The sequence below is a fragment of the Cupressus sempervirens genome, chromosome 10, assembly GCF_028749045.1.
Source record: "Cupressus sempervirens isolate cs-2001-9-10 chromosome 10, ASM2874904v1, whole genome shotgun sequence".
NCBI lineage: Eukaryota > Viridiplantae > Streptophyta > Pinopsida > Cupressales > Cupressaceae > Cupressus > Cupressus sempervirens.
The window spans coordinates 86,282,965-86,355,053 of NC_143127.1; positions in this window are offsets into that span (position 1 = coordinate 86,282,965).

Below are 72,089 nucleotides of genomic sequence, written 5' to 3' on the forward strand. Positions count from 1 at the left end.
ATTTTTGACTTATTGTTGAAATGACCACAATGTTAGGTTTTCTTCTTAGTTCTTTCTCGGCAGAGCCTTTGAATCAGGTGGTTCAATAAAATAAATGAGAAGTGGTTGGTCCACATATTGAGAAAAAAATTTGAGTAGTATTCTTGCATATGATATTTCTAGTATTTTAGTTTTTGCATATGTTTACTTGAAATTAGATGTGATGATGTTTTACCTTACTATGGCATTTATATACTTAGAAATTGCATTCACTTGATTAGTGTTAATTGGGCAAAATGATGAAATATATTAAGTTACGCAATTCTATACCAAACTATGTCAAAGAAAATTCAATATTATGATTGATACACCTTTTTGTAATTTTTGTGAGTATTAGGAAGTAAAATAATTCTATTCGAATGTTTAAGTATTACATTTAATCCTATTATCACTTAAAAAAAATATAACCCCATTTAAGTAAATTTGACAATCCATTACTTAGAATTTTTTATATATAATTTCTATTGTCTTTAAAAATATAAGTTTATTTCAAAATCTATACTTAGAAAAAAAAAAAAAACTTGAAAAAAAAATTGTCATCTTAGAGCTAAAGCTCTTTGGATTTTGCATGAGAAGAAGATTAAATCCCCTTGAGGTAATAATGAATATTCTGTTTATATTCTCTTAAAAAAAAGCCTTTTCTTAAATAAATAAATATCATGAAAATTAAATTTTTTAAAAATAAATATATAATAAATATCTAAAACTAATATCTTTCCTATCCAACTACTAAACTTTTTAACTTAATTTCCCCTTATCATGACGTCATTTCCCTCGTCTTCCAAGTTGGTTGTTCCCTGCTTGGGAAGGGTGAAAAGAGTTCAAGTCAAATCATGTTTTAATGTTCCTTGGTTGCCTTTAAAAAAAAATCCCCCTCTCCCTCCATGTTGGCATGCCACCTCTAATGACCTTGGTTCATGTAAGGTTGGAAGATTTTTTGGCAATCACCTCTCTTCCAAACTTTACTTTCCTCCCTTTTCAAATCAAATTTCCTCTAGCATGCCCATCACCAATCTTGGGCAATGTGACCTCCACATGAAGGAAAGCTCATGTGAGCCTAGGAGGGGATTAGGTGATAAAGTAGAGTTTTTGGAGTTTTCAATAAAATAGTAAGGGTTGTTAGTTTTAGGATTTTAGTATTTAATGTAGTTAGTATTTGTTAAATTAGATTTTAGTATTTAATGTAGTTAGTTAGTTATCCTAGTTTGGTTTTTTAAATATTGTAGTTAAGTTTTAATGTTAGGTGTTAGTTTTAGTTGTGTTAAATAAATTAGTTAGTATGCTAGTAAATTTAGATGTAAAAAAAATTAGACAAGTTAGTTTTATTATTTGTTTAATATGTTCATTAAGTTATGTTAGTTATTTGATTTAATTTTTTAAATAAAAATATTAGAATTATTATGTAGCAATTAGTATTTAGGATTTTAATTAAATCTTAAATATTATTAATATAGTAAGAATATTAACATATCTATTAAGTGATGTTTTGTTTGTTACTTTCAAATAAAGTTTAAATTATTTGTATGTTAGAAGTTATAGAAGTTAGTTAGTTCTTTGATTTCAATATTTCAAAATAGTTAGATTTATATTTATTTAAATTGTTGTTCGAATAATTTAAATATACTATTCATTAATATTTGCTTAATTAATGTTATAATGGTTAATGTTAATATGATTTTTAAATTAGTTGCAAATTATGTTTTCTAGTAGATTTAACGAGTTGTTGGTTTACATATGGGTTATTGAAAGGTAATTGAAATATTAAAATAATATTTTAAAATTAATGTAATATGAAAAAAATGTTGAAATCAATTTAATAATGAATGTTTAAATTTAATGAGTGGACCTCACATGTTGGTTATAAACTTAAATGGAATGCCAAGGTATTGTTAGGAGAACTTGTATTTCCTTTTCAACCTACCATAGTTTAACTTGTGAATCAAACTTGTCAAATTATATCAAAACCTATTGTGCTTTATGCATGTCTTTTAGTCAGCCAATTTAACATAGTAGTTTAAATTAATAAAAAATAACTTAAAATTTTTACATGTGTTTTTGTCCCATATTTTTGGGCATGACATTTTGGTATTAGAGCCCATGTTTCAACACTAGGAACCTAAAACTATTACGCTTCTGAAACTTAATCTAAACATTAAATTGTGGTGGATGCCTTTCATCACACAAAGCAACCAAGAAGGTAGAGGTCATAGGGTGAGAGGTGGTAGAGCAGAATATGAGGATGGACCATGACCTCTACCACCACGACCACGTCCACTGCCACCACCACCATTGAACTCGAATCAGGACATCTTGGATGCCCTCTAGAAACTAATTGGAGTAGTTTAGTAGAGGCTACCATCCATAGTTCAACCAAACCAGTAGATTCTCGAAGAAGAAGCACAAGGACCTGAAGGAGGATGGCCTAATGGTAGAGAGAGGAGTAGGAGCCCCTATTGAGCGAGGTTGAGGGATAGGGCAAGCACAAGGGTGAGTTGATACATCAGAGATGACCACCATTTGATAGACCTCCTAAACATGTAGGAGATGAGAGTAAGGAGTTTATTTGGCTCCAACCACCATTCTTTACCGGTTCCACTAACAGAATAGTAGTAGAGGCCTAGTTACAAAGTCTACTATGGTGCTTTGTATTACATCCTTATGGGAGTAATCTGAGGGCACACCTAGCAATCTATCAGCTAAGGGGAGATGCCTCCAATTGGTGGCATCAGGAGGAAACTATCGGAGTGATGATGGATACCCTCACATGAGAGATATTCTTTGTTAAATTTTGAGAGAGGTACTTGTCCGAGCACTTCAAATAGAAGCAGATAGAGGAATTGCATTCTCTACATCAGAGGGGCCTCATAGTAGCTTAGTATGAGAGCATTTTATCAAGCTCCTTCCATATGTTGAATACATGAAGGATGGGAAACTGTGAGTACATCACTTTGTCATGGGCCTAAATTTATCACTCTAGGGTTCAGTCTATTTGGCCTTACCTACCACCTATAGACAGGTAGTTGAGATAGCACTAGCTATTGAGGATACTCGTGGTAGACAGGAGTCATAGGATTGATTTCAAAACCAAAAGTCTACCCAGCAGAAACTAGCTTGGAAAGGGAATCAGAACTATAGAATAGGGTCCTCTAAGGGCCAATAGTCTTAGTAGCAGAAACCACAATAGCAATAGTAGAAACCCTCATAGGGTTATTAGGGCTCCAAGCCCAAGCAATGGTAGTCACAAGGTCCTAAATAGGATTAGAAGGTATAGACCCCACAGTCATAGTCAATGAAGACTCAACAATTTTCTAGGGGTGGTTATAGTGGATCTAGCAAGTCAAGAGGCCCACAATAGTCTAGATCACAGGGTGTACAATCTTATACTTGAGGACCATGCTACACTTGTGGTGGCATGGGTCATATAGCTAGAAAGTGTTTGCAAGGAAAATCATCCAATGATTAGAGAGGGGCTATTTTAGAGCTAACAGTTGGTGATATGGCCAGATCCTAAAGTTTTTGCAGTGGTTGACAATTGCCAAGTTGAGGCCACAATTATCAAGGCTATAGGTATAATATATGTTCATATGGTTGCTATTTTATTTGATTCTAGAGCTACTAACTCTTTTATATTTCCATATGTAGTGGAACATTTTGGACTAGTGGTAGTTAGAGAAGATTTTAGTTGGAAAGTAGAGTTAGCCTCAGGAGCTAGAGTGTTAGTTAGTTCCATGGTGCACAATTGCCAGATTCAAATTAGAGACATGACCATGATGTTTGATCTATGCATTACCCCTCTAGGTTCCTATGATTTTGTCCTTGGCATGGATTAGCTTTATTCCCACTTTGCCAAGATGGATTGTCAACAAAAGAGGGTAGACTGTGTGGATGAAGTTGGGATCTCTAGAGTGATCTTCGGAGCAAAGAGACCAATATCCCTTCATATGAATTTTGCTATGCAGATTAGACATTACATGCAAAAGGGATGTCAATTGTTCACTATCACCATTAGTGATAGAGAGGAAAATTTAGAGGGAGAGCCATCCGTCAATGATTTTCCAATATTTGAGGAGTTTGCAGATGTTTTTCCTTCAGTGCTCCCTGGTATGCCTCCACCTAGTGCAGTGGAATTTCACATAGATCTTGTGCTAGGAGCTGAGCCAGTATCGAGACCACCATATAGGATGACTACTCATGAGCTTAGTGAACTAAAGACTTAGTTGGAGGAAATCTTAGAGAAAGGAAATATTTGACCTAGTGTGTCACCTTGGGGTGCACCAGTGATCTTCATAAAGAAGAAGGATAGATCACTTAGGTTGTGTATTGATTATCGACAGTTGAATAAAGTAACCATCAAGAATCGATATCCTTTTCCTAGAATTGATGATCTCTTTGATCAGTTACAAGGTGCTTGGGTATTTTCAAAGATTTATTAGAAGTCAGGTTATCACCAGTTGAGGATTGTGGATAGTGATATCCTCAAGACTGCATTTCGTATGAGGTATGGTCACTATGAGTTCACAGTGGTACCATTTGGCCTCACGAATGATCTAGTTATATTCATGAGCCTCATGAATGGAGTATTCCATACCTTTTTGGATAAGTTTGTGGTGGTATTCCTTGATGACATTCTAATTTATTCAGGTAACAAGAAAGAGCATGAAGAGCACCTAAGACAAGTGTTACAAAAGTTGATAGAGAATTAGTTGTATGGTAGCTTGTTGAAGTGTGTGTTCTATAGACCTGAGATATTTGGGTTATGCCATATTAGGTGATGGAGTCTCAGTGAATCCATCAAAGTTAGGGCCATCATGGGTTGGCCAGCACCCACCAGTGTCACTAAAGTGAAGAGCTTTATTTGACTAGCAAGATATTACTAACTCTTTATTGTGGGACTTTCTAGATTGGCACACCCAATCACATCTCTTTAGAAAAAGGGGAAGAAGTACAAGTGGACAAAGAAGTGTGATAGAGATTTTCAAGAGCTCAAGATAGCCCTCAAAAGTGCATTGATCCTAGTAGTGCCAGATGCTTATGTGGAGTGCATAGATGCATCTTTGGATGGTATAGGGGAAATTCTTATGTAGGAAGGGTGACCTATTTCCTTTGAGTCTAGGAAGTTGAAGACTTGTAAGTCAATTACCCTACTCACAACCTAGAGCTTGCAATAATGGTTCATGCTTTAGTGAGGTGGTGACACTTTCTTCTAGGTCATAGATTTGAACTTCATTCCAACCACCATAGTGTGTAGTACATATTTAGACAACCAAACCTTAATGTTAGAAAAAGGTGGATGGAGTTCCTTTGTGAGTATGATTTTGATGTTCATTACATTGAGCGAAAGGAGAATGTGGTTGCAGGTGCCTTAAGTAGAAGGCATCATGAGCTTTCATCTGTGACTACTTGTATCAATTTGAGAGAGCAGATCTTACATCATTTGCTAGCATATGAGCTTTATGTGGAAGTTAGTCAGATGGTGCATTCTTAGAGACCCTTGGAAGGGAAGTATTCATAGTATTCTTTGGAGTGTGATAGAATCTTGTGTCATAGAGGACATATGTATGTACCTTCCATTGGGGCTTGTGTGAGCTCATTATACTTAAGGCTTATAGAGCACCTTATGTAGCGCATGCTAGTGTTAAGAAGTTACATCCAGATCTGAGGCAATTATTTCACTGGCTAAGCATGAGAGTATAGATTGCTAACATAGTTGCCTTGAGTGTTAGAGGGTGAAGTCAGAGCACTGCCATCCTAGTGGGCTTCTTCAACCTCATGAGATTGCAGAGTGGAAGTGGGATGCTATATCTATGGATTTTCATGTTGGTCTCTCCACATCTACTCACCGCCATGATGCCATTTTGGTGATGGTTGACATATTCACCAAGGTTGCCCACTTTTCACTTGTGCATACTACATACACAACACAAAACATAGCCCAGGTGTTTTTGCAGGACATTGTCAGACTTGATGGCATTTCCATAAGATCATCTCAGATAGGGACTCTCTATTCACTTCATCCTTTTGCAGAGAGTTGCAAGCATCATTGGGCACTAGGCTCAATTTTAGTACAATGTATCATCATCAAATTGACAGTTAGATCGAGCAAGTGACTTAGGTTTTGGAGGACATGTTACATATGTACGTGATGGACCATTAGGTCAAATGGGAGGAATACTTACATCTTGTCCAATTTACCTATAACAATGGACACCATTCCTTCATAAGTATGCTACCTTATGAAGCCTTGTATGGAAGACCTTGTAAAAAGCCCTTGAGTTGAGATAGGATCAAGGATCGAGTATCTATTGGCCCTCAGTTAGTCAAAGAGATGGAACAACAAGTGACTTTGACTAGATAATTCTTGAGAGAGACACATGATAGGTAGAAGAAGTATGTTGATGCGAAGAGGATAGATTGAGAGTGTCAGGTTAGAGATAGAGTCTTCTTGAGGGTGCGACCGCAAAAGAGTCCAATTTAATTCAAAAAGGGCTCTAAGTTGGCACCTCCATTCATTAGACCTTTGAGATCCTAGAGAAGATAGGACCAGTTGCATACCATCTAGCTTTGCCACCTAGCTTGTCATGCATCCATGATGTGTTTCACATTTCAATACTTAGAGGATACATTTATGATGAGTGTCACATTATAGATTGGAATGCCTTGTGGGTGGATTCAGATGGGCAATTAGCAATGAAGCCTATCCATATTATTGCCCAATAGATCCTAGCTCTTTGAGGCTGAGAGCTAGGCTAGGTTAGGGTCTAGTGGGATTGTTATGATGAGGTCATGGCTTCATGGGAGGATGCAACATAGATGCGATCTCAATACCAATATCATTTTGATGAATTCCAGGAGGAAGTTCATGCCTAGTGGGGGAGGATGTCAGGCCTTGCTTTGACCCATCATAGCATAGTTGATATATTATTATTTTAGTACTCATGACTTGATATGTTGAGGCACTATCAAATACATTGAACATTCTTATGTTATTTTATATCATGTGATTTTTTATTTTTAGATGTTTAATTATGTTATTTAATATTTTATGAACGAGTATATTGATAATGTAGTACATAAAGTGAATGCAGAATTAGGACTATGATTAACACTTTGATTATGCAATATTATTGTTAAGTATACGAGTAGAAATGAGATAAATAGTTAATTTATTTGAAAGATTTATGTTTGAGTTATGTGATTATCTTGATGAGCTATATATATATATATGCATTTGATTTTCTTGAGCTACTGATGTGTGCAATGAGTGTGCATGATATTTTAGCTGGGAAATCTAACTAAGAATCAGAACTGAACCCTATGTACCATTTGTGGAAACTAAGGTTGAGTCTAATAAAATATGCAGACCTTGTTGTTCATATTTTATTTGTATCATGAATCGAATGAATATATCATTCTATAATCAATAAGTGTTAATATTTTGTAACAATGATTTTATAGTGTTGCTTGACACTCGTGACTCATATATGCATTTCAGCATGATAGTTAGGGTTAATCAAGTAACCTAAAGATCTAAGTTGGACTAGGTTGGTGACTTTTTACTAATCAGTTAGTAATCAAGATTTAATTATCCTAATTAGGATTAATAATTAATTTTTTTTTTAGGGTTGTTATGAAGTCCATATATTTTTAAGTATTTTGATAGGTCCCTAAATATTCCTAGAGGCTGAAAATCATGAAAACTAAGTATCTATGGGGTACAAGTATGGGTTGGGGGCATTTTCCACCTTTTTAGGTCCTTTTGTTAACTTTTGTGGTCACCCAAATATCCCATTTTCTCCTTATTGCGAAAACTAAATGTTCCACCATGAGTTGGATAAGTTAAACTCCACCTTGAGGTTAGCCTTATGAAAAGTTTGAATTAGAAGACTCTATAAGCCTTTAGGCAAGTGGGGGAGTTATGGTATTTTTGTAGGTGGTTGAGTTGGGATCCTATTTAGAGGTAGATTTGAGAGATGAAGAGTGTTCACCCGACCTCTAATTTTAGAGAGCAATTCAAGATTGAAGGAGAAGGAGAAGGAAGGGAAGCTCATCTCAAATTTCAATTGCCATAACCTTATTGTGAAGGTAGGAATCCTTCAAGTTCATTTTGTTCATGTTGAGTTTCATCCTCAAGTAATTTTTTTTGCATATGTATGTTCTTGTGTTTGATGAACATGTTTGGGAGGGATTGAAATGGGTTTTCCTTAAATGTTTTCCTTTGGTTTTCATTTCTAATTTTTGAAAGGATTGTATGGGTTTTATTGGCATTACTCATCTTCAGATAGGGTAGAAGTGGCTATGTATGGGAAAAGGTCTTTAGTTAGACTCTGATAGTGCAGAGTCTCTCCTCAGGATGAGGAGAGGGAGAGAGTAGGGTGTTATGGGCCTCTACTTGTCAGCACAAACCATGTTCAAGTTTTGGAATTTAAGAAATGGAAGAACAAATTTTTTTGTGATTATAGCCCCAAAAGGGCACCTATTATGGTGTTGTGAAGGACGTCTCCTATTGGAAAAATCCACCTTCTCCCTAGTCTGGTTCAATGATGAACCTATTGTAAATTTAGCATAGTAAATTGAAGATGTCAGCATCCTTCAAGGCTGTGATGTCAGAGATGATGTTAGGATGATGTCATATGTACAGACAAGTACAACTCAATTACGTGTCTTGCCATGTGTCACTGACTAGATGATGAGTTGGCGGATGATTGTATTTAGTAGTATAGACTGCATGGACAAATCTTTTGTTGCCACATGTCCACTTAGCTGATCTGACTGTCATTGGTAGAATATTCCCATGATCTGTTGGATTTTTGAATGCATGCCGAAAGTTGGAGCAACAGTGCCAGATGTTATTGCATTTTTTAAAAGTCTCCAATTATCCCACATGCGTGCATGGGTAACATAGTTTGCGAAGTATTTAAATAATAGTGTCCACACCTTTCAAACCAAAAGCCCACCGGTTATGTGTTGGTCTTCATCATCGGTGGTGGTACCTTTGAGTGATTCATTGAAGAAAAATCGTCCTTTGAAGAACCCATGTGATATGAGTCACCTGAATCAAATATCCATTCCTTTGAAGAGTTTGCATTTGCCATGAATGCTTGCCCTTTGCCCTTTGAATATGAAGATGACCCTTTATCCTTATAAGCATTAGGCAATGGAACATTATGTTTCTTCATGATGTTGGTCAATTCATCAATATTTTTAAGATAACACTCATGCTCTTCATGACCCATTTTCTTGCAATAAGCGCACTTCTTCTTCTCCTTGTTATTGTTGTCCCCTTTCTTGTTGGAATTTGAGGACTTGCCTTGTTGATAGGATTGAGGTGTTGTCTTTTTTGCATCCTCAGATTTGTCTTTCTTCCACTTCTTCTTACCCTTTCCTTTATTTGAAGATTGTCCAATTGAATTTTGAGAACCTTCATTATTGGCCACCAATGCTTTGGACTGAGGTGATTTGAGAATCCCCATTGATTTCAACTTCTTTTCTTCATCATCCAATAATTTTGCATATTCATCGAAAGTGACTTTCTTGTAGGCAAACCCTAAGGTAGTTTTAGAGGTGTTAAAAGAAGATACAAATGTGGAATACTCTGATGGAAGCTTGTTATGTATGAGATAGATCAGTTTTTCATCTTTGATTGAACTCCCACAATCAGTAATATTTGTCCTTAATTCATTCACCTTAATGATGAAGTCATGTATTGAGTCATACGACTTAGGATCTAAGGAAACAAGCTCATCTTTAATTTTGAACACATCCTCTTCAGACACTTTACCATAAAGGCTTTCGAGGGTAGCCCAAGCTTCCTTGGATGTAGTACATTTCTTGATTTGATACATGATCTTATCATCTACCCCCAAACATATATCACCTAGGGCTTTTCTATCCATTGCTACCCAATTTGAAATATCGCTTGCAAAAATATTATCACCTGCTGGTTTAGGAAGAGTACCATCTACATATTGTGAAACTCCATTATGCATTAAGTGATACAACATTTTGATTGACCATGAAGCGTAGTTATGAGGAGTTAATTTGGGAAACTTAAAGTTGCCCATAATGCAAAAAATGAAAGGAAAGTGCATAAAAGAGAACACAACTCCAAGAACACTCCACCTTTTCACTAAATCAAGAAACCCCCCCAAAATAGATGCTTTGGGCACTTTATCAATAGTGCGATTACAATGGGCCACTTGCCAATTTTGGTCATCATGGACTTCTAATTTTTCTTGTTACAACTTATTAATGAAGTACAAATCTCAAACTTTACAATATGCTACAATTTTGAAGCATTACAAAGCAAAGAAAGGCCCTATTGCTGAAAGTGACAATTTTGTCCACACAACCCTACAATCTAATGCTAGATCTAGAAAGTAGACAAAAAAACACGCACTTTCAAAAAAACTGGAACCTTTTTCAACTCTAGATGTGCCCATACGAAGCTTTTGAAGTTGCAAAATGTAGGATTATCTAGGTACAGTCACCAAAAAATACAATTTTTGAACAATCCATACACCAAAACTATAAAATAGCTACACCACTGAAAAATCTAGAAAATTTTACCCAATTTCAAAAAAAATTACACTTGATTTGGAGTCCGGATGTGTGAGTTATGGCCTCTTGAAGTCGGATTTCAAAATTGAAAATGAATTTGGAGAGGGGTTGCATCAATGAACCATGGGGTTAAATTTGGCGATCATACAGCTGTCACAATAGTTATAATTTTTTTGGGAATGATGTCCAAATGGGCGTTAAATTTAGCATAGTAAATTGATGATGTTAGCGTCCTTCAAGGCTGTGACGTCAGAGATGATGTTAGGATGATGTCAAATGTACGAACAAGTATGACCTGATCATGTGTCCTACCATGTGTCACTGACTAGATAATGAGTTGGTAGATGACTGTATTCAGCAGTATAGACTGCGTGGACAAATCTTCTGCTGCCAGATGTCTGCTTGGCTGATTTGACTATTGTTGGCAAAATATTCTCGTGATCTGCCAAATTTTTGAATGCGTGTTGAAAGTTGGAGCAGCGGTGCTGGATGTTACTGCATCGCTGGAAAGTCTTCAATTATCCCACATGCATGGGTAACACAGTTTGCGGACTATTTAAATAATAGTGTCTGCGTCTTTCAAACCAAAAGCCTTCCTGTTATGTGTTGGTCTTCCTCGCTGGTGGTGGTATTTGAAACGGCTGATTTTTGATGTTTGTTGCCACAAAATTAATTTTGTTCACCGGTGGGTTATGCCTACCATAAAGGGTTATGTAGGTTGCGCTCAAACTGATATGCACAGATGCACAGGGGGTACGGTAGCGAAATTTATTGAAGCTAAAAATTAAACAATTAAATAATTAAACAATTAAACCCCACGAATTAAATAATCCACCAAATTTGCAGTACGAGATCTAGTAGCCCGATACTACAAATTTTTTTTCTCTAATAGGAATAGATCCAAAAAATAATAATCAGATCAAATAAACGATCATACCCGAATTGCAAATCGGGGCCTCTAGGTTTCGATTTGCACAATTTTTTTGCCTCACGATCAACTTTCACTCAATATAGGCAAGTTTATAGTTGATCTTCATGAAATTGATACTTTGGACACAACGGTGAGGTTACATCTAGCTCTAGACACTCCCAATTTTTGCAGATCCTCTAGATTTGTGTCAAGGTGCTGAAGCATGAACGGTCTCGAACGACTATGTGATGAGAATCCTCCTCAGCTCTGATACCATGTAAGAATTTGGCTTAGACTAGAATTCACCCAAGAACTAAAGAACTCAACACAAGCACATAGTAGACCAAAATAGACAGAGTATGATCAGAATGATGATATTCATTCAATAACTAGATTTAGAGTACACTAGGAGTGCCTGAATATAAAGGCCTCAAGAGAGCTTCTAGAATGCATAGAAGTGAGCATCATGATATGTCATATAACCAAGCACATGTCCACTAGATATGGATTATCCTCCATTGAGCATGGGATTAAGTGCGATGATGTGAGGATAAGCCTAGAATGGTGTAGCATGTAAATTAGTGGTCTAGACAACATGTGCTCAATGAGGAGTGCAGATAACTATGTTGTCAATATTACAACTTAGTGAATGATGCATATTCTTGTGTTGTAGACACCATGTGCATAATTAGAGTTGCGTAACTCAATGAGAGTTCACAAACTCCTAAGTGTCTCACTTAAAATATAATCAAATAATAAAAAATAATTAAATAATGAATTAACCTAAGTAAAACTTAAGTAAGTGTAATAAGTAAATACTTATTTACACCAACAAAAGGTAATTAAAAAATAATATAATGTTTTAAAGTTAATTTAATATGAAACAAATGTCGAAATCAATTTAATAATGAATGTTTAAATTTAATGAGTGGGCCTCACACAGTGGTTATAAACTTAAATGGAATATGAAGGTATTGTTAGGAGAACCTATATCTACTTTTTAACCTACCATAGTTTAACTTGTGAATCAAACTTGTCGAATTATATCAATAGCTATTGTGCTTTATGTATGTCTTTTAGTGGCCGGTTTAACATACTAGTTTAAATTAATAAAAAATTACTTTTTTTTGCCCCATATTTTTGGGCATGACCCCTTGTCATTATCACACTATCCTTTACCTTATTTTATTAGATAATATTTAAGGCCCCCTTCCATTTGATTTGTCACCTTTGACTTGCATTATCCAAAAACCATTAGAGTTATAGGTTTTATCTTATCTCCCTTTGGTTGCAATTACCTTTTCTACCCCCTTATAATCATATTAGTTATTTCTCATATATGTCTTTACCCATGGTTGAAACAAGGTAACAAGTTTCTATGAGACAAGAAAATTCCTCGCAACCATATATGGATACTTAACACAAGACTAATTTAATTTAAACCCACACAATTACATACTAGGATGTTGATAGAGGACTACCTAAAAATTCACCTCCATCATTGCATAGAGATTTATTTGAAGCTCCAAAACAACCTAACTTTAGAAATGATTCTCAATTACATAGACCTAGCTCCTCATTTATATTTGTCTTTGATAAAGGAAAACAATGTCATGAATGCCAAGGATCCTCCTCACATATTGAATTGAGTTTCCATCTAGGTTATAATAATGTCTTATCTAAATCACCTTTGAATTATCAAAAGGATTCTAATATTTGATCTCAACTATCCTTAGACTTGGATTCCTTACATGTTGAATCAAATTTCGAACAAAATGGTAAAGTACAAACCTATATCATACTTTTATTAAGGAAAAGGTAAATATCACAAAAAATTGTTCAACCTTAATGACATACAAGTGCCATTTGTATTTATAATTTGAAAATTATGTAAATGAATGAAATGTGTAAAATTTGATGAAGTTTGTCTATAATTTTAAAAAAATGAGCAAGAATTTGTGTATTTTTTAATCTTTGAAGTCCATTTCTTAACTATTGAAGTCCATTTTTTAATTGGAGAAAAACAAATATTGGTTTTTTATTTATGAAGTCGAACTCATTAGAAATAAATAATTTATTTCTCCTATTAAAATTTATCTATCAAATCTATACCTTTTTGAAAAAATAATTACATATTCTTGAAGAGGATTCTCTCCTCTAATGCTAAATATAAATTTTAATTTTTTTTGATATAATTTATCTTCTTAAATGTAAAAATACTTACCTTCCATATTTTAAAATTATAACATATCATAACTACTCAAAACACTATGAAATTTAAATGATGGCAATCTTCACTTCAAGATCTATAAAAAGGTAGTTTTAGTTTTTGAACAAAGTTGAGTTTTAATGGAGGAATGAGATTTGTCTAAAATAGGTTTGCATATCCTCTATGGTGACACATATCTATACTTCAACTAAAAAATCACCTCACAATTATCAAGAAGAGTCTCATTTTCAATCTCAACCATCCTTGAATTTGAATTCCTCACAAGATGATCATTACCTTTCAACAAAATTATTTAAAGTGGAAATTGATATAGATATCAAAGAAGTGTTTCTTATTGAACCTATTGCATATGCACTTCATCTTAAAGATAAAATAGAATTGAGTTATGAGCTTACGTCGAGGTGGAATGAGGCTGAATTACAACTTTGCAAATAAACAAAACCATTCAAAAAGAGAAAATTACAAACCCAAACTTTAAATGTTTACCTCAAATTTGGGTCATATGTACAAGAAATCACAATCATTTACCCATGTCTAGCAATGGTTCATTTCATGCCAATTTTACTAATGATGCATCTATATCCCTTCAAGAAATTATCCTTGAATCAACCTATAAGAACTTTGTACACCATATCCTTCAAATGACATATCCATTAATGAGACCTCTCAAGGGTTGTCCATAAATAGGATTCAAAATTATCCACTCCTTATTACAACCCCTCTTTAGGATTCAACAATTCTATATTCAATGCCACCATATGCTTAATTCTCAAGCAAACTCATTTCAGAGAATCTCATCAAACCTTCTTTTTCCATCTGTCAAGACATTAATTATTTTGTTTAATATTCCATACATATTTCTATAAATACCCCATGTCAAGAGGATGATTTGAAGCATGAATAAATGAGTCCTAAAATATATCAAGATCAAGATCCCAAGCATGGCCAATGCGATACAATTGTTGACCATGATTCCATCTTCCTAGAATCTATTTATAATCCTATTATCTATGTCCACCCTATCAGTTAAGCTTCCCATATATCCCAAGAAACAACTCTCCTTTCAAATATTATTGACCTTCCACTTCCTCTTCCTAAGAAAGATCATAAAATTCCTTTTATTATTCCTAATGATTCCATCCAAGGCTAGGATAAGATTATTATTAATATGGGATCCCGTCCCAAGTCAAGATCAAACATTCCTTCATTGTCATGTTTTCCACAAGATCCTATCATCCTTTTAGATCCTCCTCAAGGTCACTCAATATTTTCATCATCATGTCCTATTACTTCATGTCCACTTTTAGACCCTATTTTTCTAAATAATCCCAATATTCCTACTATTCCACCTCATGAAGAACTTATCTAATCTCTTTATCACCCTCATGATTCTAAAAGATCTTCACAAGGTGTTCATGAACCTAAAACAAATTGAAAGGGTTCCTCCACATATATTTGGTCTAGTTTACTTGGAAATTCTATCTTGTTCTCTATGTCATATCAACCTCAAAATGGACTCATGTCATGTTTAAAAAGTAAAGAGTGTCCAGTTGGTAGTTTTCAAAGTATTCATTATCAAGATTAAGAGTTATACCTCCTCAAGGAAGGAGTATTAAAACCCACCCATATCAAAGAAAATCTTAATGGTCATGGATTGAATTATATACCACATTCTCATGATTTTGGTATCCCCCCAAAATGTAAATTCAAATGTATGAATCCCCCTTCAACCCTTCCATCTATTTTAGGTACATATATTCTTTCATCCATTAGTTCACTATCCCTTTATCCCCTTATGGGTCAAGATCAACAAAGGAACACATTTTGTGAGGGATTTCCATTTGCCCAAAAGACCTCTATATCATTCTCATCCATCTAATATTCCTTTATATCATTCATATCCATCAATTAATCCCATTCATTCTCCCCATAATTTGGATACCAAGAATGAAGTCTTGAAGTCCAATAGTCTAGAAGTAGTCCAGGAGCAACTTATCCAATTCAATCGACATGTAAAAATAAAGAAAAATATAACCCAAAAATAAAATAAAATATACATAAATCCACAAAGGCCCAATAAGTAGAAGAAATAAATATCAAAAGCTATATGGGTTCCAAAATCCCTTATATAAGCTGTGTATTCTAGGAAACTACAAAATTAAGTAAAATCAAAATCCATGTGGCCCAAACAACTCCTTAAACTACAATTTCACAAGGAAAAATCAAATTTGACATCCAAAATTGCTACCACTCTATCTAAATGTCTTCCATTTTCCAAATCCATTTTGTGTCCTTATGTCCCAAAACCCATATTTATTCATCCAAATTCCAAATCTACTTATCTTGCATCACTTCACCACCCCTCAAGCTGTGTGTTGATATAGTTTCCCCCCACATTTCTGTTTACTCAAAATTAAGCCTTCTTACACCCATTTCATTATCCAACATCTACTTCCATCCTTTCACCTATCCTATCCATCATTTTTTATAAATTTGTATCCTATTCTGTCCAATAATTCATTTACCCTGCCAACATCTTTGAGCTTACTTTCAAAGAATGAGATATTTGTGTCATTTGTCCATTTCATGTTATGCATTCATTAATTTTCAAAAAATTTCAAAAAGAGCAAAATACAAATAAAAAAGATGAGTCACAAAAAAAAAAAAAAAAGAAAGAAATAAACATGAAAGAAAAAACAAAACAAATATTTGTCTAATAGTGAAAAGCTAGAAAATAGGTGCTTTGGACAAGTACCATGATGAAACTTGGCAAATAGATCTCATGTATAATCTATGGGCATCTTTTGTTCTTTAGTTGGGGTAGGCCTGTTTATATTATCCTATCATATTTGATTTAGTATGAGATTCTATTACATCCTTCATTATCCTTTGTCCCCTGTATCCATCATCCTTATTTGCATACATGATTCATTTTCCACCTTTGATCTTGATAAGGCCAAGGATCTTTATAAGTATCTCTGCATATTTTATATGCTTGACATTGCCCTTATCCTTTTTGGTCCTTATTGTTAATCTTATTTCAATTATTTTAACTCATTGTTGCCTTATCTAACCCTTAGGTTTTATCACTTCCCATCCTTTTGGTCTTGCTTATCCCATCATGTTTTATTATTATCAAATCATATTGTATTCTAATCCCTTCCTTGATCTTGATATAAAATAAGGATACGAAATTCAATGAATTTTTTTGAAAACATCTTGACATGTATTTTTTCATGCATCACTTTCCATTCAATACATCATATTATTTCCTTACTTCATCATGTCTAATCCATTGGATTTCAATAAGAACACATTGTCCCCTTGTTGGTTAGTCATTTGTGAGTCTAATCCTCCCCAATGCTATTATAAACTTACCATTATCTATCTTCCATCCACTATCATTCCATCATTACAATCATCCATTCATAATGTCCCCACTTTGTTAGACATTGAGACAATCAAATAATATTTTCTCAAGCATTAATATTTCTAAAATCAGAAAAATTACAAAATATCCTAAAAAATACCTAAAACTTATAAAAAGTCCTAAAAAAAGAACAAAAAAATTGAAAATTTTGAAAAAACCCAAAAAAGATAAATAACTTTTGAAAATATCCTAAGCAATAAAATATCATTTTTTGACATAATGTTATTTCATTCATTTGTCATTTTGTATTTAGTAAGTTATCCTTTGTAATAAGATAGACATTTCAACATACACAATCAAAGACATAAAACCTTGCACTTTACAAATTATGCATAAGGAATTATGATAGTAAAGAGTCATTCTATCACACTCCGTGATACTATAATGTCTAGGAGACATGGGTGTATGAATTAGTAATACTATGTGGCTTTGGGATGGGATTTTTATAGATAATGCAAGTTTTTTGGTACACATGGTACCTACTGCTAGGTTTTCATGAAGTTATCTATCCAATGTGTTGAATTTCTAAGTTTTCACCATCAAACACTTGTTTATTTTTTACTTTTTACTTTTATTTTGTTGGTATCATCAAGGCATCTAAATTGCTAGGCTTTCACCTTGATGATTTTTTTCCATGACTTGTTATGATGCTTTTAGAGTTTCCTTAGGAATGGTGAGGTATACTAAGAGGCTCGGGCATAGAACTTCTTGAGATGAATGATATTTATGGGATTATTTAACGATTCACCTTTTAGAGTTGATAGCTAGTATGCTTCTAAGCTAAAACATGTTGAAAGTATTTAGTGGTAAAATGGAAATACTTTAATAAGATGTAGGCCTCTGCTTTTTGGACACCATGTTAGAAATGCTTTAGAATAATTAAGGGGGGGCGGGGGGGTGGGGGTGAATCAATTATTCAAGGTCCAAATGTCTAGTTAAAACTCTTTTCATCAAGTAAAGTGAGCCTTCAAACTATTCATTCATCCAAGCTTAGACTTTTCTACTTAGCAAGTTACTGTAAATCAACATGCAAGCATAACACATGAAAAATCAACACATAACACAATGATTTACGTGGAAACCCAATTTGGGAAAAACACTAGTAATATGCTACTCAATTCTTACTCTTTTGAAGTGATGCCCTGTTAAAGGCTACACCACACTATTAAATGTGACATGTTTAAAGGATTTATCCACCCTGTTAGAAGTGGGCCTGGCTAGAGGACTTTAGAACATTCACTTTGAATGCCACCCTATTAAAGGATTTACAAATGGCTATTAAACCAACCTAAGTCCATAGAATTTTTACCTTAACTGATACAATTTCTAGAGAGTAATAATAAGGGGTTTTGACTAGATTATAGTTCACAACTTATCTTGCAGATTTCAGATCTCTATTTAGCTCTTCACATTGCCTAGCTTTCAGTCTCTGCAACTCTTGACAGCTTGCCCTCCTTTCAAGCTTTGTCTCCTTGAGTCTTCATTCTTGATGTACCAATTCAATCTAACTTCTAACCACTAATTGAAGCAGAGTCTCTGTGCTCTATTTTTCTTTCTCCTTGATGTCTTCTCTTTGACACCCTTCAACCACTTTGCAATTTGGCACTCTAGAAACTCTAGCTTCTTAGTCTATGACTCCTTAAATAAAAGTTTGGAATTACTTTTCTCACTCGATTCTTCCCTCCTTTAATTTCTATTTGAATTGGTTAGGTAGGATTCATTGAATCTAACCCACATTTTGTTTCTTCTAGAAACATCATGAAGAATCCTCTTGAATTCACTCAAAAAATGGTTTACATAAAATTATGTGCCACTAGCTCATCATCCTTATCCTCCAACTAGTTCACAAAATTCAAGATAGAAAACTTGTTGGCTCAGATTTGGCAAATATTTGACTTTTCCAATAATGTGGCAGCTTGATACTATTGAAATTTTGGGTGCTCGGCACATACTGTGTTACTTGGCATCAACTACATTTTACTAATGCTCAACACCTATGGTGGATTCACACAACATCCACTAAGTTTTTTTGATGCTCGACACCTATTACTTTGCTTGGCACCTAAACACACTCGGCTCCTTCTATATCACTCGACATATAGTAGATTTTTCATTTGCTCAACACTAACTAGCTTGCTTGGCACTTACTAATGAACTTAGTTTAAGATTTGCAGTCAACCTTGTTGCAACTTATTCCTCCAATGTTTCTAAGTGTGGCCAACTTCTATATCTTCAAATATGTTATCAATACATCATTTTACCAGTGTCTTAACTAATCCTTGTACTTCATTACAAAACCATAACTCAACCTTTCCCTTAGGTGCTCTTGTTACATCTTGTTGATTAAATTCTCTTCATCAATCAAATAAGTGATAGTACTTGGATCTTATAAGAAATTTTCATTCTAGAAAATAGTAGGTTTGACATCAATGAAAAAACAATGATTGGAAGCATTCTTTATCAACCATCTTCTTTCTTTGCAACAATCTCCCTCTTTAATCAATCTTCTTCTTACAATGATCTTTTCAATCAAATTTCTAACAATCTCCCTCTTTGGCATTGATGGAAAACCAAACTGATCAATCAAGTTAACAAAATGCTAACTAGGTTAAAATAGTAAACCAAATGCCAAAAAGAAAACTTTATTCAAAACTATTCATTCTATCAGCAACATAAACTAGCTTATAACTCCCTCTAAGTTCTTTTGTTGTTAAATTGTCTTCCTCTGATTGATTCTTGTTTGTATTGATTTATTTTGCTTCTACTTCTCCCTCTTAGCTACTATATACTTTTGCATATTTGAGCACTTATTCACTGACACCCTCTTACATTCTTTCTCCCTTTGTATGCATTGATCTTGTTCTTGTATCAGCCACTTCAGCTACTTCTCCCTTTATCCAATTGAATGTTGTTGATCAGTTTCTTCATTCTTCTCTATCAACTGTTGATCAATTTTTTCATTCTCCCTCTTTGACAGCAATGCCAAAGACATACTATTTTAACATCTTATCATGCAAGTGTAACATTTGCAAGTATTCCAATTTCTTTCTCTATCACCTTGCTTGTGACTGATTTGGAACTTTAGCACTCTAATTACTTTAGGCATGATCCTAAAGTAAATATTCTTTGCATCAATGTGTAATATGCCCACAATCAACTCATATGATGCAAGGAAGTCTTGCTCTTTCTCAAGTAGCTTACCTCTAAGATAATCAAAAGAATCTTTAGGTAGTGCTCTTGTAAAGATGTCAGCAATCTATTCCTTTGAGCTGACATATTCCATCCTTACTTGCTGGTCTTCCACCAATTCTCTTACATAGTGATACTTGATTACAATATGCTTTATTTTGGCATGCATCATAGGGTTCTTTGATATGTTGATGACACTTTTATTATCAAAATAGAGTATCATAGGTTCAGTTACCTCTTCCTTCATGCCTTCCAATAGATGTTTGATCCATACAATATTGGTGTAGTTGATAACAGTTGCAACATATTCAGCTTCTACTATTGACTGTGAGGTACAACTTTGCTTTTTGTTGGTCCAAGTAATCAATCCTTTACCTAAGAAAAGTGCTCCTCCATTGGTGCTTTTTCTATCATCAATATTACTTCCCCAATCTGCATCATTGTAGGCTCTCAACTCAAAGATTTCACTTCTTTTATAGTACAAACCAAAATCATCAGTTCCTTTTAGGTACCTCAGTATTCTCTTTATTGCCATCAGATGATTTTCTCTTGGGTTAGCAAAAAATCTTGCCACTATTCCAATAGCTAATGCAATGTCTAGTTTACTATCTACAACATACTACAACTTTCCAATCATTGATCTATACATTATCTTATTCACTTCAGCTGAGTTATCATTCTTGAATAATTTATGTCCCATTACCATTGGTGTGCTGACTAGTTTTGAGTCTTCTTATCCAAATGTCTTGAGTATCTCCTTGATGTATTTTGATTGGGTCACAAATATGCCATGCTTCAACTAATGTACTTTCAATCCAACAAAGAATTTGATTTCTCCAAACATTGACATCTCAAACTCATGTTTCATTTAATTAACAAAATCTTTGCATAGGGTGTCTTTTCCTCCAAATGTTATATCATCAACAAAAATTTCAGATATCAAAATATTTTTACCTTTTTCTACCTTGATATACAAGTTGTTGTTGTCATTTGTTCTCTCAAATCCTATCTTCACAAGATATTTGTGTAGTCTTTCATACCATGATCTAGTGCTTGCTTTAAGAAATAGAGTGTTTTATGTAGTTTGCAAACCATTTCCTTGTTGCTATCATCAAAAAATCCCTCTGGTTGTTCTATATAGACTTCCTCTTCCAGTATACCATTCAGAAAAGTAGAATTTACATCCATTTGGTAAACTTTGAAACCTTTGTAAGCAGCATATGCCAGTAGTGTTCTTACTCCTTCCATTCTTGCAACAGGGGCAAATGTTTCCTCATAGTCTAGTCCTTCTTCTTGTGCATAGCCTTTGTAGATTAGTCTAGCCTTTTTTCTTGTTATCTCACCATTCTCATCAAGTTTGTTTCTAAAGACCAATTTGGTACCAATTACATTTTTATTAGCTAGTCTTGGAACTAAGGTCCAAGTATTGTTCCTCTCAATTTGTTCTATCTCCTCTTTCATAGCTTTATGCTAATTATTATCTTGTAGTGAATCTTTCACTATTTTGGGTTCAACCTTGCTCAGAAAACATGATTCATTCCTTAGTCTATTCCTTGTCATTGGTCTTGTATCCTTGTCACTAATGATTCATTCTATAGGGTGATGTCTTTTCACATATTTGGCTAGTCTTGGTTTTGTCCTTCTTTCCATATTTGATCCTTTAGCTTCAAAGTCACTTAGCACTTCTCCTTCTAGTATTTTGTCATCTCTTCCATGTGTACTAATTTTAGAGTCAGAATGTGCATTTTCTTCATTCTATAACTTGGCTTCTGAGTGCAACTCGACATTCACTAGTTGTGACTTGGCTGATACTGAATTTTTTTACTAATTTCCAACTTGATTGGTAGAATCATCTTCAATTGGTATTCCTTCATAGAAGTATACAAGGGATCTATAATCTTTTGGTTTTTTGGATTCATCAACTTGAACTTTTGTATGCTCATCAAAATTCACATTTGCACTTTTCACAATCTTGTTAGTGTTAGTGTTCAAACAATTGTATGCCTTACTTCTAGTGGAGTATCCAAGGAATATGCCTTCATCACTCTTTGCATCAAACTTGCCATTTCTAGTATCTTTAAGAATATGGAATTTACAAGCAAATACTTTGAAATGTTTTACATTAGGTGAATGGCCATACCATAATTCAAAAGGTGTTGCATTTGTTCCTTTCTTGACTTGTACTCAATTTAGGGTGTAAAAAATAGTACTTACAACTTCTCTCCAATACTTCAGAGCAACATTTTTTTCCATCATTAATATTTTGGCATAGTCTATCACTAATCTATTCCTTCTTTCTACAATCCCATTCTATGGGAGAGTTCTTGGTGCTGATGTTTTCCTTTTAATACCTTTGTCATTGCAAAATATCTCAAATTTCTTAGATGTAAACTCTCCTCCTCTGTCTAATCTTAGGCACTTCATACTCTTTCCTATTGCCTTCTCAACTCTGGCCAAATACTACTTAAACATTTGAAATGCATTAGATTTTTTCTTCAAGAACATGGCAATCATCATCCTAGAATAGTCATCCACAAATAACGTTATGTATCTATCATCAAATTCAGCATAGTTGAGTGCAGAGGTAATCTCCAACATTGCCTAATTGTGCTCCTTCCTTTTGTTCAAATCATCTGTAGAGAGGGGTCCAGTTGGATCTACATGTTCCACTCTAATTGAAGTTTTTCCATAATAACCTATTGATCCAAGGTGCAATTTCATTATACTTTTCCATGCAAAAAAGTTATCTTTGTTAAGCTTGGGAACTTCTCTCTTGGACATCTTGATCTTCCTATTTCTAATACCTTTAAACTAAATTAGAAGATGGCTCTAACACCAATTGTTAGAAATGCTTTAGAATAATTGAGAGGGGGGGGAGGGAGGTGAATCAATTATTCAAGGTCCAAATATCTAGTTAAAACTTTTTCATCAGGTAAAGCGAGCCTTCAAATTGTTCACTCATCCAAGCTTAGACTTTCCTACTTAGCAAGTTACTGTAAATCAACATGCAAGTATAACGCATGAAAAATCAACACATAACACAGTGATTTATGTGGAAACCCAATTTGGGAAAAACCACCAGTAACATGCTACTCAATTCTCATTCTTCTGAAGTGATGCTGTGTGAAAGATCTACCCTATTAAAGGCTACAACACACTATTAAATGTGACTTGCTTAAAAGATTTATCCACCCTATTAGAAGTGGGCCTAGTTAAAGGACTTTAGAACATTCACTTGGAATGCCACCCTATCAAAAGATTTACAAATAGTTGTTAAACCAACCTAAGTCCATAGAATTTTTACCCTAACTAATACAATTGCTAGAGAGTAACAATAAGGGGTTTTGACCTAATTACAATTCACAACTTATCTTATAGATTTTAGATCTTTGTTAAGCTCTTCACATTGCTTGGCTTTTAGTCTCTGCAACTCTTGATAGCTTGCCCTCCTTTCAAGCTTTGTCTCCTTGAGTCTTCATTCTCAATGTACCAACACAATCTAACTTCTAACCACTAATTGAAGTAGAGTCTTTGTGCTATGTTCTTCCTTCTCCTTGATGTCTTCTCTTTGACACCCTTCAACAACTTTAAAATTTGGCACTCCAACAACTCTAGCTTCTTGGTCTATGACTCCTTAAATAGAAGTATTTAATTTCTTTTCCCGCTCCATTCATCCCTCCTTTAATTTCTATTCGAATGGGTTAGGTAAGATTCATTGAATCTAACCCATATTTTTTTTCTTCTAGAAACATCATGAAGAATCTTCTTGAATTTGCTCAAAAAATAGTTTATATAAAATTCTATGCCACCAACTCATCATCCTTATCCTCCAACTAGTTCACACAATTCAAGATATAAAACTTTTCAACTCAAATTTGGAAAATCTTTGACTTTTCCAATAACGTAGTAGCTCGACACTATTGAAATTTTGGTACTTGACACATACTATGTTACTCGACATCAACTATGTTTTACTAATGCTCGAAACCTACTATGGATTCACTCAGCATCCACTAAATTTTTCTAATGCTTGGCACCTGTTACTTTTCTTGGCACTGAACACGCTCGACTCCTTCTGTATCACTCAACAAACACTAGATTTTTCATGTGCTCGACACTAACTAGCTTTCTCGACACTTACTAATGAACTTAGTTCAAGCTTTGCAGTCAACCTTGTTGCAACTTATTCCTCCAATGTTTCTAAGTTTGGTCAGCCTCTATATCTTCAAATATGTTATCAATACATCATTTTACTAGTGTCTTAACTAATCTTTGCACTTCATTACAAAATCATAACTCAACCTTTCCCTTAGGTGCTCTTGTTACATCTTGTTGATTAAATCCCCTTCATCAATCAACTAAGTGATAGTACTTGGATCTTATAAGCAATTTTCATTCCAACAGATAGCAAGTTTGACATCAATGACAAAACAATGATTGGAAACATTCTTTATCAACCATCTTCCTTCTTTGCAATAATCTCCCTCTTTGATCAATCTTCTTCTTACAATGATCTTTTCAATTAGATTTCCAACACACCAAGCCATTCAAATATTTATGTGTGTAGGGGAAGAGATGATCCCCAAATATAATTCCTATTTGAATTCAAATAATATTAGAAAGGCCCAAGAGGAAAGGGGTGATAATACTAAATTATAAATGTGAAAAAGAATGCAAAATAAGGAAATACACTCTTTGGCCTGTGTGTGATAACATGTATTGAAAATTGAAATAACTAATAAGTATTGTAGTTTTGAAAGTACAGTATATACAATCAACCCAATTAAGTTATAGATCTAAGCTAAAAATATGAATGGAAATTAAATATAGAGGAAACACCTTAAAATGTGTAAAGGAAGTTGTGTTATTGCTCTTAAAAGTGTAGATCTATATTTGTAAATTAAAATCTGATAGTGGATCCTTGAACATAATGAAAAACCTAAAAAACCCAGAAATTGATTTTCTAGTCAAGAAGTACAAAAAAGGTCAACCTAGTTGTAACTATTCTAGAACATTTCCCATGAGGTCACCATGTTCCTGGGGCACTCTAACAAAGTCGATCCAATTTCTTTCAAAAAATCTTGTAAATTTAATTTTAGATCTAAAATCATAATTTTGTTATCCTGCTCTTGCACACATAAAGTAATGATTTTTGTTGTTTGGTGGATGAGGGCTGCCTTGGTTAAGCCCTAGATTGAGGAATCAACCTTAAATTGAGAAATTTTATTTTAAATGACTAAAATGAGATAGATATAAATATTCACCTTGCTTGTAAAAACCCTTTTAAATAAGGATTTTTCTTTGTTACATGTTGTAGATGTTGAATTCACTGTGTAAATGTAAGACATCTCCACAAGTTGCAATGGATGCCTCAATGTAGATCTCCCTTGATGACCAACATATGCTAGATCTTAAAGAGGAAATGATCACAAATAATCCTTCAATTCTTGTTGCAATCTCCTTTGCTTGAATGCTTGAAATACTTGAATACCTTGAATGTGTAAACTCTTTAAATGAAAAGTTTGAGTATAGCTATCATAAAAGTTTAATGTGTAAAATTAAGCCTCTAATTACCCTTGCATACTAGTTTTTGGGTGGGAAAATAATACATGATGACTAGAGAGAAAGAGTTAACAAATTCAAATCTTGAGACCTTTTTAGACCCCAAGCCCCATAATTAATGGAGAAGAGGTCAACCTGGGTTGACATCTTCTAACCTCTTCTAGACTAGGTTGACATACGGTTGACCTATTCCAAAAAATGTAGAGCTGGGCTGACTTGTTCCTAGAGAAGGGAAGGGGTAGGCCACAGAAAGATCAGGAGGAATATAGAAAGATTAGGGGAAATGTGGAACAAAATAGGGGAAAGAGAGAACCAAGAATAGATTCATCCATGGTCTAGGAAGTCACTATGAAATGGGTGCTAAAAGGTCTTAAAAGGAAAGTGTGTCCATTTGAAGATGGCACATTTAGCCCCCACTTTAGTAGGAGTATGAGTTGCCTCAAACTCATGGTAAATCAGACCAAAATAAAATAACATCATGACTTAGTAGACAAAGGAATCATCAAGCCCCAAAGAGACTTGAGTCTTCATCATATCTAAAATCACAATAAGAGATCTAACACTACAAAGGGTGTAGTTACTTACTCGATATGGTTTGTGTTCCTTATTGTGAACTACACAAGAAAAAGACAAAGAAAAGAGAAACAAGGGGGAGGTCTCAAAAGGAGATGGCGTTGAATGGTCTAGCAAGTGTGTGTGGCATGCTAGTCACCCATCGAAGATGAATTTAATGGTCTAAAAAGTGTGTGTGGCATGCTAGTCAATCCATTGAAGGATCCAGCTTCAAGGGAACTCCATGTCCAAAAAAGAAGAATAAAAAAATGATCCAAGTATAATTATGTATGTGTCCTTCAAGGGAAAAAAAAAAAAAAAGGCTTTCCATACTATCAGTAGTGCAAAGAAGAATTCAAAGCATGGGTTAGGCCTTCCAAATCATCACTAGTTTAGAGAGAGATCCAAAGGTACCAAGCCCATAGGAGCTATCAATAGTTCTAGGAGGCTAACAATTTATAGAAGGAAAGAGAGAAAGAGATGAAGTGATAATGCATAGTTTTGAGGATAACCCAAAAAATAATAATAAACATACAAGATTAAAGTACTACAACCCATACTCAGAATTTGTATTTGCTACTCCATGATCAAAAGGGATCAACAAAGTATATGTTGCCACATTAAAGTGATTAAAAATAACAAGAGAAAAGAATTTAATATAAGCATACATGCATCAACTAAGAATGTTTCCACTATGAGATACCCCGAAGAAGAAGATATCAAGGGAAATGAGCACATAACAAAAATAAAGAATGTGAAGGGATCTACCAACTTTGGAGTAAGTATGATTATATGGTAATATGTAATATTATGTCAAGTATGAATTATGATCATTCCTTAAAGGAAGTAGAACTACTACACAGTTGAGGAAAAGACACATAATTGTTACAAATAAGAGTCTTTTTGGGCCAATAACATGGAGACAAAAAAATTGATGCAACCATACCATAAGAAACCAAGAAGACTATACAACATCACTAGTATGAAAAATAAACTTGTACAAAAAGACATATAACAACATATAAAAGATGAGAGATACAAATAGAAGAATGTATACCATAGGTTTGATTACTTTATCCTCTTGTGCTAACAAAGAAACATAGATCATCTAAAGCAATCTAAATAAAACATATAACGAAAGGAAAACCACAAGAGATAAAAAATATGAAAATGCAAAGACTACCCACATCAAGTGTTCCACGTACCCCCCCATCTCAATCTGAAATGCTAGGTGAAGTATGGTGACTAATGAGAGGAACAACATCCAATATAGTAAAAATCACAACCATATCCAAGCAAGGACTCTAGTGGAAGTCCTTGTGCTCATCATTAGAAGTGATTATAAGATGCATAGAAAGCATGTTAGGAAAATCATAATCCATATCAATTAATTCTTCATTATTACTAATAGGTTCATCATCAAGAGTATCTTCCACATCAAGATTAATAAAATCTAAATTACAAACAAAATCATCAAATTATCAATTTTAATATTTTTTCCTTGATTATCTTATTCCAAGGACCCACACATGCCTTGATCAAAGGAAGGTAAATATTGAGATTGAGAAATAGGTTGAGAAGCAAGAGAATGAGCTTTATCCTTAGTTTTATCTTGATAATTCTTGTGACACTAACAAATATATTGGTTACAAATGGTTTTATGAGATAAGATAGTAGGATTAGGATCAACTACTCAAGGTTCCAAAGAAGGAATAACTATAGGTTTAGGAATAGTAGTTGAAGAAATAAATGGTGAAGGTAAAACATGTTCGAAAGTGGTTGTTGTAGGGACATGTGTTAGGTAAGATAGGTACCAAATTTCACCCTTAGGAAGTCTAAGCTCAAGAATGTTGTCTACCTTATATCATTGATAAAAGTCATAAAGATGATAAGGGTAAGTAGATGCTTTTTTTAGGAAGACATGACCAAGAAAAATCAATCTCAACACAATATCGAGGGTGGGAAGGTTTATACAAGAAATGGCTAACAATGAAAAATTTTCTATTAAGGGGAAATTTAATGCACTTATGAATAGGAGAAGCTACAACTTGCATGAAAGAAATCCATGGAACACCAAGCTTAACTTAAAATTGGTAGTAAAAATAACCCTATTGGAAAGAGTGATAGGAAGAGTTTTAGAACCTTGAGGATGATAAAGAAAACCATTATAAGTTTGAATCCAAGAGGCAGATGTATCATAGGTATCTTTATGTAGTCATTTTTTTATAAAGGTTATCTTCAGTGATCACATTCATAGGAAAAGAAGAATCAATAAAAATACCATGAGAAGGAATATGGGAAACTCTAGTAGTTATGTAAAGAGGACCATTACGTGCCTTAAATATATCAAACTAACTTAAGGTGATAGGAGGGTCTTGTTTAGGTTCATGTCATGAAGAAGAAATTGGAGGTTGAGGTAGATACTCAACATGATTAACCGCATAATTAGCTTCTTCAATCTTATCATCATAACTAATTTCAAGTAAAGAAGGTTGATTAATGATTTTTTGAGTGTGAAGGGAAAGGATTAGTGTAAATTTGCTAATTTGTATTAGTAGGTGCAACAAATTTATTTATACTATTAAATTGAGCTTCAATTGATATAGCATTAGAATCAACATGGTCCTAAATTGAATTCTTCAAATCATAACACCTTTGAGTTTCATGACCTGGTTTATGATGGTTTTGAAAAAAGGCATTTTAATCAAATGACTTAGGTACTAGTTTACTAATGTCAATTGGAGGCATAGGGATAAGCTTAAGAATTGTAACACAAGTCATTTTAGTCATCAACTCGGCTAAAGGTTTAGATAATTGAGTGTACTTATGATTATGATGATACATAGAACAAAAAGAAGTCAAACCTTTAGATGTAGTCATCACTTGATCATAAAATGTGTTATTTGACTTAATTTTGATGACGTTGTTAAGTTTAGAAAACTTGTTTGAATAACAATATTCATCACCCTTATCAATAGAAACATGAACCATCGAAGTAGAGCTCTTGAGTTGACTCACTTGTAATTGGTAACGGTGAAGCATTGCACAAAGATGAGAAAAGGAGGTATACTAAGAGAACTGATCTCTAATGTCTTTCTATAAATTATAAATAAAGATAACATTTAATATCATGATCAAGCACAAGATAAGATATATGAGCTTACAAGTGTTTATATATACTAATAAAATTAGTAATTTTCTCTTCAATATCTTGTTTGCAATGCATCAAATTAGTTAAAGAAACTTGTGGACCAATATTATTATGAGAATGTTAAATGAAATCATTGTCAAGAGTTTGAAAAGAATCAATAGAATAAGGAGGTAGAGAGAAATAAAATTGCAAGACTCTATCCCTAAAGCTCATGGAAACAACTTAGTCATAAGCCTATAGTAATGAGAAAAATCACTACATATAGTCTAGAAAATTGTAACCTGAATCGCAAGATATCCCTTACCTTTATAAGTCTCAAGACAAGGCACCTCAATGTGTTGTGGTATAACAACACAAAGGATATCTAAGACGAGGGGATTAATAATGCCACATGTAGGAAAGTGATACTTAGATTGAGTCAATTGAGCCACTTGTTGTCTCAATGCAGTGATGGTTTGAACCAAGCTACTAATGGTAGGATTAAAGGATGCAATAGTAGGAATAGATATATTAGACATTTTAGGAAAACATAAAGATGTTTGTGGAAGATTAGAAGGAATGGGTAAAGGATTGGAATATGTAAAAGGAACTATATTATATAAAGGTAAAGAAAAAGGTACAAAAGTTAGAGGAAAACTCACACAAAGTTAAAATCTAGGAGGAATGACACTTAAAGGAGTGGAGACTTGTGTAAAAGACATTATAAGAGGTGGCACATTTGTACAAATACTAGAAAGAGTGGTGGAAATTATAATAGAAAATGTTCAATGGATGTGGAAGGAGGGGGTTATCCTAAACCTTGAGTAAATTTCATCGAAGGCTTAGCATGATTTTGATGTTCTCGCACCAACCAAGTTTCCAATTTATCAAGGTCATGAGAGATCTTATTGACTCACGAAGGAGGAACTCTTAAGGCTTCATCTTCATCATGGAATGAGTGAGAAGAGTTATGTTCCATTAAAGGATTAATATCTTGAGAAAAAATATTAGTGTCATCATGACTCCTAGGAGGAAATTCATGATCCAAAGAGTCAATGAGTTTTTGACTTCTCCTAATAGGGATGTTATAGGTTGGATTCATCATCAAAAGAACCCATAAGTTCATGACTTCCCATAAAAAGAGAGATCAAAAAAGGAAACTCTAATGAGATATAACCACACAAATGTAAGAAAGAACATAAAAAGAGAGATCTAACCACACACAAAAGATAACTAAATCTAAGATCAAGAAGAAGGAAAGGGTTCACCTAAAAGAAGATAAACACTTAAGATAAATAATGTAACTCTACTAAAGAGAAAGGGAGATAAGTGAGATTCACCAAAATAAGGTAAAAACCAAAATAAATAATCTAACTCTAAAAGTAAAGGGGCATGTGCCAACTTCACCAAAAAATTTAGTAGTAAAATGGAAGCATTTAATAGGATATAGGCCTCTAATTTTTGGGCACTAAGCAATTGAAATATGTATGTGTGTGGGGAAAGAGATAATCTCCAAATATGATTCTTCTTTGAATCCAAATTTGATTATCAAGGCCCAAAAGGAAAGGGACATTAATATTGAATTTGAATTGTGAAAAGGAATGCAATATAAGGAAGTACACTCTTTGGTCCATGTGCGATAATGTATATGCATACTTGAAGTAATTAAGATATATATCTATGATTAAATTATGAATGGAAATGAAATATAGAAGGCTCACCTTAAAATTCCTAGAGGAAGTTGTGATTCTTCTCTAAGAAGTGCACATTTGGATATGTAGAAAATAGATTGATACAAGTATGAATATGTGTTTCAATCATTATTTTGTCACTAATGTCAAACCTACTACTTGCTGGTAAGACAATTGCTTAGATGATTTGAGTGCTATCATTTGTTTGATTGATGAAGAGGATTTGATCAAATGAGGTAACAATGGCACCTAGAGGAAAGGTTGATTTATGATATGGAAAAGGAATACAAGGACTAGTTAAGACATTGATATTATAGTGCATTAATAGTCTACTTAAGGTTGCAAAGGATGGATACATTGATTACGTTCAGAAGAAAAAGTTAAATGAAGTTTGTCTACCAAGTTTAACAATATGCATAGTAGGTGCCAAGAAAAGTTAGTGTAAGCTGAGAAGAAAATTAGTTGGAGCTGAGCAAAGTCAATTTCAGTGTAAGATGAGTGATATAGTGTAAGGTGAGTAAAGTTTAGTTAATGCCAAGCATCAGTAAACTTTGTTCATGTTGAGAGTTTTGATAGTGGATTCTCAAAAACATAGTATGTGTTGAGCATTAGAAGAAAGTTAATGCCAAGTGTCCACATTATGAGAAAGATCAAGAATTCAATGGATCTGAGATGAAAAGTTTGATTTCTTGGATTGTGTGAACCATGTGAAAGATAAGATTGACAAGATGGTGGCAAAAAATTCATAATGAACTATTTTGAGATGAATTCAAAGAGGATTGAAGGAGAAGTTTCTAGAAGGGAATGGAATGAAATGATGGGTAGAATCATTGAATTCCCCCCAACATTCTAACCTAACCCAAAACTTTATTAACTCTTACCCCCTATACTAGCCATCCAAAACTCTTCCCCCTTCCATGTGGGCACCAAGCTACCCCCCCATGCAACCCAAGGATGAACATGTAGCCCAAAACATCCCCCAAGAAAAGTATGCCTGGGCATGGATGGCAAAAAGGTAATAATATTCACTATATCTGACAGTGTCTTGACATATTGAGACATGAGAATCAAAATAATAATGTATCAACTATGCTATGATGGGTCAAGCCAAGGCCTCACATCCTCACCCACTAGGCATGAACTTCCTCCTAGAGTTCATCAAAAAGATATTGGTACTAAGATTGCATCTATGTTGCATCCTTCCATGAAGCCATGACCTCATCATAAAAATCCCACTGGACCCTAACCTATTCCAGCTCTTAGACTTGAAGAGCTAGGGTCTATTGGGAAATAATATGGATAGGTTGCAGTGCTAACCGCCTATCTGACTCCACCTGCAAGGCATTCCAATCTATAATGTGAGATTTGTCATAAATGTATCCTCTAAGTACTGAAATGTGAAACACATCATGGATGTGTGATAGGCTAGGTGGCAAAGCTAGGTGGTAGGCAACTAGTCCTATCCTCTCTAGGATCTTGAATGGTCCAACGAACTAGGGTGCCAACTTAGAGCCCTTTCTAAATCAAATCAGACTCTTGTGTAGTTGCACCCTCAAGAAGACTCTATCTCCAACCTGATACTCTTGATCTATCCTCTTTGCATCAACATATTTCTTTTTCCTATCGTGTGTCTCTCTTAGGCACTGCCTAATCAAGGTCACTTGTTGCTCCATCTCCTTGACTAATTGAGGACCAATAGATACTCGATCCTCAATCCTATTCCAACACAAAGGCATTCTAAAATGTCTTTCATACAAGGCTTCATGAGGTAGTGTACCTATGGAGGAATGATGCCCATTGTTATAGGAAAACTTGACAAGATGTAGGTATTCCTCCCATTTGAACTAATGGTCCATCACATACATATGTAACATATCCTCTAAAACTTGATTCACTCACTTAGTCTGACCATCAATCTAAGGATGGTACATTGTACTAAAATTGAGCTTAGTGCCCAAATCTGACTGCAACTCTCTCCAAAAGGATGAAGTGAATTGAGAGTCACTATTAGAGATGATCTTAAAGGGAATGCCATGAAGTCTGACAATGTCCCCCAAAAATACCTGAGCTATGTCTTGTGTTGCATATGTAGTATGAATAGGTGAGAAATGGGAAACCTTGGTCAATGTGTCAACTATCACCAAAATGGGATCATGGTGGTGAGAAGACATGGGGAGACCAACAATAAAATCCATAGATATAGTATCCCACTTCCACTTTGCAATCTCATGAGGCTGAAGAAGCCCACCAGGATGATAGTGCTCTTCCTTCACCCTCTAACAGTCAAGGCATCTTGCAACAATTTTAGCAATCTGCACTCTCATGTCTGGCTAGTGAAATAATTGTCTTAGATCTGCAAGTAACTTCTTAACACTGGGGTGCACTGCATAAGGTTCTCTATGAGCCTTGAGTACAATGCGCTCATGCAAACCCCCCATGGAAGGTACATACATACATCCTCTATGACACAAAAGTCCATCAGACTCCAAGGAATACTTTGAATACTTCCCTTCTAAGTGTCTCTAAGAATGCACCATCTGACTAACTTTTGCGTAAAGCTCATCTACTGACAAGTGTTGTAGGATGAACTCTCTCAAGTCAGTGCAAGTAGTCACAAATGAAAGCTCATGGTACCTTCTACTTAAGGTATTTACAACCACATTCTCTTTTCCCTTGATGTAATGAACATCAAAATCATACTCATAAAGGAACTCCATCCACCTTCTTTGCCTAGCATTAAGGTTCACTTGAGTAAATATGTATTGCAAGCTCTGGTGGTCAGAATGAAGTTCAAATCTATGACCTAGAAGGAAGTGTCACCTCCTCACTAAAGCATGAACCACTGTTGCAATCTCTAGGTCATGAGAAGGGTAATTGAGTTCATGAGTCTTCAACTTTCTAGACTCAAAGGAAGTAGGTTTTCCATCCTGCATAAGGACTACCTCTATACCATCCAAAGATGCATCTGTGCACACCAAAAAATCTACAGAAGGATTTGGTATTACTAGGATTGGTGCACTGATCATGAGGGCTCTCTTAAGCTCTTGAAAAGCTCTATCACACTTCATTGTCTACTTGTACTTCTTCTCTTTTTCTGAAGAGATATAATGGGGTGTTCCAATCTAGAGAATCTTGCAATAAAGCATCAGTAATATCTTGTGAGTCCCATAAAGCTCCTCACTTCAGGGACACTAGTGGGTGCTGGCCAATCCATGATGGCCCTAATCTTTGATGGGTCTACTAAGACATTATCACCTGATATGACATGACCCAAATAATGTTTCCTAGGTCTATAGAACACACACTTTGACAATCTACCATACAACTAATTCTCTCTCAACTTTTGCAATACTTGTCTTAGGCGCTCTTCATGCTCCTTCTCAATTTGAGAATATATTAGAATTTCATCAAGGAATATGACCATAAACTTATCCAAAAAGGTATGGAATACTCCATTCATGAGGCTCATGAATACAACTAGAGCATTCGTGAGGTGAAATGGTACCACATTGAACTAGTAGTGACCATACCTCATATAGAATGCAATCTTGGGGATATCACTATCTACAATCTTCAACTAATGATAAATCAACTTCAGATCAATCTTTAAAAATGCTCGAGCACCCTGTAACTGGTTGAGGAGATCATCAATCCTGGGAAGTGGGTATTGGTTCTTGATGGTTACTTTGTTCAATTGCCACTAATCAATACACAACCTAAGTAATCTGTCCTTCTTTATGAAGATCACTGGTGCACCCCAAGGTGACACACTAGGTCAAATATGCCCTTTCTCTAAGATTTCCTCCAATTGAGTCTTTAGTTCACTGAGCCCATGAGTAGTCATCCTATATGGTTCATGGAGACACAACCAAAGACCAAAATGAACACATGGCAAAAGGGAAATATTATTATCAATGAAAAATTCCCTACGAGCTTACAATAGTATGATTTTGGAGAAAAAATCCTCCGCACAATACATTCTCTCTAACTCCACTGAGAACTACCTTTACAATGCCACAAGTGTTCTTAAATAATCCCCAAATGGTTTAGCATTAGGAATACATTCTAGAATATGCCAGTTGGCATCCATTGCCAAAATAGAAGGTTCCAGAAGTCATGTTAGTAGGTGGTGTAAATTAGAAGAATCCAAAAATGGCAGCCCAAATTCCAAGAGGCATAACTTTTGAACTAAGACTCTGATTAATGAACCATTTACATTTCCAAAAAGCTCTCAAAGCAGTCTATAACCCTATTAAAACTACAGTAACTTTTTAACTGCAAATCCTTTTGACCCGATTCCTTTTCTGGAGTGCTTTAAATTACAAATATAATATTCCCTCCAACTTACACCCTCTAACTCATCATAATTTTGGCTCAATTACAAAATAACTCATTTTTTGTATTTACACATCCCAAGGTGCTTAAAAACTCTAACCTAGAAACTAATAGTGGAACTGTGAGAGTTGGAACCTTTATTTGACCCAAATGGGTATCCAAAAATGAAAACACATTAAACAAAAACTATCTCTAAGAATATTTCTAGGTGATATAGGATTGCTGTTACACTACTGGATGCTCCTGCATTAGACCCCTAGGGTAGATTAAAAAGTGACCCTATCATTTTATGGCTGGTAGAGGAAAACCAAAATGGGAAACCTCCACTGCTGATATCCAAGTTGAGTCCTCTATTGGTCATCCTTTCCACTTCACCAGGTACTCTTCATACTGCCTATTTCGGGTACTCCTACCCACACGACTATCTAGAATCTCTTTTATCTCCTCCTTCTCAGAAGTAGGAATTGGACATGGTTCCAACATCAACCCTTCATCTGCACCATCATCATGATATTTCATTAAGTCTACAATGTTGAAGATAGGAGAAATGTGAATCCCATCTAGAAAATCCACCTCTTATTCATTTCTTGAGTCATGTTTCTTCAAAATTTTGTAGGTGCCAAATTTCTTCATCTTCAACTTGTTGTAAGTACCCACTAGAAATTGTTCCTTTCATAAGTGTACCATAACTAGATCCCCTACTTGGAATTACTTATGTCTCCTCCTTTGATTTGCCTTAGCTTTATACTATTGATTCATCTTGGTAATGTGTGCATGGACCTCCTCATGTAGGCTCTTGACATGTTTACCAAATTCTTTTGCCTCAACACTTGTCCTCTCCCCTTGCTCTATATTCCTTAATTCTAGTGTAGTCCTTGGGCTACTGCCATACACAATTTGGAATGGTAATCTACTAGTACTCCTATTTATAGAATTATTGTAAGAAAATTCTTCTTGTGGTAGAATCAAATCTCATCCCTTGGGCTTATCTCCCACTAGACACCTCAAAAAATTGCCTAGATTTCTATTTACCAATTCTATCTATCCATCAGTTTGCAGATGATGTGTAGAACTAAACTTCAATTCCATCCTCAAATTCTTCCACAAAGTCCTCCAGAAATACCCCAAAAGTTTAGTATCTCTGTCAGAAACAATACTCTTTGGGAGACCATGTAGTCTCACCACCTCTCTAAAAAAAAAATCTGCAATATGTACAACATCATGAGTCTTGTGGCATGGAATGAAATGTGCCATCTTAGAGAACCTATTAACCACAAAAAATACGAAGTCATTACCCCTTTGTGTCCTCAACAATCCAAGAACAAAATCCATGCTTATGTCCTCCCATGGCTTCAATGGAACAGGAAATGGCTGATAGAGTCCATTATTGTGACTAAATCCTTTGGTTGCTTGACATACTTGACAACTCTGCACAAACTTCTTCACATCCTATGACATTTGAGGCCAAAAATAATGTTTTCTAAGAATGAAAATGGTCTTATCTTGACCAAAATGTCCTACCATTCCCCCACTATGTTTCTCCTTGATTAAATTTTCCCTCACGAAACTCCTTGGAATGCACAATTGATTGCCCTTGAACAACATACAATCCTGCAGCAAATAATCTAGCCACCTAGTTTTGTCTATAGTAATAGGTTCTTTACAAGCCTTCCACGCTTTAGCAAAATTAGGATCCTCAAGATACAAGTTCTTGAGTTCATCAAACCCAACCACTTCAGCCTACATTACTGCCAACAACAACTATCTCCTACTTAATGCATCTACAACCCTATTAGACCCTATGTTTCAACACAAATGTATAGCTTTGCATGAACTCTACCCACTTCAAATGTCTTTGGTTCAATTTACCTTGGCTATTCAAGTATTGCAATGCCTGGTGATTAGTATACAAGACAAATTCTTTTGGAAATAAATAATGGCTCCATTTCTTTAAGGCCTAAACAATTGCATAGAACTCCTTTTCATAAATAGAATACTTCTTCTTGGCATCATTCAATTTTTCACTAAAATATGCAATAGGCTTACCTTCTTGGCTCAATATAGCCCCAATAACACTGCCACTATTGTTTTTGTCAAGGGTGCACATATGTCACTGAAATTATTAATGAACTTCCTATAAAAACTAATTAGATCATGAAATGATCTCAACTTAGTAGTAGACCTTTGAGTAGGCCATTCCAAGATGGCCTTTACCTTCTCTGGATCCATTTTGAGACCTTTAGATGATACAACAAACCCCAAGTAGAGTAACTCTATTTTTACAAAGCTACATTTCTTCAAATTAATCAACATTTTCTTTTCCCTTAACCTTTCAAGGACTCTAAAAATGTGTAATAAATGTTCATCTAAAGTCTAGCTGAAAATTAAAATATCACCCAAATAGACAATAACAAATTTTCCCAAGAATTTCTTTAGTACCTCATTCATAAGCCACATGAAGGTGCTTGGTGCATTGGTCAGTCCAAAGGGCATGACTAACCACTCATATAGACCCTCCTTATTCTTGAATGCAGTATTCCACTCATCTCCCTCTCATATTTGTATTTGGTGATAGCCACTCTTGAGATCTATCTCTGTGAAGTACTAAGCTCCACTCAAGAAATCTATAAGATCATCCATTCTTGGAAAAGGAAATTGATACTTGGTGGTTATTCTATTTATAGCTTGAGAGTTTGTGCACATTCTCCACTCTCCATCATTCTTTTGTGCCAGTACTATAGGTACTACACATGGACTCAGGCTCTCTTGAATCAGACCCTTCCTCAATAGCTTCTGAATGTGTTTGTTTAGCTCCTCAATTTCAGTAGGAGTCATCCTATGAGCAACCTTGCTAGGAAAACTAGCTTCAAGGATTAAATCTATCTAATGACTAATTTACCTTACTAGTGGCAACCCTTCTAGAACATTATCAGAGATGACATCTCCATACTCACTTAATAGGCTTGAAACTTTAGGTGGAATTTCACTACTGCCTTTTTTATCTTTTCTAGGAATCAAAGCATGACACATATGTTGATGTTTCATACCATCCAAAAAATTTCTTCCATCCACAAGACATATCCTAGAAGTACTACATACCTTTTCACCTTCCTTTATCAAGGGTTTTAGTTTGTGGTGAACTCCATCCTTTGTCAGAGAGTATGTATTTGCATGACCATCATGTACAACATGCCTATCAAATTGCCACGGCCTTCCCAATAATAAATGATAGACATCCATTGGAATAATGTCACAGAGAACTTCATCATGGTAACTCCTGATCTTGAACTTCACCAAATATTGCTCATTGATGAGGAACTTATGATCATCTTTCATCCAAGCAATCTGATAGGGTTGGGAGTGTTTCTCCCTCTTGAGCTTTAGTTTAGACACCATCTCCTCAGACACCAAGTTGTCAGTGTTGCCACCATCAACAATCACATCAAAACACTTACCCTCGCACTTGCACCTAGTATGAAACAAACTCCTCCTTTTTCCTCTCCTCTTTCTACATCCTCATCCACATGAGCAACCCTTGCTTGACCATCAACTTTCCTATCTGTCCTTCCTTTTCATTGAGGACATTCAAAGGCATGATGACCTTCTTCATTACAATGAAAAAAGGTACTTTAGAAGCCTCCTCTTCTTGGTTCTTGCCCACATCCTCTACCTCTTCCTCTTTGATCTTCAAAGTTTTGATTGTGGGAGTGGTTGAAACCCTCATTTCTTTGGTTTTTGCTAGTACCCACATCTTTATTTTTCTTTTGGGTCTCATTTTGGCCTCCAAATGACCTATTTCCACCCCTTTCTCCTTGACTACACCCTCTTTGTCTTCCTTCAAACCTTTTATTTAGCTTCTCTTCAACTAACATGGAAAATTGGTATGCCTCTTCAATGCTAGTCATTCTAACTAGACTTAACTCCTCCTAAATGCTAGGTCGTAACCCATTGAGGTAACAAGCAACCTTCTCCTTATTTGCTTCTACATGGCTTGTCCTAAGAAGAATTTGATAAAATTCCTCTTTATATTCCTGGATAGATTTTCTTGCTTGCTTTAATCCTTGCATTTTCTTGAACAAATCAAGCTCGTAATCAATAAGAATGAACTGCTTCTTTAGTTTGTCCACCATGCAACCCCACCTTGTGATTTTCTCCTTTTCTCTTCTATTTCTTTCTAGCTGGATCTCCTACGACCAGATTTTGGCATGGCCTTTCATTTTGGCCTTCACAAAATTAACCCTATCTAGGTCCCTAATATCCTCATACTCAAAATACTCCTCTAGTTTATTGATCTAGTCGATCAACTCATCTGGGTTTAGATTTCTTGAAAACATATCCACATCAATTTTAGGTCTTTTTCCAACCTTAGAAATGGCCCTGAAAGCCTTTCCTCTATCTAATTTAGAACTTCTCCATCATCTTCCCCTTCCTATCCAATATTTTCTTCTTTTTCATTTTCTTCCTCACTTTCATTGCCCATGGCAACATTCAATCCTCTACGGATCTCCTCCTGTAATGCTTGAACTTGTCTCTGGAGGGCTCTAAACACACAGTCCTGGTGCAAAATGCCTCATAGTCAGCACTCTATCTACACACTCAAGAAAACTGCTTTGATACCACTCAATGGAGACATAATCAAAGACTAGAATTAACATAAAAGAAAAGGGAAATATTATTATCAATGAAAAATTCCCTATAAGCTTACAATAGTATGATTCTAGAGAAAAAATCCTTTGCATAGCACCTTCTCTCTAACTCCAAGTTGATAACTACCTTTACAATGCTAGAAGTGTTCTTATATAACCCCCTAATGGTTTAGGGTTAGGAATAAATTCTAGAATATGCCAGTTGGAATCCACTGCCAAAATAGAAGGTTCCAAAAGTCATGTTAGAAGTTGGTGTAAATTAGAAGATCCATTGTATCCACCCCTGGAAGACTGCTAAGTCTTCACTGACTGTGACTATGTGGCCTATACCTTCTAATCCTGCTTGGGATGCTATGACTGCCATTTTTGGGCTTGGAGCCTTGATAACCTTGCAAGGGTTTCTATTGCTGAGATTGTTGTCCCTTAGAGGACCTTGCTATATAGTTTTGATTCCCTTTCGAAGGGGGTTTCTACTAGGTAGAGTTTCAATTCTGAGACTAATCTTGTGACCCCTGTCTACCCCAAGTATCCTTAGTAACTAGTGCTATCTCAACTACCTATCTAAAAGTGGTAGGGAAGGCCACATGAACTAGACCCTAGAGTGAGAAATTTAGTCCCATGATGAAGTGATGTACTCGTAGTCTCTCGTCATTCATGTATTCAACATTTAGAAGGAGCTCAAGAAACCTACTCTCATACTAAGCTACTATGAGACCCCTCTGATATAGAGAATGAAATTCTTCAATCTGCTTTTGTTTGAAGTGCTCAAAAGGGTACCTCTCTTAGAATCTCTCCCATGTGAGGGTATCCATCCTCACTTCTCCTATTATCTCCTCCTGATGCTACCAATTGGAGGCATCTCCCCTTAGCTGATGGACTACTAGACGTGCCTTTAGATTACTCCCATAAGGACATAATCCAAAGCACTATTGTAGACTTTGTAACTAGGCCTATGCTACTATTCCCTTAGTGGAAATAATATAGTATAGTGGGTGGAGTCGTATCAACTCCCTGATATCATCTCTTATATGTCTAGGAGGTCTATTGAGTGGTGTTCCTCTCTAATGTATCAACTCACCCTCATGCTCACCCTATCCCTCTACTTGCCTCAGTGGGGGACTCCTACTCCTCTCTCTACCACCAAGCCCACCTCCTTCGGGTCCCTGTGCTTCCTCTTCAGGAATCTGCTACCCTGGCTATACTATAGGTGGTAGCCTTTGCTAGACTACACCAATCAATGTTTGAAGGGCATCCAAAATATCCTAATTTGAGTTTAGTGGTGGTGGTGGTCCATCCTCCTATTATGCTCTACCACCTCTCACCCTATGACCTCTATCTCATTAGTTTCTTTATGTGATGGGAGGCATCCTACATAATTTAAAGTTTAGATTAAGTTTTAGAAGCATAATAGTTTTGGGTTCCTAGTGTTGAAACACAAGTTCTAATACCAAAATGTCATGCCCAAAATACAAGGGTAAAAACACATGTAATAATTTTTTAATATTAATATTATTAATTTAAATCCACTAAGCTTGATATGTTTGTTTTCAGTAGTTAAAGTATAGGCATACTGTAAGATAGATATGGGTTCTCCTAACAATGTCCTGACATTCCATTTAAGTTTATAATCAATCAGTATGAATTGATCGTTAAATCAAAGCATTCATTACTAAATTGATTTCGATATTTGTTTCATTATTACTCTAATTTTAAAGTGTTATATATATATATATACTTTTCTATAGTCCATGCATAAAGTCGACAAACACATTAAAATCTATTAACACTACTAGTACTAAAAGACTACTTAAAAACACTAACATTAAAACATTCTAATTTAATCCAATTATTTACTTAATATTTAAAGTCTAAATTAAACTCTTTTCATTACTAATCTATCTAATTAATTGAAATTAAATAAAATATCCAACATTCACTTAAACAAAATATTAAACTAATAATGAAACTAACTTATCTATCTAAATATAATCTAACATTTCATTATTCTAACTAATATCTACTAAAATAACTAATATATAAAAACACAATAATTAAAATTACTTAAAACTATCACTAACTAAAACTAAAATATAAAATGACAACTAACTATAACTTTAATATACTAACTTCAATTAAAAATAATAAAATCACTTAACATTAAAATATACCAAAACTTAAAACATAATAATTTTATTACTAAAAAAACAATTAAAGCTAATTAATATTTAAAACCACAATTTAAAATCTACAACCTATACACATCCACATACTACCTAACCCCCCCAACATTCTAACCTAACCCCAAACTTTATTAACTCTTACCCCCTATACTAACCTTCCAAAACTCTTCCCCCTTTCATGTGGGCACCAAGCTGCCCTCCCACACAACCCAAGGATGAACACATAGCCCAAAACATCCCCCAAGAAAAGTACGGTTGGGCATGGAAGGCAAAAAGGTAAGAAGAAAAGGAGTTTGAAAACTTAAGAAAATTGCACACAATTAAAAATTGACCCTTCAATTTCATTTGCCCAACAAATTGACATGTTACATGGGTCTCAAGTCTTGGGACTGGGCAAAATTTGCATGCTTCAGGAAGGATGGAAGATTAAAGTCCCATGTCCAATCAAGAGAACCAAGGTTTAACTTGCATTTAATACACTGAATTTTTTTTATTTTTAAAAACTCCATTCCTCCCCACTTTTCAAAATGATGCCTAGGTTTGAGTGAAAATCAAATGGGGGTGGCAGATAAGACATATGGGAAAGAAGGTAGTAATGGTAAAGTATAAGATAGAGGTAAGAAATTATGATAAAAAGATAAGTAGATGAGTTAGAATATTTTAGGACTTTATATATCTTTTTATTTAAATTAAAAAATATTTTTTATGATCAAATAGTATATTTAAAGGAATCTTTAAGATGCTTTGTTGCAAGAAAGATAATTAACCTTTTTCCCACACTAAATCCAGTGAGCATTTTTGCTCTTGGGAGTGTATTTTTTTTTTCAAGTCCATATTTTTCTTGGTGTTAATTTTTCTAATGCAATTCATTTTTTTGACAAGGGGTGTATTTTTTTTCTAATTAGATTTATAACATATGATTAAATGTAATTCCATAAAAATTGAATAGCATTACTTAACTTCCTCATCCTTATGAATAATTACAAAATTTAAGTACTAACCAAATATGAATTTTTTCAACATATCTTAAACTTAAAATTGCATAGCTTAGTATATATCACGATGTTATTTGATTAATCTAATTAAATGAATATGATTACCAGTCATAAAAATGCCACTATAAGGTAAACATCATCACATCTGATTTTTAAGTAACATATGCCAAAAAATTGAGAAAAAACTATGAGACTTATATGCAAGAATATTACTCAATTTTCTTTTTCTATTGAACCAATTGATTCAAAGGCTCTATTGGGAAAGAACCAGGAAGAAAACTCGACATCATTGCCATTTCAACAATGAGTTTAAAATATAACATTTTTACATAGGAACAATGTCCCGAGGATAAATCTCCCAACATAAATGAATTTCATTAACAATTCTGAATTTCCTTCTTGGCTCCACAATAAAAAAAACCATTAAGAAGCTTGCAACACATGAAGGTGATCATGGAGAGAACAAAAATTGATTAGGAGACAACCAAACTTAACATGAAGACAATTTCAACATTCACTCCCATCCAGGTTTACACAACAGTTTCAACATTGAACCAAACTAGGGAGAAGGTGGATTTTTCCAATAGGAGATGTCAGATACAACACCATAATAGGTTCCCTTTTGGGGCTATAAACTCAAGAACTTCCATTCTTCCATATCTTAATTTTCAAAACTCAAACACATGGTTTGTGTTGACGAGTAAGGGCCCATAACACCCTACCCTCTCTCCCTCTTCTTGTCCTAAGAAGAGACTCTTCATTGTTGGAGTCCAACTAAAGACCTCCTCTCGTACATGGCCACTTCTACCCTATCTAAGGGTGAGTAATGTCAATACAACCAATACAATCCCTTCAAAAAATAAAGCAAAAATACGAAGGAAAACATTCAAGAAAAACCTATTTCAATCCCTCCCAAACATATTCAACAAACACACGAATATACATATGAAAACAAAACTACTTAAGAATGAACCCAACATGAACAACATAATCTAATCGATTCCTACCTTCAAAATTGGGTTATGGCAATTGAACAATTTGAAATGAGCATTCCCTTCCTTCTCCTTCAATCCTGAATTGCACTCTAAAACTAGAGGTTGGGTGAACACTCAAACCCTCTCAAATTTTCCTCTAAATAAGATCTTAAACTAAACCACCTTTAAAATGCAATAACTACCCCACTTGCCTAAAAGTTGTAGAGTCTTGTAACTCAACCAGTCAGAAGGCTAATCTCAAGGTGGAGCTTAACTCATCCAACTCATGGAGAAACACTCAATTTTCGCAATAAAGCAAAAATAGGATATTTTGGTGACCATAAAAGTCAATAAAAGGGGCTAGGGGGTGGAAAATTCCCCCACCGCATACTCATACCCCTTAGGTACTTAGTTTTAATGATTTTTGGCTTCTAGGACTAATAAGGGGCCTAACAAAAAGCTTGGAAAGTTTAGGACTTTCTAATAACTTTCAAAAATGCAAATAAATCATTAATCTTTATTAGGGTAATTAATCTTGATTACAAAATAATTAGCAAAAAGGTCACTAACCTAGTCCAACTTAGTTCTTTAGGTTACTCAGTTAATCCTCACTATCATTCATGAGTGTTAGGTGACACTGAAAAATCACTATTACAAAAAATTAACACTTAATAATTAAAAAATGATACATTCATTCAAACCACAATAAAAATAAAATATGAACAATGAGGTTTGCATCTTTCATTAGATTTAACCCTAGTTTCCACAAAGGATACATAGGGTTTAGTTTTGTTTCTCTATTAGATTTTTTAGCTAAAATATCCTACACACTCATTGCACACATCAGTAGCCCAAGAAAATCACATGCACGCCCCCCCCCCCCACACACACACACAACTTATCAAGTAACTTAGATAAATTAAAACATCCATATTTCAAATAACTAGTTGTTTATCTCATTTCTACTCATACTCTTAACCATTAAAATTGCATAACCAAATTGTTAATTCTGCATTCACTTTCTACACTACTTCATCAGTATACATGTTCATAAAAATATTAAATAACATATTTAAACATCTGAAAGTAAAACATCATACAACATAACATAACATAATAATGTTCACTATATCTAACAATGTCTTGACATATCAAGTCATGAGTATCAAAATAATAATGTATCAACTATGATACGATGGGTCAAGGCAAGGCCTCACATCCTCCCCCACTAGGCATGAACTTCCTCTTGGAGTTCATCAAAAAGATATGGGTATTGAGATTGCATCCATGCTACATCCTCCCATGAAGCTGTGACCTCATCATAAAAATTCTACTAGACCCTAACCTAGTCCAACTCTCGACCTTGAAGAGCTACGGTCTGTCAGGAAAGAATACAAATAGGCTCTAGTGTTAACTGCTTGTTCAACTCCACCTGCAAGGCATTCCAATCTATAATGTGAGACTAGTCATAACTATATCCTCTAAGTATTGAAATGTGAAATACACCATGGATGCGTGATAGGCTAGGTGGTAAAGCTAGGTGGTATGCAACTAGTCTTATCCTATCTAGGATCTAGAATGGTCCAATGAACTAGCGTGCCAACTTAGAGCCCTTTCTAAATTGAATTAGACTCTTATGCAGTTGCACCCTCAAGAAGACTCTATCTCCAACCTGATACTCTCAATCTATCCTCTTTGCATCAACATAATTCTTCTGCCTATCCTATGCCTCTCTCAAGCATTGTCTAATTAGGGCCACTTGTTGCTTCATCTCCTCGACTAAGGAACAATAGATACCCGATCCTTAATCCTATCCCAACTCAAGGGAATTTTGTAAGATCTTCCATAAAAGGCTTCATAAGGTAGTGTACCTATGGAGGAATGATGCCCATTATTATAGGAAAACTCAACAAGATTTAGGTATTCCTCCCATTTGACCTGATGGTCCATCACGTACATACATAACATGTCCTCCAAAACCTGATTCACTTGCTCGATTTGACTATCAGTCTGAGGATGGTACACATTACTAAAATTGAGCCTAGTGCCCAATGGTGACTACAACTCTCTCTAAAAGGATTAAGTAAATAGAGAGTCCCTATCAGAGATGATCTTATGGGGAACACCATGAAGTATAATAATGTCCCACAAAAACACCTAAGCTATGTCTCATACTGTGTATATAGTATACATGGGTGAGAAATGGGAAACCTTAGCAACATGTCAATTGTCACCAAAATGGCATCATGGTGACAAGAAGACATGGGGAGACCAACAATAAAATCCATAGATATAGCATCCCACTTCCACTCTACAATCTCATGAGGTTGAAGAAGCTCACCATGATGACAGTGCTCTACCTTCACCCTCTAACACTCGAGGCATCTTGCAACAATGTTAGCAATCTATACTCTCATGCCTGGTGTGTGAAACAATTGTCTTAGATCTGCATGTAACTTTTTAACACTGGGATGTGTTGCATAAGGTGCTCTATGAGCTTGAAGTACAATGAGCTCACACAAACCCCCAATGGGAGGTACATACATACATCCTCTATGACACAAAAGTCCATCAGACTCCAAGGAATGCTCTAAATACTTCCCTTCTAAGGGTCTCTAAGAATGCACCATCTAACTAAATTCTGCATAAAGCTCATCTACTGACAAGTGTTGTAGGATTTTCTCTCTCAAGTTAATGCAAGTAGTCACAATTGAAATCTTATGGTGCCTTCTACTTAAGGCATCTGCAACCACATTCTCCTTTTGCTTGATGTAATGAACATCAAAATCATACTCACAAAGGAACTCCATCCACCTTCTTTGCCTAGCATTAAGGTTTGACTGAGTAAATATGTATTATAAGCTTTGCTGGTTAGAGTGAAGTTCAAATCTATGACCTAAAAGGAAGTGTTGCCACCTCACTAAATCATGAACCATTGCTACAAGCTCTAGTTTTTAAGTAGGGTAATTGAGTTCATGAGTCTTCAACTTTCTAGACTCGAAAGAAATAGGTCATCCATCCTGCATAAGGACTACCCCATACCATCCAAAGATGTATCTATGCACACCAAAAAATCTATAGAAGGATCTGGCACTGCTAGGATCGATGCACTCATGAGGGCTTCCTTCAGCTCTTGAAAAGCTCTATCACACTTCACTATCCACTTGTACTTCTCTTTTTTTTAAGAGATGTGACGGGGTGTGCCAATCTAGAGAATCCCATAATAACGTGTTAGTAATATCCTGTGAGTCCCATAAAGCTCCTCACTCTAGTGACACTGGTGGGTGTTGGCAAATCCATGACAGCCCTAATCTTTGATGGGTCTATTGAGACAACATCACCTAATATGACATGACCCAAATAATGTATCTTAGGTCTATAAAATGCACACTTTGACAAGTTTCCATACAATTGATTCTCTCTCAACTTCTGTAATGCTTGTCTCAGGTGCTCTTCATGCTCATTCTCATTTCAAGAATATATCATAATGTAATAAGGGAATATGACCAAAAACTTATTCAAAAAGGTATGGAATACTCCATTCATGAGGCTCATGAATACAACTAGAGCATTCATGAAGCCAAATGGTACCATAGTGAACTCATAGTGACCATACCTTGTATGGAATGTAGTCTTGGGGATATCACTATCCACAATCCTCAATTGATGATAACTAGACTTCAGATCAATCTTTAAAAATACTTAGGCACCCTATAATTGGTCAAAGAGATCATTGATCCTGGGAAGTGAGTATTGGTTCTTGATGGTTACTTTGTTCAATTGTTGATAATTGATATACAACCTAAGTGATCCATCCTTCTTCTTTATGAAGATTACTGGTACACCCCAAGGTGACACACTAGGTTGAATATGCCCTTTCTATAAGAGTTTCTCCAACTAATTCTTTAGTTCATTGAGCTCATGAGTAGTCATCTTATATGGTGTTCTTGATACTAGCTTTTCTACTAGCACAAGATTAATATGAAAATCCACTACTCTAGGTGGAGGCATACCAAGGAGCTCTAAAGGAAACAAATTTTCAAAATCCTATAGGATTGGAAAATCATTGAGGAATGGTTCTCCCTCTGAATCTTTCTCTCTATCACTAATGGTGATAGTGAACAACTGACATTCCTTCTGCATGCACTGTTTAAGCTGTATAGTAGAAATGATAAGAAGGGAAACTGGTCTCTTTACTCTGAAGATCACTCTAGAGATACCATCTTCATCCACACATTCCACCCTCTTTTGTTGATAATCCATCTTGGCACTGTGGGCATAAAGCCAATCCATGCGAAGGAAAACATCATAAGAACCTAGAGGGGTAATGCATAGATTAGACATCATGGTCATGTCTCCAATCTGCATTTGGAAATCATGCACCATGGAACTAACTGACACTCTAACTCCTAAGGCTAACGCTACTTCCCAACTGACATCTTGTCTAACTGCCACTAGCTTGCAACACTCCACTACATATGGAGATATAGAAGAGTCAGTAGCTCTAAAATCAAATAAATTTGCAACCATACAACCCTGTATTATACCTGTAGCCTCAATAATTGTGGCCTAATGCTCAGCCTGGTGGTTTTCAACCATTACAAAAACTCTATGAGATCTACCCATATCACCAACTATCAGCTCTAAAATAGCCCCTCTCAGACCATCAGATGATTGTCCCTACAAGCACTCTCTAGCTATATGACCCATGCCACCACAAGTGTAGCATGATTCTTAGGTATAAGACAATACACCCTATGATCTAGACTACTATAGGCCTCTTGACCTACTAGATCCACTATATCCACCCCTAGAAGATTTCTGAGTTTTCATTGATTGTGACTGTGGGGCCTGTACCTTTTGATCCTGCTTGGGACCTTGTGACTACCATTGTTTGGGCTTGGAGCCTTGATAAACTTATGAGGGTTTCTATTGCTACTATTGTGATTTCTACTACTAAGATTATTGGCCCTTAGAGGACCCTATTGTATAGTTTTGATTCCCTTTCTAAGGGGGTTTCTGTTGGTTAGAGTTTTGGTTATGAGACTGATCCTGTGACTCTTGTCTACCCCAAGTATTCTCAACAACTAGTGTTATCTCAACTACCTATCTGAAGGTGGTAGGAAGGCTAAATAGACTGGACCCTAGAGTGAGAAATTTAGTCCCATGATGAAGTGATGTACTCATAGTTTCTCATCCTTCATGTATTTGACATATGGAAGGAACTTGAGAAAGCTGCTCTCATACTAAGCTACTGTGAGACCCCTCTGATATAGAGAATGAAATTTCTCAATTTTTTTCTATTTGAAGTGCTCAGATAGGTACCTCTCCTAGAATCTCTCAAAGAATGACTCCCATGTGAGGGTATCCATCCTCACTCCTTCTATAATCTCCTCCTAATGCCACTAATTGGAGGCATCTCCCCTCTTCTGATGGATTGCTAGACATGCCTTTAGATTACTCCCATAAGGATATAATCCAAAGCATCGATGTAGACTTTGTAACTAGGCCTCTGCTACTATCCATTTAGTTGAACTGGTATAGTATGGTGGCTAGAGTCATATCAACTCCAATCTAATTTCCTTTTCTGCAACTTTCTCTCTCAAGATATGATACTTAACATAAATGTGCTTGATCTTAGAATGCAACACTAGATTCTTATACATATCTACCATGCTTGTGTTGTCACAATGTATAACAATAGGTTCATTTATTTATTTTCTTATATCCTTCAGCATCTTCTTCATCCAAATGACTTTATTTCAATTGTTTTCTGCTACAACATATTCTACTTCTACTTTACTTTGTGATGTATAATCTTGCTTCTTGCTTAGCCAAGAAACTAATCTTCCTCCAAGATAGAAGGCTCCACCACTACTGTTCTTTCTACCATCCATACTACTTGCCCAATCTACATCAATATAAGTCTTAGATTTTTTATACCACAATCCAAACTTATATTTTCCCTTCAAATATCTAAATATCTTTTTTGACTTTTGCATAATGTGCTTCTTTGGGATCATCTTGGAATCTTGCAACAATTCTAACTATATTTGCTATATCTAGCCTTGTGTGAGTCAGATATTGCAATCGTCCAATCATAGAGTTGTAACTTTTATGCTCAACAATAGGTGTCTCATCCTTTGTAGATAAGTTGTGTCTAGTTACCATAGGTGTTCTAAAGGGTTTACATGTTTCAAAACCAAACCTTTTCAATAAATTCTTGAAGTACTTAGTCTGATAAATAAAGATTCATTCTTTATTCCATACACTCTACAATCCTAGAAAATATTTCATCACTACCATCATACTCATTTCAAATTCATTCTTCATCATTTCCTCCAAATATGATATCAACAAAAAATACTACCAAAATCATCAAACCATTATCAATTTATTTCCAATAGAGATTACTCTCTGCCATACCTTTTCTATATCCAAGATTTGTCTAGTATTTTTCCAATCTTTCATACCAGGTTTTAGGTGCTTGCTTCAAGCCATACAATGCTTTCCTTAGTTTTCATACTATGTCCTTGTCATCTATAAAAGGACAACCTTCAGGCTGCTCAATGTACACTTCTTCTTTAAGTTCTCTATTCAAAAATGCTAACTTGACATCCATCTGATACACTTTGAATTTCTTCTATGCTGCATAGGCTAAGAATAATCATACTACTTCTATTCTAGCCACTAGAGCATAAATATCCTCATAATCTATCCCTTCTTTCTATGAGTAACCATTACATGCCAATCTTGCTTTGTTCCTTACGACTTCTCCTTGTTCATTCATCTTGCTTCTAAATACCCATTTAGCTCCTATCAAATTCTTGTCTACTGGTTTGGGAACCAATTCCCATGTCCCATTCTTTACTATCTAATCCAATTCCTCTATCATGGGTTATTTCCAATAATCTTTACATGCTTCATCTTCATTCTTAGGCTCAACTTGAGATATCAAATTTGTATTGTGCACTTTTTGTCTTTCTTATGGCCCTCAAATTATTTTGATAACTGTTGGAGTTGTAATGTCCCCACTAATTGGGTTAGTTGAGAACAAGTAATACCTACAAAAATAAATGTTAGAATCATAACAATAAAACTAACTTTGTTATTCTACTCTCTAAATTAATCCTAATCTTAAGGACATTTCCAAATCAGGCTTTATAGCTCATAGCTACTTTTTCATCATCCCTAGAGTACGCCCCTTAAGATTCTTCTTGAATGGGCATCCTCTATCCAAGGCCAATGACATATGCATATGTTTGACAACATCAAAATATTCTGGCAACATGGAGAATTCTTAGCCATGGTGGTCAATTCAAGGTGTTAATACCTTGCTACCCCCATGCTTCACATGTTATAATTCTCCTAATAGAATAATGTATTATTACTTGATTTCAACTTTTATTTTCCATGCAAAGGATTGATTACCACTAATGTGCATAAAATTATTTATAACTAAATTTAATCAATATTTATAAGGTATAATAACTATCGCCTTTGGGAATGTCTTATGTAAATTTTAATTTCAACTATATGAGACATGGAAATTAATATTACTTGTACCTCTCATGATGGATTAGTGCTGACTGACTTATGGCACGATTGGTACTATGTGAAGGATGTGTTGTCTTTTCTGGTATGCTTGTAGATTTGTTGATTGGCTAGTGTAGATTGAGTGGTACCCAATGAGGTGGCAGATGTTGTTTGACCTGTGACCTTCTTTTCCAATGCCTTCTTCTCCTTTCCTTTTATACATCTTGTGGTTTGTCTTGATTGGTATGTGGAACACCACATCCAAAACAATGTATTTCACCAATGCATTAACAATTTATAATGTATGTTTTATGTTACCATTAATATATTGATATTCTATTATAATTTAATATAATAAGTTTCATAGAAATATTTAATTAATCTAATTACTATTAAAGCTAACATAATGAGATTCATTCTTAGTTATCTCAACTACCTCTTGTTCAAAATTTTCTTCACTTACTTCCATAGGTGCTTGCTCAATAGATTGTTCTATTTGTAACTCACAAATAACCTTCCATATTTGGGTGTTATGTTTGACAACATCCTCAATTTTATTTTGCAAGATGCTGAAGGCTCTATATTTGGTAGAAAATATCCTCTTATATTTATTAATGGCATTTGTCATTGTAGACGTATCTAATTTTGGTACCCTAATATTCCTTTTAGTATTTAAAGTAAATTGTCATCTTTGCTCAACTCTGTCATATAGACCTTTGGGTAAAGAGTTGGCAATATCAATTGGGGTTTTCTTGAATGTGGTCATCATCTTGTATATAGATTCTTTGACCTTACTCATTTTTACCTTTCCTAGTTGATCAAACTCAACATGTGTAAACCATGATAAATCAACATTATTTTATATATTATCACACAAGTTGTCTAGATCAAAAGAGGGATTGCAACTTACCACTTGAAATTGACTATTGTCATCTAACTTAGTCCTCTCCTCATCTAATTTAGCTAGAGCTATATATTTCCTCCTTTTTCTTTTCTTAGGTTCATCTTCCTTCGTAGCTATTCTAGGTCTCTTTCCTTTAGGCTAGTCAACTTCTTGAGTCTTCTTAGTAGTAGCTCTTGTGCTAGCCTTGGTGATGAGAACTGTAGGATTTTGTTGTGAAGGTCTCATAACTTTCTTATGTCTTCTTGTTGCTGAATTCTTTACTTTACTTTTTTTCTTTTTTGTAGCAATAGGTACTTCATTGGCTTCTTCTCCCTTCACATCTTCATCAAATTCTGCTTCTTCATCTTCTTTGTCCTCACCTTGACCTTGTGTGAGAGCAAGTGGTGCTTGGGTAGGTGTTTCTTCATTATCATCTTTTTCTTCATCTCCTTCTACCTCTTCACCAAATTGATCCTTGAGATTTTTCACAATTTTGTTCTTCTTCCTCATCAGAAAAGTTGTCCTCAAGTCCGTTGTAATTTTAGACTTGGCTACATCATAGTTTCCAAATGCAATAGCCTTCTTATCTACTTCCTCTACTAGTAAAGAAATGATGGCTACAAATTCCTCATCCACATTAATTTCATAAGGCAATGGCATAAGACATCTAACCCTTGGAATAATATCTTGAACATAAGTGAAATCAGCATCAACTAGAAAATAAACATCATTGAAATGTTTCTCTACTAGTAACATTGGTATTCTCTATCTTTATTTCATTGACTTCTTAAAGTCTTCAAAATAACTTGCCATTATAGTATCAAAATTGTCTCTAAGTTTTTGTATGTATTCTCCAATCTACACTGTGATAGACCTATTGGTCTTCCAAGAAACTTTTCCAAATGAGGGAAAAGCATTTTGTACATAGAAAAATATACAAACAAGTATTGAGCCAAATTTGCATTGTGTACTTTTTGTATTTCTTATGACTCTTAAGATTTTATAATAACTATTAGATTTGTAACTCAAAAAGGTCATAAGTGTCCACTATGGCTAAGAATCAATTTGAGCTCAAAGCATGGAGCATGTGAGATATTAAGATCTACATTGTCCACCATGGCTGAGAATCGATATCGAAGCATGGAGCATGCAAATATTGAGATCTCCATTATTTTCCATGGTCAATAATCGATGTGCTAGAATATTTAGATGTTGTCAAACATATGCATATGTCATTATCCTTGGATAGAGGATGCTTGTCCAAGAAGAATCTTAAGGGGTGTGCTCCCAGGATGATGGTTAGGTAGCTATGAGCTAAGAAGCCTGATTTGGAGACATCCTTAAGATTGGGGTTAACTTAGAGGGTAGAATTATATAGTTATTTCTATTATTATTATGTTTCTAAAATTTATTTTGCAAGGGAACAAATTTTTTAAAATTTTCTTCCCACCTGGCTCCTTGTGCCTAGCTTCAGCTTTGGCTTCGGCCCTTGATTTCAACCCAACTTTTGCGCTTTGCTTCAACTTTGGCTTCGGCCCCTAGGTTTGATCTGGATTTTGTGCCTAGCTTTTAGCTTGCTGTAAGCTAATATTTTTTTAAATTTTCTTCATGGGTGACTCCTTACACCTGGCTTCAGCTTCAGCTTTAGCCCTTGGCTTCGTTCCAACTTCTGTGCCTGGCTTTGACTTTGGCTTTGGCTCCTATGCTTGGCTTCAGCTTCAGACTCAGCTTCTACACCTAGTTTCGGCTTGGGCCTGTGTTCTATTTTGTCTCTTGCATCTAGATTTGGCTTCCTATTCGGCTTTTCACCTAGTTCCCTGCACTTGGCTTCGACTTTGGACTTCACTTTTGTGACTAGCTTTAGCTTTAGGCTTGACTCCTGTTCTATCTCCTACATTTGGATTCTTTCTGATGGCCACTTCAGCTTCTTCTCTTGTGTTTGGCTTTTTGGTAGTCACTTCAACTTTTGTTGATTAGGCTAGGGTTTTTTTAGGAGTTGTGGGTGGTTCAACCATTTCCTATGTTGATGTGGTTGTGTTTGAGGCTAGTATTGGTGGCCAGACTATGCAACCAGTGTTTCATGATACCATGCATTCGGGGTTTTGTGACACTATGCCAATTGTGGTATGTAACACAAAAAGGATTCTTTTAAATTCTTGTGTAGTTGATGAGATTTCTATTAATATGGATGATCTCTTCATTTCTACAACTATCTTTCACTTTAAGTGTTTTTGGCTCTCTCTTTTGGATTTGCATGCATGGATATCTCATGTTTAGGAGCCATTCACATCGAAGAGTGCCTAGATTTACCCTATGGCAAGGGGTTTTTTTGTTGTGAAATTTGGCACTACAGATGAAAGAAATGCCATCCTTAGCAATAATTTCTCTTGGGATGAGAAGTTTCCCTTGATGGCAAAAATTTGGCACAACAATTTCAACCCTTCGACTGAAACTTTTAATAAGATCCCTTTGTGGGTGAGGTTGATGAATCTTCCCCTTCATCTTTGGCTAGAACCTTTCTTGGAGGGTGTGGGGAATGTGCTTGGAGACTTCATGAAATCTGATTTAGCTACTTCTAGCTTGTATCAAACAACATTTTCTTGCATGCTTGTTGACATCAACATTTCTAGGGGACTCCCTGATATGATTTCAATGGATTCTCCTCTTAGTTCTTGGAATATTCTTCTATACTATGAGGGTATCCCCTTCCACTATAGGAATTGCCACTTGATAGGTCACCTAGCTGTCAAGTACTCTTCAGGTAAATCTAGACTGAAAATGTCCCCTTCTTGGTGGAAGGGGGTCTCGAAAGACCACTACATGTATGAGAAGGTTGCTAAGAACTCTTCTCAAAATCTATCTTCTCTTGGCATCTTGAAGAAGGTTCTTTCTTCAACCCCTTCTATGCTGACTACTGACCCATCTCTAGTTTCTATTCCTATTCCTAGTTTTCTTGCTACTATCCCTATTTTTGGGGTGGATTATGCTTCTGTCTCTATTATTTTGTCCTCTCCTCTAGCTCCTTCAGTGATGATAGTAGGTCCGTCTCTAGATTTCCCAATTTTTGGTTTGGACTCTGATCCTGTCTTTGTTGGTCCACCCTCTCCTAAATTCTTGTTGATGGATCCGCTTTTGGTTCCTTCAATTGTGGTTATTGGTCTACCTTCTGGTGTTTCTATATGGTACCTTTTTTGGGTGCCATCATTATGTCTCAGGTCTCTACTTTCACATTCTCTTCTTCAACCTTTTCCCTAGCTTCCAGGGTTTAAGGTTCTGGCTGTAATGGTGCTAATTATTAGTGGTAGAAGGCTACTAGTTTGGTGGAGGATGGATGGACTACAATAAAAGGAAAAAAGGTAAAGCCATCCACTCGCTCTTTTGACATGGTACTAAGGTCTAACAAGAAAGGTTCAAAAGGGAAAGTTTGACTCTCCCAACTTTTGGCCAGTTGCCCCCTTGCTCTTTTGGCCTTTTGCTCTTGGTAATGTGTTTCATTATGGGGTTTTAGGAGCCCAATAAAAACCTATTTTTGTGGCTATTGTTGTCTTGTTTTATGTTTTTCCACTTTGGTCACCTTTTCTTTGGTGACTTGTTTCACCATTGTTGACTCATATAGGGTTTCAGGCACCCTTCAAAACTTGGTTGTGTGGTTGATTTGTACTATTTTATTTGCGATGCCACTCTAGTCACTACTGTTTCATGATCTGTTCTTCCTTAGGACTGTAGTTTTGTTTGGTTTGGACTTTATTGAAAATTTTTGATTTGTAAAGGGTTTTAGGGTCCCTTCAAAGCCTATTTATTTTATCAAAAACATTTATTTTGTAGGTATTATTTGTCCTTAACTAACCCTATTAGTGGGGACATTACAGTGGCATCAGAGCATGATATTGCCATCCTATAGTGTTAAAGAGGATTTAGAAAAATAATTTATATGAAAGAGTAATACATAGAAATATAATGACTATTAGAAATGATTCAAACATATCTATGATAGCAACCCAAGAATTTGGACTAAAGAAATATAAATTTTAACTCAATAGAAGATGTTATATAATTGCTTGAGGACAAGCAATTTGAGGAAGGGCAGACTGTCATATCCCCATTTTAAAAAAGAATTTCAATAATAATTAGATAATGAAATGTTATTAAATAAATAATGATAATAAAGTTATATGTATAAAACAAGGAAATACTAATTATTTAATCTATATTATTAATGAAATAATATTTAGTATGATATTTTAAATAATTAAAAAATAATATATTTTCAAAAAGTAAATAAAGAAATTAAATTAAATTGAAGAGACAATATTGTAGAAAGTATTTTAACTTTCTAATAGAATTTCATAATAAATAATAAAAAACACAAATAAGTAAGTAAATAAATAATATAACATAGAATAATATAAATTGACTAAATCTAATGAAAAGTCAAGAGAGGTTTAACAAATAGACATGGCTTCTTAAAATTAAGATATAAAAGGGAGGAGAGTTTATTTTAGAGAGGGGAAAGAGGAAGAGGAGAAGAGAGGAGTTCAAAAAGGAAAAATGGAAGAGGAAAGTAATATCATGAAGAAAATAAGGAAGTGAATTTTTGAAAAAGGTATGAATGATATTGAAAGGATGTCAACCACCAAAAGGGTCATAATTATGAATAGTTGTGGCTCTTCAAATATATTGTAATTATCAAGTGTTGGTCTCAGATTGGTTTTGATAATTGATTTTCAACACACGTAACCAATTCTCAAGTTGATGCCGAGTACAATACAAATGTTGAGCTAAGAATTCAACAGGTGCCAAGTGAACTTCAGGTGCCAAGCAAGTATCAAGTGCTGAGTGAAAAGTGATGCTAAGTCATTATAGGTGCCAAGAAAAGTATAGATGTTAAGCAAAATAGAATTACTATAGGAGCCGAGTGAGACAAAATTCCTATATGTGCTAAGTATCAATAATTAGTAAGTGTCGAGTAACACAAAATTAGCATATGAGTTTGTGTCTTCAAAAACTTAGATGTAGACTATTTTTGAGCTAACTTAGGATGAATCTTGGAGGATCTTGAAGATAAGATCAAATATTTTGCATTACCTATGTAATGAGCATGCATCCAATAAGAAAAATGGAGAAAGCATGCAACCAATAGGAAAAGTGAAAAAATTGAGTGGGAAAAGAAGAATGAATATTGATCGTAGTTTCATATCTAACCCTAAGTCTTTGAAACATTTAAAAAGAGGATGAAACCCCATTGTTTGTGCACATGAGTAAGAGTTTATGGTAGAATTCTAGTGAAGTGCAGAGGGGTATAGAGACTTAGAAATAATAGAACAAAATTGCAAAATTTAGTTGATCAAGAGTAGAGTATCGAAATTTTGAGGAGAGAAATATCAAATCAAGAAAGAATCAGAACAGATAGAGAAAAATAAGGATTTGGAATCAGCAATTGAAGATTACAAGTCATCAGGTCAAGACTTTCCAATACTCTCTAGCCATTTTATTAAGAATGAAAACCCTATGATGATAGGTTGGTTTAATAGTCATGTTGTGAGCCTTTAAACAAGGTGCTAAATCCTTTAACAGGGTAACATTCCAAGTGAGTGTTTGTAAATTCTTTAACCAGGTCACTTTTAATAGAGTGTAAAGTCTTTAATAGGACAAACCTTCCACAGGGTAGACCATTGGAAGTGGTCAAAATTTGTAACCTTAAATAGTTACATATTGTTGTAGTGATACTTTGTGGGTGTCATCCCCACCCTAGTTTTACCTTCTCATTTTTGGAGGGTTTTTGGGTTACCAAAATCTTGTGTTATTTTTTTCATGCATGCCTTTACTTTCATGTTTATTAGATGAATTAGATGCATGTGAATGATTTCAACAAAAAGGTTTTGAAAAGGTTAAAGTTAGTTACTTATGATTCACCCCCCCTCTCAGAAGTAAATCTTCCCACTTGTAAATTCCAACAATTGGTATTAGAGCTAAGTTCTCACAAGGAGGAGCCTTATAGCTTGGAGAAAAGATCTGAAAATGAAAGTCTACAAACTTGGGAAGATCATAGAGAATCAGGCAATTGATGTACAACCTGCTATACATACTTTGGAAGAAGCTAGAGAAGAACTAAGAATATCCTTAAAGAGAAGAAGAGAGATTGCCATAGCTAAGAATGATACATAATACAAGAAGATTGACACCTCAAGATTGTTTGCAAATGGAGATTCCAAAGAATTTGATGTAGAAATAGTAGACTTGATGGAGAAGAATAGAGCTCAAGCAAAAGAAATCAAAACTCTCAAGATTAAACAAGAATCACAAGCCATGATGCTTTGTGAAGTGAATGAATGGAAGAAAAGATCCATTGAAGATAAGGCTATGCTAGAAGATGACAAGAGAAATGTTGCCAACAAACTGCAAGAAAAGTCAATTGAACTTGCAAGAATTTCAAACATGCAGCTAGACAACCTAAGCTAGATGATGAATGCACATCATGAACTGAATGTAAGGGACATTGAGATTTGTACACTAAAAATGAAAAATGACTTAAAAAAGAGAAGGAAATTGTAGAGATATTCAATAAACCTAATGAGCACATCAATTACTTTGAGTAGCTACTAAAATCACCAAGGGCTAGCAATAATACTTTAGCACTAGGATACACCAACACTGAACAAGGAGAGTCATCCAAGATTATAGAAGAAAGGAGTAACAAAGGTAAGAACACTAAACCTACTTGTCATTTATGTGGTAAAAAATGACATACCTTTAATGGGTGCAGGAGCAAGAATGCCCATCAACATGATAAACCTAAGAATGTGGGTCACTGTCATAAGTGCAAAAAGTAAGGACATCAAACACATAACTGTAGGATTAGGACTATCAAAACACCAAGATTCAAAGGTCACTACTACAACTACATGAAGTATGGATATAGAGCTTTTGAGTGTAGATCAAAGTCTATATGGACACCTAATCAGCTAGTAAGAGGAAATAATCATGGACATCACTACAATTGAGATTACGACACTAGGTATAGCTGCCATTACTATCAGGAATATGGACACATCCCTAAAAATTGCATTACAACACATTTAAGTGGAAACTATAGTAGATGGTTAAGTCAAACCACATGTTTTAGTTGTTTGAAGACGGGTCATATCAGCAGGAAGTGCCCAACAAGGTCAAAGACACCCAACTTAGAGATCAACAAAGAAAAAGAGAAGGTGGATGTTGAACACATTAGAGGAGAAATGATTAAGACATGGAAGAAGAAAGATGGGATCAACACATCAAATGAAGGGATCACTTCACCTAAAAGGTCAAGTGGTCATACTTTATCCAACTAAGAACAAGAAGGCATGTGAAACTGATATACAAAGCTTTATCATACATCAATTCCTAAACAAGAAAGTACTAAAAAGAAGAGATCAACATGAATAAATATGCAAAAGTTAAAACTTCAAGATTTCATAAGTGTTTCCTAGTTGCCCTCAGATGTGGAGTAAAATTCTAGTACAAGCCGAGTTGATTGCCAAAATGGTAGAAGCTGAATGATTAGTTGTAGCCGAGTTGTTAATGAAAGCCGAGTAAAGAAGAAAATTTAGTTGAAACTAAGTGAGGGATACTTCTGTGGATGTCGAGTGATGGAAAGACAATGGAAGTTGAGTAATGCAAAATTGCTTAAGAAGTTGAGTGGATATTTGTAAATGCACTAAGCATTAAATGCTATGAAAATAGGGTATCTTAAAGTATTTTAAATCATTTTTCTTCATTGAAAATGAAGAGAAAAGACAAATAAGAGTGCAAAACAACTTCAAAGTAGAGAATCTAGCATTTAAGCCAATTTCAACAGTGATTCAAAATAGTTTCATTAAATTCAAGGTATTTAAATTTGTGCTGAGCTATGTAGTTTTAAATTTTTTCATGTTAAAACCCTAGCTAGCACAAATGGCCTCTAGTTCTAGGAAACCACAGGAGAAAGAACCATTTGAGGAACCAAATTTTTGGCCAATCCCAAAAGTGGCATACAAAAACAACCCAACTAGAGCCCTATCTATTATACCTCCTCAAGTATCTATGGTTTAGGATGTTAGAAGATGTTACAACTACAAAATTGGAGCCATAGGAGATATGGAGATGAGGGAAGCCTATGAAAAATTGTGTGAAAATAGAGTTTTGAAAGAAGAGTACCAAATTGTTGAGAAGAAGGGTTTGATGCGTGCCCTAGAATTTCCCACTATTTTCAAAACTTAATGGATTAGGATAGTGCTCAGTAGAATTCATGATGAAAGTTTATGGTTGGAGGATGGTCTAGTAAAGATAACAAAGAGGATTTTCCATAGAGTAATAGGGTATCTAACCCTAGATCGACCAAAGACCATTGGAAGTGACTCTAAGGAAGCAATTGAAAAGAACACTAGTGCCAAATGGAACAAGAGAGGAATGACAATAGACACTATCCAAGACCCTCTTGTTGACTTTTCTATTGGGGTTATTGCACATAAATTTTATCAATCCACCAGACTTAACAGTGTACCATGCATTGCAGTGGATGTGGGATACAAATTAGTGAAAAATTATCATACTTATGCTCTTGTAGAACTGTAATTACAACAAATCAATGAGAATTTACTAGTAATAAGGAGAACCAAGGGAGCCGAATGCAAGTTTGGTGCAATTTTCATTTGCATTTTTTTCTATGTACAGAATGAATTTCCATCTTTTGGTAAAGTTTTCTGGAAAGCAACTAGGTCTATAATAGCTCAAGTAAATGGGTATATATAGAACAAATGGGAGCTAATTTTGAAACTCTTATGACTAGCTATTTTGAAGATTTCAAGAAATCTATGAAGCAGAGGTTAAGGATACTAGTTTCATTAGCAAAAAAGAATGTAAATGATGTATGCCTTCTTATAGATATTGATTATACTTACATACAAGTATCCATACCAAGAGTTAGATGGTTAATACCTCTTGGCTATGAGATAAACATAGACGAATCATCTGTAGCCATAATTACATTATTAGTTGAGGAAGTGGATAAAAGTGCACCACATTTTGGTACATATGATGTGGTGAGGTCAAAGGTGGATATGGAGTTGAAGACTGCCTCCATGCTGAAGAAGAAGGACAAATTGGTAAAGAAACTTAAAGCCAAAATTTGGTGAAGGTAGTGCAGAAGAAGAAGAAGACGAAGAAGTTGAAGATGATGAAGAAGAATAAGGATAGGAGACACTTGCATTGACCTAAGGCATGGGTGAGGGTGCAAAGGAAGAAGAAGGTGCTAAGAAGGAAGCACCAAAGCCAGAGCCTAAGAAAAGAAAGGCACAAAAATAGCTAGCGGCATAGCCTAAAGGAAAGAAGAAAGCAACTAAGCTGAGCCCAACCAAGCCTACTACAAGGGGAGACACCAGGGAAACAACAAAAGTGGCTAAAGAATAGGAAAAGCAAAAAGCCACAGAGCAAGGAGGGCCGGCAGAACAAAAGAAAAGAAGAAAATATGTTGCACCCCTAGAGTCAGATGAAGAAAAGATAGAATCTAACAATGATCAATTCAGATTGGTAAGAAATTCCACCAAATCTAATTTGAAAAATGTTTGTAATAACATTAGAGATAATGCATATTTAACTGGTTTAAAGACCACCAACTTTAATAAATTGTCAAGATAAGAACAAAACATAGTGGAAGAGTCTATCTATACTATGATGGCCAAGTTCAAGACTACCCCACTTGAACTAGAAAATTCTATGTCTAAGGAGCTAAGCTCCATTATAGAAAATAAATGGCATTACTGCCTAGATATGGAAAAGGAAATAAGGGAGTCAACATTGGCTCATGTGATGCTTGAACTAACTAAAGGTCAAATAAGCAAGGCTAGTAAGAAACATGGGAGCAAATTTGAACCCAAATACAGAGCCTTCAGTATTTTACAAAATAAAATAGAGGATGTTGTAAAGAAATCCACACAAGTGTGGAAATTAATTTATGGGTTGACAATAGTCAAGGAATGGTAGGAAAATCCATTTGAGGGAAGAAATTATGAAGAGAAAGAGGAAAATGAAAAAGAGGAGGAAGGAGAGAAAGAGAAAGAAGAGGTAACTATGGAGGAGAAGACACATAAAGCTGAAGAGGCAATAGCCGAGGAGTAGCAGCTAGAACAGAGTGTCCAAGACACCCAATTGCCACCACCAAGTCCTCCACATACAACACCTGTAGAAACTATAATTTTCAAGGATGTTCTTGAATCCTTAGGTTAGAACATCAATCCACTAACTACAAACAATCTCAAAAGAATCCTTCACCAAACAACATTGCAATCACAGCTATGCACAACTCCTGTTTTGGTGAGTGTAGAAGAATTGCAAAAAGTTGTAGTAGAAATTACCAAGGAAAAGGTGAAAACACAAGAACCACCTTCACAACCTCTCACATCTATAAATTATTAACCAAAAGAGCAAACAACACAAGAAATAATGGCTAAGGTTGATCCCACAATAACAGTAACAACAACTGCTGAGTAGTCAGAAAAGGAGTAGACATGAGAAAATGTTCCTATAGCACAAAGTCAAGGTGCACCTCCTCAAATCATTTTCATTGATCAAGGTAGAAGAGAATAAGATAAGGAAGAGGAGAAAACCCCTAAGGAAAGAGAACAAGAGGCAATACAAACACTAGTAAATTTTCCTACCTTAGGGACTCCTACCAAGTAGTCAAGCACTGACATAGTACCACTACAAATCTCAGCACCAGGCTCGAGCTCCACCAAGGTAGCAAGGGTACTTCACTATGGAGACTTTGCACTTGATGAAGAAATAGTCATACCTAGTTATGACTTTAAAATAATGAACCTAGCATAGATAAATGAAGTGCAAGAGGCACTTGAGAGAAAGAAGAAGTAGGAGATACTCAGAAATGAGTATAGACAAAAGCAAGCATTAGTAGAAATCAAAGACATATTCCTTGATGCATTTAGCTTACTTGTACCTAACGAAACAAAGCCCATCATGAAGAAATTGTCTAACATAGTGGACTAGTTACAAAACAAAGACCTTAATACTAATGTCAAATTATTAGAATGGTCTGAAAAGAAATTTCAAATGAAAGTTAATGAGAAGATATCTAGTGAGATAGCACTATCATAGGTTGAATTGGCTAAGAAAGTTGAGAAAATTAAAACAGTACTTGAGAACATATTCTCATTGTACTCCAAATTGTGTGATTCATCATATTTCACACAAGAAATCAGCTAGAGAATACTGAGCTTGGAATGGAATCTTAAGATATCTAGCACACAGCTACCTAAAGACCCAACTCAAAGTGAGAAGCATTTTTCCACAATGCTTCACACTCAGAAGGAGTTAGGTGTATTGACAATAGAAGAGGCCAATGTTAAGGCCAAATTAATATAGATTCAATCTACAATCAGCCAACATCTAGAAGTACTACATAAAGAAGTGGCCTATGTAGAAAATGTTTTAAAGAAAGTACTTAACCTTTCTACCTTAGAAGGCCTTGTACATCTTGCAGCAGAAACAACCATCTAGCACAATGCACTGGAAATTGCCTTAGACAACTAGGATGCTTCTCTGAAGATGATAATGGAGGTAAATAAAATATTTTTGTCTAAATATTCTATTCATTCTTAGAACCCTTTGACATAAGTGTCAAAAGGGGGGAGATATAAACATTATGCATATAATAAGGATGAGAGATAATACATTCTTTGATGGAGATAATAAAAAATATCCAAAGGGAGAGATATTCGTGTAAAAAGGGAAACATAATAAAGATAGGAGATAATAAGAATGGATGTGTAAATAAAGAGAGAAATACCCGAAGGGGGAGATAATCAAAATTTTGAGGAGAGATAAGGAAATAAAGCCAAAAGGATGCAAAAACTACAAGAAGATATGTGAAAGGGGGAGTAGACATAGAGTAGAAACAAAGGGGGAGTACAAACAAAGTAGATATAGAGTATATACAATGAAAAGAGTGTCAGACACATCAACATGAGACAATCTAGCTTAAGGTTACATAAATGGCACATTAGCTCAAGGGGAGTTACAATCTTTTGAGGTATATAGTCTTCTACAAAATTTTGAAAAAGTTTTTGAAGTTTTGTACATATGTCAAATAGAATGTGTATTATACTCATAGAAACCAAACTTATAATGCTTAGTTAAGTGTTTTTGCCACTCATGTCAAAGGGGGAGATTGTTGGTCTTAGATTGGTTTTGACAATTGAGTTTAAACACATTTAACAAATTCTCAAGTTGATGTTGAGTACAATACAAATGTCGAGCTATAGTATGTGCTGAGCTAGGAATTCAACAGGTGCCTAGTGAACTTTAGGTACTGAGCAAGTATCAAGTGTCAAGTGAAAAGTGATGCAGAGTCACTATAGGTGTCAAGAAAAGTATAGACACCGAGAGAAACAAAATTACTATAGGAGGCAAGTCAGATAGAATTCCTATATGTTTCTAGCATCAACAATTAGTAAGTGTCGACTAACACAGAATCAACATATGAGTTTGTGTCTTCACAAACTTAGATGTAAACCATTTTTGAGCTGACTCAGGATGAATCTCAAAGGATCTTGAAGATAAGATCGAATCCTTTGCATTACCTATGTAATCAACATTTACCCAATAAGAAAAGTGGAGAAAGCATGCAACCAATAGGAAAAGTAAAAGAATTGAGTGGGAAAAGAAGAATGAATATTGATTTTAGGTTCATACCTAACCCTAAGTCTTTGAAACCTTTAAAAGGAGGATGAAACTCCATTGTTTGTGCGCATGAGTAAGAGTTTATGGGAGAATGCTAGCGAAGTGTAGAGGGGTGTAAAGACTTAGAAAGAGCAAAATAACATTGTAGAATTCAGTTAATCAAGAATAGAGTATCAAAATTTTGAGGAGAGACATATCAAATCAAGCAAGGATCAAAATAGATAAAGCAAAACAAGGATCTGGAATCAGCAATTGAAGATTGCAAGTCATTAGGTCAAGACTTTCTAATAATCTCTAGCCATTGTATTAGGAATGAAAATCCTAAGATGATAGGTTGGTTTAATAGCCATTTTGTAAGCCTTTAAACAAGGTGCTAAATCCTTTAACATAGTAATAGTCCAAGTAAGTGTTTGTAAATCCTTTAACTAGGTCGCTTTTAACAGGGTGTAAAGTCTTTAATAGGACAGGCCTTTCATAGGGTAGACCACTGGAAGTGGTCAAACTTTGTAACCTTAAATAGTTACATATTGTTGTAGTGATACTTTGTGGGTGTCATCCCCACCCTAGTTTTACCTTCTCATTTTTGGAGGGTTTCTAGGTTACCAAAATCTTGTGTTATCTATTTTCATGCATGTGTTTACTTTCATGTTTATTAGATGAATTAGATGCATGTGAATGATTTTAGCTAAAGGGTTTTGAAAAGGTTAAAGTTAGTTACTTCTAATTCACACCCCCCCACCCAGAAGTAAATCTTCCCACCTATAAATTCCAACATAAAGTATTGAGATTTTTTCAAAGGATTTTAGTTATGAAGTGTTGTGACTTTCCAAATGTATTATGAAAAGTCATGACTCTTGAAAAAGAAGAAGGTAAGAAATGTATGTTTATGGATTATATTTGTTTAATATGTTAATGTATGTATTTATATTAATGAATAATACTTGTAGATATTATTGTGTTAGCTTATGGGGTTAACACCATGGATATTAATGAGATTTAAAGCATGTAACATGGAGATATTAAGATCTCCATTGTTTGCCATGGCCGATAATCAATGTACTAGAATATTTTGATGTTCTCAAACATATGCATATGTCATTGGCCTTGGATAGAGGATGCTTGTTTAAGAAGAATCTTAAGGGGTGCTCCCAGTAAAATAACTTGCTACATCATGTTTGATTTGGAAAGCTTTGGAAACTAGTTTTGAAGGTAATGCACATTCTAAGAAGTTGAGGCTACAAAGTTGGATTTTTGCATTTCAAGATGGTAAAATCATGGAAGATGAATTAGCAAGAACATATATAGGTAGGATATCAGAAATTACTACAAGTATTAAATCTCAAGGAGGAACCAAAGAAGATGACGAGGTCATATGGAAGATATTGAAGACTCTAACACCACCACTTAAGTAATTAGTTTAGATGATATAGTTGTTTATATCTTGTACCAAATATTTCACAAAGGAGTCATTGCTTGGAAGACTTGAAGCAGTTGATAATGAGCTTAAACAATCTAGAGAATTGTGTGAGGCCTCGCCCTGACCCATCGTAGCATAGTGATACATTACTCTTATTTTTGTTATCCACGACTCAAGATGTCGAGACATTATCTGATGCTTAGAACATATTTTATTATTTCATGTTGTGTGATGTTATTTCCAGATATTTGATGATTTTCATTTAATGTTCATGTATATGTATGTTGACGAAATCAGTAGATGCAGGATTGAGATTTGATTTAAGATATTTCAAATGGTTAAGAATTATGAAGGGAGAAGAAACTTTATTAATGTATGTTTTAAATTATGAAAATTTCTGATACATATATGTTTATATACATGTGATTTTACGGGACTACTGATGTGTGCAATGAGTGTGCAGATATTTAGCCGAAAAACCCTACGGAGGAACAAAACTAATCTCCATGTGCTAATTTTGGAAACCTTGTTGTTCGTAATTCAAGTATTGTATTGTGAGATGTGTGAATGCATCTTTCCATGTTAGTATTTGTGAATGTCTCGTAATTATGTTCTTTCAGTGTCGCTTGACACTCGTAAAATGTTTATGTACTTATTTTGCTAGTTAGAGTTGTTAGATGGACTTATTTTATTCCTAGATTTTATTTTGTCTCTAAACCTCTTTCCTAAGGCTTTTAGCATGTTTTTATTCTAACCAAAGGGTATGGGTATGGATTAGGGGTCTTTTCCAACCCCTAAGCCCCTAGCTTTGACTTTTGAGGGCACTCAAAAAGTCCCTTTTTGCCTTTGTGCAAAAATTGCAAGTGGTTGTCATGAGTTGTCTTACCCCACCTCCTTTTAGGGTTTAACCATGGTGTAGGTTGAATTAGGTTTTTCTAGTGTGGCTAGTGGGTGGAAATAGTTATTGCTCCTTTTTGGGTGGTTGAGTTGGAGGCTTATTTAGAGGCCTTCCTTGGTCTAGTGGTTTTGTTACCCAATCTCTACATTTAGAGAGGATTTATTGAAGCTCGAAGGAAGGAGGGATACTCTACTCAAATTGGTTCATTGCCATAACCTCTTTGTGAAGGTAGGAAACTCCCATCTCCCTTATTCAGTTTTTATGTTTTGTTTCATGTTCTTGTTACCTTGTTGTTGTTTTACTGTTGTATGGTTGTGGGTATGTTGGGAAGATTTGTAAACCTTGTTATTTTGGTTGTTTTTCTTTCTTGTTTATGTTGCAATTTTGAGTTTCCTTGCATTGGTGTTTTGGTATTACTCACCCTAGGAGAGGGTAGAAGTGACCAATTTTGGGAGAGGTCTGTTTAGTTGGACTCCAACCTGTGTAGATTCTCTTCTCAAGATGAGAAGAGGGATAAAGGGTAGGGTGTTATGGGCCCCTACCTGTCAGCACAAACCTGGTATGAGTATGGCAAGTTTAAATGGAAGAATGAAAGTTTCTTGGTTATTGGCCTCGATTGGGCATCTGAATTGGTGTTGTGCTTGACTTCTCCAGTTGGAAGAATCCACCTCTCCCTAGTCTTGATTCATTGTGAATCCTATTGTGTAAACCATGTATGATTATGTATGCTTGATGTTCTTTTGGCTCTGCTTGGTTGTCACCCGATCAGTTATTGATTTCCTCCATGGTTCTTGACATGCGATTCAGAAAATATTACAAACTCCTTGATTATGATCATGAAGAAGATTGGATAAAATTTTTGTAATTGGGATTGATATCCTATGAAATTGTATTTTTAAAACCTTATTGTATATGGCAACGAAGCCGGGTTTTCTTCCTGATTCTTTCTCGGCTGAGCCTTGAATCAGGTTTGCCAATAAAATTGGTGTTTTGAGAATTATTGTTGGTCATGTGATTAAATTTTGTAACACATTATTTTGGATGGATGCACATCAAAAAAAAATTAGGATGAAATGATGATGATTTAGTAAGCAAAATTTTCTAGTTCCTTTTATGTTCAAAATGAAAATTATGATTGAGGAAGGAAAACAATGGCTATGGTGGATTTATTGCAATTCAAGTTATTTAGAAGATCAAACTAATCAAGTATTATTGTGACAAGATTATTAACACCATGTTTAAATCCATTCAATTCTACTCCCTTGTATAAGTGATGGAAGGATATTGATCAAAGTATGATCTGTGAATGCTCCTACATAAAATTTGGTGTGAATTGAATGACAAATTCAGTCCTTGATCAATATATTTTAGATGTGATAGAAATTGTATTGAAACTTACCTTAATCATCTAATAGATTAAGAGATGCTTTATCAGTTTTGTAAGCCATAAGAAATTTTAAGAATTAACTTAAGATTATATTAGCAATATTTTAGCTTTTCAATTTTTGATCCAATTTAAAGTGGATTAATTTAACTTTTCATACCACCCTAAGAGGATATTCATATGCAAAAAAAAAAAATAGAGGGAACAAGAAAATTTCCAAGCACCCACCTACAGGATGCTGGAAATTGTATGAGGAAATAGTCTATTCTCTTGTTGAACAGAGAATATTCCTTTGATCCTTTAAACAAATAAAAATATATATATTTCTAAATTTTAAATGATATCTAAATTAGTTTTGAGCAATTAAAAAGATATTCTAAAGACTATCTTCATAATTTAAAAAAAACATAACTTATACTCTTACCTAGAAAACTTTATGCACTAACTCCTATTCTACCTCCTTCACCCTAGGCGATTTGACAAGCCCTCTTGAGTTGACTTGGAGTGTAGCGCTTACCCATGCAAACTGCCATGTCAATAAAGTGGGTAGATATATTTGTTTGGTTTCTTGATGTGTTGGAAGGGATACATTAAAGTTTCCCCCTTCATATCTTATTTCACCTAGTTGTTTTCCTTGTACCCCACCCCTTGTCTTGCTAGGCGTGCACCTTCTTGAAAGGAAGACAAGACAAGTGCAGGGCTTGGATCATGTGCTCAGCTACTTGGGGGTATGTGGGTCCTTGTGCAATTAAAAGGTTTGTATGCAGGATGATGTTTTTAGATCTCAAACCTTTCTCCCCCTTGCCTTGTTTGTGCTGAGCGCATCTTACAAGGAGGAGCTGCCTTGGGCAGCGTAGACTTTCCTTGGGACAGCGCACCAGCCTATGGGAGGCTGCCCATGATTGTGGGTGTAGGGTCTATGTGGAGCTAGGTTAGTGGGTAGGGTTTTATAGAGTTAGGTTATTATTAGCATAGGTTGGTTAGATTTCTTTTATATGTTTGTTAGTTTATTAATAAATTTGATAAGTATGATGTAGTGTAGTATATGTTAGTATAGGTTATTATTCTTTTTCTTTAGTGTTTTAGTATTAGTATATTTTTAATCTATTTTAGTTTTAGTTTAAATTTAGCCTTTAGAGTGAAGTGTAAATATAGTTTAAATAATTATTTGACAGGTTATGATAATTGTTCTTTGCTTTTATACTATGAAATAGTTAGACTTATAATTCTTTTAGATCGTTATTTGAATAATCTAAATATATTTTTCATTAAAATATTTTGCTTAAATGACGCTATAATGGTTAATGTTAATAATATTAGATGTAGATTGTGTTATTCTCATAGATCTAATAGATTGTTGGATTACGTATGAGTTATTGAAAGCCAAATTAAAATTAATATAATGTTTAATATTGATGTAAAATGAAACAAATGTCGAAATGAATTTAATAATGAATGTGCAAATTTAACGACCTAATTATACTCATTGACTTTAAACTTAAAAGGGATGTCAGGACATTGTTAGGAGACCTCATATATGTTTTTCATTGACCTATACTTTAACGGGTGCAAATTAACTTATCAACTTAGTGGTGTTATTTGTTTTTTTTAATTTAAAAAATTGTGTGTTTTTGCCCTCCTGGGTTTGGGCATGACAAATTGACTAGAACAGAGAGAACTTTTAGTGCCTTGAATATTTGACCTAGTCTATCAAGTAGCACAAGTGTTGGAGGAGATTTTGGTAGTAGCAATAGATCTGAGGAGGATAGAAATATTGAAGAAGGAGTAGTTGTGAGGCCTTGCCCTGAACCATCATAGCATAGTTGATACATTATTATTTTGATACTAATGACTCAATATGTCAAGACATTGTTGGATACATTGAACATTATTATGTTATCTTATGTTGTGTGATGTTTTACTTTCAAATATTTGATTATGTTATTTAATATTTTATGAACATGCATACTGATGGAGTAGTGTAGAAAGCGAATGTAGAATTAATACTTTGATTATGCAATTTTCATGGTTAAGAATATGAGTAGAAATGAGATAAACAACTAGTTATTTGAAAGATGGTTTATATATATATATATATATATATATATATATATATATATATATATATATATATGTGATTTTATTGAGCTACTAATGTGTACAATGAGTGTGCAAAATATTTTAGCCAAAAAATCTAATGAAAAAATGAAACTAAACCCTACGTATAGTCTATGTATAGTTTGTGAAAACCAGGGTTGAATCTAATGAAAGATGCAAACCCCGTAGTTCGTATTTTATTTGTATCATGGATTGAAAGAATGTATCATTTTAAAATCATTAAGAGTTAATGTTTTGTAATAGTGATTTTTTGGTGTCACTTGACACTCGTGAATTGTATATGCATTTTAGCATGATAGTTAGGGTTAACCAAGTAACCTAAAGATATAAGTTGGATGAAGTTAGTGACCTTTTTACTAATCAATTAGCAATCGATATTAAGTACCCTAATCTAGATTAGTGATTAATTTGTATTTTTGAAGGTTGTTAGAAAGTCTTAAATTTTCCAAGCTTTTTGTTAGGTCCCTTATTAGTTCTAGAGGGCAAAAAGCATTAAAACCAAGTACCTAAGGGGTATGGGTATGGGTAGGGGGCATTTTACAACCCCCTAGCCCCTTTTGTTGACTTTTATGGTCACCAAAATATCCCATTTTTGCTTTATTGCGAAAATTGAATGTTTTCAACATGAGTTGGATAAGTTTCATTCCACCTTGAGGTTAGCCTTATGGCAAGTTGAGTTAGAAGACTCTAGAACATTTAGGCAAGTGGGGGAGTTATTACAT